Below are 72089 nucleotides of genomic sequence, written 5' to 3' on the forward strand. Positions count from 1 at the left end.
TGGTATCTTCCATCGTGTGCACTGTAGAGCGCAGAATTAATTATCGCCCTTGAGTGTCCATCATCACCCTTTTGTGTAACTTTGACCTCATCACCCAAGGGTAAACTTATGACCGAAGTCATTCCACACACTTCGTTTACAAAGCTTTTTGCCAATAAATGCCCATGATTTGTCCCTCTTCTAGCCGACGTGTGGCCAAACTAGTCGGGCGGGAATCTTGCATGGTAAAAACCGCGGTAGCGCGAGAACAGGCTCACCGACGATACATTTGGCGCCTCTTCGAGCCCACGCCTGGGGTGCGGTGCTGTCAAGCATGCACTGGATTCTGGAATCCTCCGCTATAAACGCCGTGACAAGACGTGACGATTGCAGGCCGGCCGGCCCCCATTTATTACATCGGCCATTTAACCTACCCTTGTGTCTCTTCAACCTTTCGATCGCGCCCCACCATTGCAAGAAGCACACCCACCACGAGAAATTCTTAGAGGCTATCCTACGCGGCTCCAATGGCGCTCCGAGCGGCTGCCGATGACGAGCAGCAGTTCACCATGCGTGCCGTGGTGGACACCCACAGAAGGTTCATGGACCTCTCGGTGGTGTACACCAACGATCCGGTCTGGGTGGAGCACTCCATCCACATCATGGAGCTGTTGCTTGCCGAGGAGAAGTACAAGGTGGTCGGGTTCGACCTCGAGTACACCTGTGCTCGTGCCAGGTCTCGTCCCAAGGTCGTCGTCGCCCAGATGTGCATGCGCCGCCATGTCCTTGTCTACCACTACTGCCTGGCCACAAGGCCTTGCGAGCGGTTTGCCAGGTTTGTCAACAGCCCCCACTACATGTTTGCTATGGTGGACATCACCAACGATGTAAAGGCGCTCGAGAGTTCGGGCATCGCCTGCCAGAATCTTGTCGACATCCAGGGCCAATACAAGATCTGGGGCAGCAAGGAGCATGAGAAGTACTCACTGGTTCACCTCGCCGAGGCCATCATCGACCCCTACTACAGAGACATGAAGGATTCGTGCAACAAGTACAAGCGTGCCTGGCACTCGGCCTGGATGGAGAAACTCGACAAAGCTCACGTCGTGTACGCGGCCAAGGAGGCGTACACGAGCTGCAAAAGAATCCAGAGAACATTCAAATAATATTCATATTTAAGATGATCATAAATCCACAATTCATCGGATCTCGACAAACACACTTCAAAAGAAGTTTACATCGGATAGATCTCCAAGAACATCGAGGAGAACATGGTATTCAGAATCAAAGAGAGAGAAGAAGACATCTAGCTACTAGCTATGGACCTGTAGGTCTGAGGTAAACTACTCACGCTTCATCCGAAGGGCAATAGAGTTGATGTAGATGCCCTCCGTGATCAAATCCCCCTCCGGCAGGATGCCGGAAAAGGCCCCAAGATGGGATCTCACGGGAACAGAAGGTTGCGGCGGTGGAAAAGTGTTTTCGTGGATGCTTGTGGTGGTTTGGGAATATATGTGAATATATAGGAGGAAGAACTAGGTTAGAGTGTCACCGAGGGGCCCACAAGGTAGGGGCGTGCCCTACCTCCTGGGCGCGCCCTCCACCCTTGTCACCGCCTCCTGGCTCTTCTGACTTGAACTCCAAGTCTCCTCGGTGCCTTCTGGTCCAAGAAAAATCATCGTGGAGTTTATTTCGTTTGGTATTCCTTTTCTGCGAAGCTCAAAAACAAGGAAAAGGAAAAAACTGACACTGGGCTCTAGGTTAATAGGTTAGTCCCAAAAATAATGTAAAATAGCATATTATTGCATATAAAACATCCAAAACAGATAATATAATAGCATGGAACAATCAAAAATTATAGATACATTGGAGACGTATCAAGCATCCCCAAGCTTGATTGTGGCAAACTAACAAGTAAAGACACATATCATACAAGACGCTCCAAGCAAAACACATATCATGTGGTGTATAAAAATATAGCCTCAAGTAAAGTTGCCGATAGACGAAGACGAAAGAGGGGATGCCTTCCGGGGAATCCCCAAGCTTAGGCTCTTGGTTGTCCTTGAATATTACCTTGGGGTGGCTTGGGCATCCCCAAGCTTAGGCTCTCACCAATCCTTATTCAATAGTCCTTCAAATCCTTACCCAAAACTTGAAAACTTCACAACACAAAACTCAACAGAAAATCTCATGGGATCCCTTAGTATAAGAAAATAAATCACCACTTTTGGTACTGTTGTGAACTCATTCTTTATTTATATTGGTGTAATATCTACTGTATTCCAACTTTTCCATGGTTCATACCCCCAATACTACCCATAGATTTATCAAAACAGAACAGTCTGTAGTAATTTTTAACTCTCGAATACTTCTGTAACTCCAAAAATTCTGAAAAATTAGGACAACAGAGGCAATTTGTATTTTAATCTTCTGCAAAAAGAATCAGTATTGTATCGCGCGTTTGTTAAAAAATAGAATTATATTACTGGGCGCAAAATTTTCTGTTTTCCAGCAAGATCAAATCAACTATCAGCGTAAGCCATCCCAAAGGTCTTACTTGGCAGAAACACTAATTAAAACACAAAAAACATCTAACCAGAGGCTAGATGAATTATTTATTGCAGAACATAACCAAAAAAGCAAGAACAAAATAAAATTGGGTTGCCTACCAACAAGCGCTATTGTTTATTGCCCTTAGCAGGCATAAAAACACAGATCTAGGTATTGTCATCTTTGGTATGCAATCCATAAGTAGCTCTCATAATAGATTCATATGGCTACTTAATTTTCTTTCTAGGAAAGTTTTCCATGCCCTTCCTTAACGGAAATTGAAATCTAATGTTTCCTTCTTTCATATCAATAATTGCACCAATCATTCTAAGGAAAGGTCTACCAAGAATAATAGGACATGTAGGATTGCAATCTATATCAATAACAATGAAATCTACGGGCACATAATTCCTATTTACAACAATAAGAACATCATTAATCCTTCCCATAGGTTTCTTAATAGTGGAATCCGCAAGATGCAAATTTAACGAACAATCATCAAATTCACGGAAACCCAACACATCACATAAAGTTTTTGGAATCGTGAAAACGCTAGCACCCAAATCACACAAAGCATGTCACTCATAATCTTTAATCTTAATCTTAATTGTAGGTTCCCACTCATCATAAAGTTTTCTTGGAAAAGAAACTTCCAATTCAAGCTTTTCTTCAAAATATTTCATCATACTTCAACGATACATTTAGTAAAAGCTTTATTTTGATTATAAGCATCAGGAGAATTCAACATGCATTGCAACAAGCAAATACAATCTATTAAAGAAAAATTATCATAATTAAATTCCTTGAAATCCAAAAGAGTGGGTTCATTGCTACTTAAAGTTTTGACCTCTCTAATCCCACTTTTATCAATTTTTGCATCAAGATCTATAAACTCTGAATCATTGTGACGCCTTTTAACTAAAGTTGACTCATGTCCAGTCCCATCTTTATCAAGATTTATATTGGAAAACAAAGATTCAATAGGAGTCACATCAATCACTTTAAGATCTTCATCATTATTTTCATAAAACTCCGGTTTAGCAGCCATCTTATTTACCAAAGTGGTTTGTTTATCGGAAATTTGGCCAACTAAAATTTCAATATGATATAAACCCCATCTTTTATCCTCAATGGCAAAAATTCAATATGTGTCTCGTTACCCCTACTTTGTCACTGGGTGAAATCACACAAGATTGAACCCAAAGCTAAGCACCTCTCCCATTGCAAGAAAAACCAATCTAGTTGGCCAAACCAAACCGATAATTCGAAGAGAAATACAAAGATATCAAATAATGCATACAAAAATTCAGAGATGATTCAAATAATATTCAAAGATAAGCTGATCATAAATCCACAATTCATCGGATCTCGACAAACACACCGCAAAATAAGATTACATCAGATAGATCTCCAAGAACATCGAGGAGAACATGGTATTGAGAATCAAAGAGAGAGAAGAAGTCATCTAGCTACTAGCTATGGACCCGTAGGTCTGAGGTAAACTACTCACGCTTCATCGAAAGGGAAATAGAGTTGATGTAGATGCCCTCCGTGATCGAATCCCCCTCCGGCAGGATGCCGGAAAAGGCCCCAAGGTGGGATCTCACAGGAACAGAAGGTTGCGGCGGTGGAAAGTGTTTTCTTGGATGCCTCTGGTGGTTTGGGAATATATGTGAATATATAGGAGGAAGAACTAGGTCAGAGGATTACCGAGGGGCCTACAAGGTAGGGGAGCGCGCCCTACCCCCTAGGCGTGCCCTCCACCCTTGTCGCCGCCTCGGGGCTCTTCTGACTTGAACTCCAAGTCTCCTGGGTGTCTTCTGGTCCAAGAAAAATCATCGTGAAGTTTTATTCCGTTTGGACTCCGTTTGGTATTCCTTTTCTGCGAAGCTCAAAAAGAAGGAAAAAACAGAAACTGACACTAGGCTCTAGGTTAATAGGTTAGTCCCAAAAAATAATATAAAATAGCATATTAATGCATATAAAACATCCGAAATAGATCATATAATAGCATGGAACAATAAAAAATTATAGATACACTGGAGACGTATCAATATCCAAGGCAATGATTATGCATATAGGCATCACGTCCGTGTCAAGTAGACCGAAATGATTCTGCATCTACTACTATTACTCCACACATCGATCGCTATCCAGCATGCATCTAGAGTATTAAGTTCATAAAGAACAGAGTAACGCCTTAAGTAAGATGACATGATGTAGAGGGATAAACTCAAGCAATATGGTGAAAACCCCATCTTTTTATCCTTGATGGCAACAATACAATACGTGCCTCGCTACCCCTACTTTGTCATTGGGTGAGGACACCACAAGATTGAACCCAAAACTAAGCACCTCTCCCATTGCAAGAAATACCAATCTAGTTGGTCAAACCAAACTGACAATGCGAAGAGAAATACAAAGATATCAAATCATGCATATAAGAATTCAGAGGAGATTCAAATAATACTCATAGATAATCTGATCATAAATCCACAATTCATCGGATCTTGACAAACACAGCGCAAAAGTATATTACAGCAGATAGAACTCCAAGAACATCGAGGAGAACATGGTACTGAAGATCATAGATAGAGAAGAAGCCATCTAGCTACTAGCTATGGACCCGTAGGTCTGAGGTAAACTACTCACGCTTCATCGGAAGGGCAATAGGGTTGATCTAGATGCCCTCCGTGATCGAATCCCCCTCCGACAGATCACCGGAAAAGGCCACAAGATGGGATCTCACGGGATCAGAAGGTTGCGACAGATCACCGTGGCTTTCTCTGAGGCTGTTGGAATATATCTGAATTTATGGGATGAAGAAGTAGGTCGGTGGGCTCCCGAGGGGACTGAGGGAGTCCTGGATGAAGGGGTCCTCGGGCGTCCGGGCTATGGGACGTGGGCTGGACTGATGGGCCATGAAGATACAAGACATAAGACTTCTACCTGTGTCCGGATGGGATTCACCTTGGCGTGGAAGGCAAGCTTGGCGTTCAGATATGATGAATCCTTCCTCTGTAAACCGACTCTATACAACCCTAGGCCCCTGTGGTGTCTATATAAACCGGAGGGTTTAGTCCGTAGAGGCAATTAGAATCATAATGATACAGGCTAGACTTCTAGGGTTTAGCCATTACGATCTTGAGGTAGATCAACTCTCTTGTAACCCCATATTCATCCAAGATAATCAAGCAGGAAGTAGGGTATTACCTCCATCAAGAGGGCCCAAACCTGGGTAAACATTGTGTCCCTGTCTCCTGTTACCTTCGATCCTCAGACGCACAGTTCGAGTCCCCCTACCCGAGATCCACCGGTTTTGACACCGACATTGGTGCTTTGATTGAGAGTTCCATTGTGTCATCGTAAGAAGGTTCGATGGCTCCATCTGTCATCTACAACAATACTGCCCTGAGGGAGGTCTTCCTCCCTGGCCAGATCTTTGTGTTTGGCGGCTTCGCACTGCGGGCCAACCCGCTTGGCCATCTAGAGCAGACCGACAGCTACGCCCCAGGTCACTAGATTAGTTTTGGAAATCTGGATTGTGTCGCTGACAGCCGAGGAGACTTGATCTTCCAAGGGTTCGCGACCCTAATTTTCGCTCTGGCCTTAGATCCAGAGCGCATCACCGGGTCCAAAGACGGGATTCCCGAGCCCGCCAGACTCACTATGGCTATTGAGCCTAATACGGGAGAGTCGGAGGAAGTAATGACACCGGTCATCATCATGAAGCCGGACTCTTCTCCGAGTACTGGCTCCGGACCCTCGGAGTCAGCATCGTGTGAGTTTGGCCAAGGAGTTCCCTTCCTGCCGTACTCCACGAACTCTCTTCTCCCTGGCCAAACCTCGCCTTTAAGCGAGGCTCTGGACTTAATGCGATCCCTAGTCATTACAGAGGGGCAATGTCCGAAGTACGCCCAGCCCAGACTAGGGGCTGAGAGCGGGGAATTTTTCATCCCACCCACCACCCACTTCGTAGCCACTGTCGAGGACATAACCGACATGCTTGATCGCAACTCCGAAGACATCTATGGCATGGACATTGATGCCAGAGACGAACAAAGCCAAAACCCACCGCATAGAGGATGCTGGGCGGCCACCTCCACATACGACGTATACATGGTGGATACGCCCAAAAGAGGATGGCGACGAAAGAAGTAAAGATCCAATCAAGGACAATAACACTGATAAACCACCAAAGCGGCGACATCAGCGGCGTCGTTCAAAATCACGCCGCAACAAAGAAAACAATACCGGCAATGGAGATGACAACACTCCGGAGAATGCCGAAGACCCCAACGGCCCCGTCGAACCAACATCCGAACAGGATGATAGGGAGAAGGAGCAGGGTAACCCTGATGAGCCAGTCGGGAACGAAGACTCAGAAGACAGCAATTATATGCCACCCTCCGAAGACGAAATAAGCCTCGGCGACGAAGACTTCATCATGACAGAGGAACCCCTCGAGCAAGAACGCTTTAAGCAACAACTCATCGCAACCACGAGGAGCCTGAAAAGGAAGCAGCAACGGCTCCAAGCCGAACATGATATGCTCAACGACGGATGGACTAATGTCCTGGCAGCCGAGGAATATGGCCTCGCACGAGCAACCAAAAGCTACCCGAAGCGCAAGTTGTTACCCCAACTCGACGTCGAGGCACGGGAGCCCATAACATCAGCGCGTAATGTAGCTGATAAACCGGATCGGCCACCGCATGGCCGAGACAGAACGGCTACCCAAGCCGAACACCAGCCTACATTACCCTGCCATAAAGGCAGGGAGACAGCGGCCCGGGGCTACACCTACGACCTACGACAAGACCTGGACACTAGGGCAGGCCTAGCCAGATCAATCTACGGGTCAAGGGGACGTGCCCCAACACGAGAGGGTGGCTATAAGGCCCGGCGTGATCAGCACGACCTCACTCGGGGTGCAAACCACATAGGGACGTCCGCCGAACTCCGTCGGGATGTGGCCCGTTATAGAGGCGCCGCACACCCCCTATGCTTCACCGAGGAGGTAATGGAGCACTGTGACACCCCAAAATTTTGACCTTGTTTTATAAATTAAAATTTTGCCAGGAAATTAAACTTTTCCATTTGTCTAGATTTACCTTTTGATATTGTGGGTTTCTACCTCAAGTGGAAACTTTCCAAAAGTATTATTGGACTTGTATACTCTCTCTATGAAATGATTCTTTATCAGTGGATTTAATTGCAAGATTTGCTTTTCCTGAGCTTTATTCCTTTAAAATGACTTTTCATAAAATTGGAACCTCTTTTGCACTGCAACCATTTGATTAATGCATTTAAAAATTTCACCAAAATTTGGGGATGTCATGTGATGTTTCCACATCACTTTTATGCAAAAATATCTTTTGGTTATTGGAGATTTTGAGCTCTACATCAACTTTTCAAATCTGGTCCAGTAGGTATTTTTGCACTGCAACGTATTTAAATATTCCTTTAAAAATTCTTCCAAGTGTTTGGAGATGTCATTAGATGCATATAATTCAACTTCATGCAAAAACCCAGTGTTGTTCTTTGAAAAATTTGAGTGAATCAACCTCTTTTTCATTCTGGTCCAGTTTGGTGATTTGTACTGCAACCCTATTTTATTTTACTCTAGTGCCCATGAGCTTTTTCCTGCTTATAGCCCTCCCTACAAAACCCTTAAGTCCAGGAGAGTGGACCCATTGGAGGATTTTAAGTGCTTGCAATGAGACCTTTTTCTTTCTGTCCAAAACTGAAGTTTTGCAAAACTTGCACTAGCAAGTTTCTGGTTTTGCCCAAATGATCTTGCCATCATCACCTACATCCAGGGAGACCCTGATCTGGAGTTTTTGGCCACTCCAAGAGTCGCCTAGATGCACTTAGCATTCTGTCGAACACCTTGTGTTCATGGACAGTTTTGGCATGTTTTCTAGTTTGCATTATGATCTTGAGCCCCTGACCCATCCAGCATGTCCACTAAGATCCTAGCTACTCCTAACCTAGTCCTGTTATTTGCCAGCCTCCCTCTAGCATTCTAGGCTGCCCTGGCATTCTGTCGAACACGTCCCGTGCGTGCTCTGGGCGCGCCCAGAGCGCACGTTTTGCACGCGCGCGCACCGAGCCGCCGCGTCACACTGCCGCCCTCGCCGCGTCCCACCCCTGGCCCTTGCTCGCCTGCAGAGCCACACCCTGCCCTCGCCCACTCGCCAGAACCCACCAAGCCACCCCTGGCGCCCTACAGCGCCGCTGTCAGGGCTCCCTTGGCGGCTCGCCGGCGTCGGCAGTGAGCTCCTGCCACGGACGGCGCCGCCCAAGCCACCCGTGCGCGCCAGCTGCCCCTTGGAGCATCTCGAGCTTATCCTGGAGTCCGTCAGCACGCGCTCGTCGCCGCCACGTCGCCCTGCGGCTACAGAGCGACGGTCGCCGGCGTTCTTATCCACGGCCGCCGCGGGACCAACCTCGAACGCCTATTTAAGGAGGCCCCCGAGCTCCTCCAAGCACCCATGCGACCTCAGGCCACCCCCACGGCACCCCCTCAGCCAGCAATCGGCGATTGGTAACCGTCTTCCTCAACTCCGACCGGTTCGGCCGCCGCCACCTTCCGGTGCCATTCATCGCAACCAGGGCCTCCCCCACCCATCCAACGCCACCACCCATTTCCCCTCGACCTCACGAAGCCGCCCAGCCTCTCAAACGCGACCAAGGACCACCGTAGCTCGAAAACCCCATACCACCCGAAACCTCCTCCGCCGCGGAGCTCGCCGCCGGCGACTCCTACCACCACCGACGACCCAACAACCACCGGGAGGACCGCCCCGGTCTGGCGGGTCCATCCCTGCCCTCAGGTGCCCTCGAGGAGCCGCCGTTCGTCGACGGCGATCGCCGGAGTCCTGCCCCCGTTCGGGCAGAGGAAGAGGAGGGGGACAGACTAGTCAAACCTGACCAGTGGGCCCGCTGGACCCACTGTCAGTGACCCAGCCCCGCCACCACGTGGTTGAGTAGACGCGCAAACCCTAGAGTACGTCTCCTCTGCTTCAAAAACGTACTTTCCTCGAAACGTTTTCTTTTTCTGGTTTTATTAAAAAACAGAACTTTGACCAAACTTTGACTGGCTATATCTTTTAAAATAAAACTCCAAATGAGTTGATTCTTTTTCCTACCTCTCTCAAATTTCATCTAGTTTATTTTAAGATTTATTTCAAAAATATTTGGGACAACTTTTTGTACTGTTTTTGAAATATTTTTTATTTGAATATTTTTCGAAATAGGAAATGGAGAGAGAAGAAAACTTTCAAAAAGTGCACCCCCTTGCATACTCTTGGAGGCAAGCATTCTGAACTCTGGCATAATATTTTTGTGAGGTGTTTTGATATGGTTACAACACCACCTTGACTTGGAGCATACGTTATTTTTATAACGATAAAGTCACACACATGAGTGCATATTGGAGATGCTTTACTGTTAGAAATGGATATGCTGGTGATAATGATCATCCTCACGAGCTTTTCATGCATACCGGCAGGAAGCCGGAAAGTCGTGGTCTTGGGTAGACACGAGCTTGTCCCTAGTTCCTCGTCGAGACGAGTGTGTCCGGTATGGCATGATGAGGTTTGATGAGCAGTGTTTCTGTCTGTTAATGGAAATATATTGGCGATGCTAATCATTCGGAGAATACTTGGACCTCCTGAGTCGGCCTAGGTCGAGTCTTGTTCAGTAACTTCCCCTACTTGTTTTGTACTACCACTTGTCCCTGCCGCAGGTAGGGTACGGTTCAGTAAGTTGTCAACCCCTTACCAAAGCACACACCGTACAGAGAGGCCATGGTGGAAGATACCGGAGGCCTCCGATAGGCATGCCACCTGGTCCGGGGGCATGGGTGTTTCCGGTTGGGACCGAGAGGGGGGCACCCCTTAGAGCGCGCGATATAAATTTGATCCCATGCTACGTCGAGGTTGTAGCCTCCCCACTTAGAGTTTTGCTTGACATGTGTCGTGGGTGATTCCAGACACCGGTAAGTTAAGCTGGTGTGTGCAGGTCAGGCGCGTTTTCAATTAAAAGGCCGTAGGCGGAATTAGTCCCGATGGACTAAATAAATCCGTTACTCGTGGGTAAAGAGTACACCCTCTGCAGAGGTTATATCTATTCGGATACCATGTCCATGGGTAAGGACTACAGTCTGAGATGGGTCTAGTGACGGTTTTCGGATGGAGAAACGGCTTGACTGGAGCATAGTAACGGTATTCGGATGGAGAAACGGCTAAACTAGAACATAGTGACGGTCTTCAGATGGAGAAACGGATATACTAGAACTTTGATTATGACCTATGACATATGAGGATTATGTTTATTATTATTATGGACTAACCATTTACATTATTTGAATTATTAAGTATCCCTGGGACGGTTCTACCTCCTGGATACTCACTGTGATTATTATTTGTAAGCCCTTTATGTGGCGTCGCTCAGACGCCCGACTGCGGCATGTTGTCATTTATTTATTATTCATAAGCCCTTTATGTGGTGTCGCTCAGACGCCCGACTCTGGCATGCTTGTTATTTTCTTTTATTCATAAGCCCTTTATGTGGTGTCGCTCAGACGCCCGACTGAGGCATGATTTACTTTATTTTTTTCTTTCGAGGCGTCGCTTCAGACACTCGATCGGTGCATTCTATTTCTACGCCCGTAATGCATTTTACACGAATCTACCTGCATGCGTGCATCATGAAATTTTGTTTATTTCGTGACTGACGTTATGATCGTAAAATCTTTCGGAGCATGATTATCCACTATTATATTATACCAGTGTTCATAATGTTTGCGAGTACATTCCAAAGTACTCACTGGCTTGTCCCTGGCTATTGTCTTGGCCAGATTTCTTGCTCGGAGAGGAGCATTGCGGTGACAGCCCCGGAACCTACGCAATGATGATAGCAGCCTCGCGAAGATAGGAGTTATCCTGGTCAGCTGTTCTTGTGGGAAATGGAGTCCCATAGACGCAGATGAACCACAAACCGCTTCCGCCATCAACCACTAGAAACCAAGTGTTGTACTCATAGGCCACAATGGTCTTGTACTACATATTTTGTACTTTGCTTGGAATTCTTGTATCAAGTTGGTGCCTCATCAGCTAACAGTAATCCTGGGGCTGGTGAGCACAAAGGCCATTTTCTGGGAAATTAATATCCCGAAAAACCGGTCCTGACAAGCACAAATTCCTAGAAGGGTACAAACCAATGAATATCGAATCATATGATGGAACAACCGACCCTGCAGTATGGATTGAGTATTTTCTTCTCCATATCCACATGGCCCGTGGCGATGATCTACATGCCATCAAATACCTCCCACTAAAATTAAAGGGACCACCCCGGCACTGGCTAAACAGCCTTCCAGAAAACTCCATTGGCAACTGGGAAGACTTGGAAAACTCCTTTCGCGACAACTTCCAAGGTACATATATCTGGCCTCCGGACGCCGATGACCTCAGTCACATCATCCAGCAGCCCGGAGAGTAAGCCAGGAAACTCTGGACTAGGTTCTTAAATAAAAAGAACCAAATTGTCGACTGTCCGGGCGTCGAAGCCCTCGCGGCCTTTAAACATAGCTTCCGAGATGAGTGGCTGGCCCGTCACCTCGGCCAAGAAAAACCGAAGTCCATGGCAGCCCTTACCGCACTGATGACCCGCTTTTGCGCGGGAGAAGATAGCTGGCTAGCTCGACGAAGCAATAGCACCAGCGATCCTGGCACTTTCGAAACCAGGGACGGCAATGGCAAGCCACGACGCAATAAAAACAAGCGTCGAAACAATAATGTAGGAACCCAAGACACGGCGGTCAACGCCGGATTCAGCGGCTCCAAATCCAGTCAACGGAAGAAGCCATTCAAGGCCGACAAAGATGGTACATCCAGCTTAGACAGGATACTGGATTGTCCCTGTCAAATTCGTGGCAGCCCTGACAAACCCGCCAACCATACCAATAGAAATTGTTGGGTTTTCAAACAAGCTGACAAGCTCAACACCGAACACAAAGGGAAGGGGCCGCCTAGTGACAGCGAAGGCAAAGAGACTCGCCAACCAAACACCGGGGGACAGAACCAATTTCCCACCGAAGAAAAAACAGTAAACATGATATCGGCGACGCATATCCCCACAAGGGAGCGCAAGCACGCACTACGAGACGTCTACGCCCTAAAGTCGATCGCCCCAAAATTTAACCCATGGGCGGCCTGCTCGACCACTTTTGATCGCAAGGACCACCCAACGGGTATCCGTCATAGAGGTTCGGCAGCTCTGGTCCTCGACCCAATCATTGATGGATTCCATCTCATGCGAGTTCTTATGGACGGCGGCAGTAGCCTTAACTTACTCTACCAAGACACTGCTTGCAAGATGGGCATTGATCCCTCAAGGATCAAGCCCACCACAACTACCTTCAAGGGAGTAATACCCGGCATAGAAGCTCACTGTACGGGCTCAATCACATTGGAAGTCATCTTCGGTTCGCCGGACAACTTTCAAAGCGAAGACTTTATCTTCGATATTGTCCCATTCCGCAGTGGATACCATGCACTGCTTGAGCGGACCACTTTTGCTCATTTCAATGTGGTCCCACACTACGCCTATCTAAAGCTTAAGATGCCCGGTCCACGCGGCGTCATCACAATCAATAGAAACACGGAACGCTCCCTCTGTACCGAGGAGCATACCGCGGCCATCACACCCGAAGTACAAAGCGACCTCATCAAACTGCATACCTCATCGGCCATTAAGCCGCCGGCCCCTACTACAAAGGACCGGCCAATTTTAGAGCTGGATTAGCAGTTCCGCCTCCACCGTTCGCCTCATATGCCTGCGAAGTTCATATTGCGCATGCAGAATTATGCACTTAAAATACCATGGTCATCGGCGGAGGCACAATACGGACAGGCCTACAACACGGTTCGTCCTCCTACACCTTTCTTTATTTTTTCTAACTATTTCTTATCTTTCGCCACAGGTGAATCAAAACCTGTTTGTCCTACGGACCTCCAAGGACTCTTTCGGAGCCCAGTTTCGTCCAAGTAACCAAGGATTGCTCCTTTTAAGGAATCCTCTTCGCTAAGGCAAAGGCAGCGCAGACGTGCGACAGGAGGTCCAAAAGATTTTTTGTAGACCAAACACTATATTCAAAACCTGTATAGAGCCTTTCTCCTTAGCCTTCGACCCTGGCATGTAAAATGACCTGGGTAGGGGTGTTATAATCTGTAAGATTGCATTCGACGTATCAATCAGATTCCAGTGAACATAATCCGTCTTCAATAATTGCTTTTCTCATAAGACTGTATTTTTCTTCTTCGGTTGTTTCACACACACACACCTCGGCGCTAATCGCCAGGGGCTCCATACGGCAACATATTGGCTGCCGAAAAGTCCGAACAGCTCTACAGCATACTTCGGCGTCACGAGTTTGGCATTATATGCATCAGCTCCGAATCATGTCTTCGGTCAATAGTTGGGTTGCCCGGCTCCTGTGCTTACTACCTTACGTTCCGTCTTATCGGCTAGGGTAGTAAAGGGAGAGCTACTGCGATTGTGTTTCTGATTCACCTGGTCAAACACCTCAGTAGAGAAAGCCGAAAACTGACTGTCATGATGCGGCGAGAGCTGGTCAACCACTTGGCGACTTATTAAAATCTTTTGTGATTTCTTCCGTATAACATGAAGGACCGTTTTCCGGTCACCTATGTCACGCAACTGTATTCGGATAAACGCGTACATACCAGGGGCTACATCATAGACCCACCGTCAAACTCCTATGGCTAAGTGAAAGTATTAAAGCCCTATAGTCCGATGGCCTAGTTCGTCGCAGTGACACCTCCTTCACGGACCAAGACGTTGGGTCAAGTGTGGTCAGGTGCTAGTCCGAACACCCCCGTATTATATGCGAGGGGGTTGAAGCCGACGACTGGCAAACTTCCCGATTATAAAAAATGGCCGCACAGGAGGAAATAACTTTCAGGCAAAAGTATAAAAATAACACAGCCTTAATGTATCATAATATTGTTCTCACAATTCCGGTACATTCACTCGAACATAATATCCTTCGAGCACTGACCCTCTTGTTGGGGAACGTAGTAATTTCAAAACAATTCCTACGCACACGCAAGATCATGGTGATGCATAGCAACGAGAGGGGAGAGTGTCGTCCACGTACCCTCGTAGACCGTAAGCAGAAGCGTTATAACAACGCGGTTGATGTAGTCGTACGTCTTCACGATCGACCGATCCTAGTACCGAATGTACGGCACCTCCGCGATCTGCACACGTTCAGCTCGGTGACCTCCCACAAACTCACGATCCAGTAGAGCTTCGAGGGAGAGTTCCATCATCCCGACGGCGTGCTGACGGTGATGATGAAGCTACCGACGCAGGGCTTCGCCTAAGCACCGCCACGATATGACCGAGGTGGATTACGGTGGAGGGGGACACCGCACACGGCTAAGAGATCAATGATCAACTTGTGTCTATGGGGTGCCCCCCTCCCCCGTATATAAAGGAGTGGAGGAGGGGGAGGAGGCCGGCCTCCTAGGCGCGCCCCAAGGGGAGTCCTACTCCCACCGGGAGTAGGATTCCACCCCTTCCAAGAGTAGGAGTAGGAGGGAAGGAAGGAGGAGAGAGGGGGGAGGAAAAAGGGGGGCGCCGCCCCCCTTCCTTGTCCGATTAGGACTAGAGGTGAGGGGGTGCGTGGCCTGCCTTGGCCGCCCCTTCCTCTCTCCACCAAGGCCCATGAGGCCCATTACACTCCCCGGGGGGGTTCCCCCCCCCCCGGTACTCCGGTATTCGTCCAAACTCACTCGGAACCCTTCCGAAGTCCAAACATAGTCATCCAATATATCAATCTTTAAGTCTCAACCATTTCGAGACTCCTCGTCATGTTCGTAGTCATATACGGGACCCCGAACTACCTTCGGTACATCAAAACACTTAAACTCATATTACCGATCGTCATCGAACATTAAGCGCGCGGACCCTACGGGTTCGAGAACTATGTAGACATGACCGAGACACGTCTCCGGTCAATAACCAATAGCGGAACCTGGATGCTCATATTGGCTCCCACATATTCTACAAAGATCTTTATCGGTCAAACCGCATAACAACATACATTGTGCCCCTTGTCATCGGTATGTTACTTGCCCGAGATTCGATCGTCGGTATCTCAATACCTAGTTCAATCTCGTTACCGGCAAGTCTCTTTACTCGTTCCGTAATGCATCATCCCGCAACTAACTCATTAGTTAGATTGCTTGCAAGTCTTATAGTGATGTGCATTACCGAGAGGGCCCATAGATACCTCTCGGATACTTGGAGTGACAAATCCTAATCTCGATCTATGCCAACTCAACAAGTACCATCGGAGACACCTGTAGAGTGATACGTCTCCAACGTATCTATAATTTTTTATTGTTCCATGCTAAATTATATTCTGTTTTGGATGTTTAATGGGCTTTATTCTACAATTTTATATTATTTTTGGGACTAACCTATTAACCGGAGGCCCAGCCCAAATTGCTGTTTTTTTTGCCTATTGCAGTGTTTTGCAGAAAAAGAATATCAAACGGAGTCCAAACGGAATGAAACCTTCAGGAACGTGATTTTCGGAACAAATGTGATCCAGAGGACTTGGAGTCCACGTCAAGAAATCAACGAGGAGAGCACGAGGCAGGGGGGCGCAACTACCCCCCGAGGCGCGCCCTCCACCCTCGTGGGGCCCATGTTGCTCCACCGATGTACTTATTCCTCCTATATATACCTACGTACCCCTAAACCAACAGAAGCATCCACGAAAACCTAATTCCACCGCCGCAACCTTCTGTACCCGTGAGATCCCATCTTGGGGCCTTTTCCGGCGTCCTGCCGGAGGGGGCATTGATCACGGAGGGCTTCTACATCAACACCATAGCCTCTCCGATGATGTGTGAGTAGTTTACCTCAGACCTTCGGGTCCATAGTTATTAGCTAGATGGCTTCTTCTCTCTCTTTGGATCTCAATACAAAGTTCTCCACGATTCTAGTGGAGATCTATTCGATGTAATCTTCTTTTGCGGTGTGTTTGTCGGGACCGATGAGTTGTGGGTTTATGATCAAGTTTATCTATGGACAATATTTGAATCTTCTCTGAATTCTTTTATGTATGATTGGTTATCTGTGCAAGTCTCTTCGAATTATCAGTTTGGTTTGGCCTACTAGATTGATCTTTCTTGCAATGGGAGAAGTGCTTAGCTTTGGGTTCAATCTTGCGGTGTCCTTTCCCAGTGACAGCAGGGGCAGCAAGGAACGTATTGTATTGTTGCCATCGAGGATAACAAGATGGGGTTTATATCATATTGCATGAGTGTATCCCTCTACATCACGTCATCTTGTTTAAAGCGTTACTCTGTTCTTATGAACTTAATACTCTAGATGCACGCTGGATAGCGGTCGATGTGTGGAGTAATAGTAGTAGATGCAGGCAGGAGTCGATCTACTTGTCACGGACGTGATGCCTATATACATGATCATACCTAGATATTCTCATAACTATGCTCAATTCTATCAATTGCTCGACAATAATTTGTTCACCCACCGTAATACTTATGCTCTTGGGAGAAGCCAGTAGTGAAACCTATGGCCCCCGGGTCTATTTTTTATCATATTAATCTTCCAACACTTAGCTATTTCGATTGCCCTTTTATTTTACTTTGCATCTTTATTTCTCTTTATCATAAAAATACCAAAAATATTATCTTATCATATCTATCAGATCTCACTCTCGTAAGTGACCGTGAAGGGATTGACAACCCCTTTATCGTGTTGGTTGCGAGGTTCTTATTTGTTTGTGTAGGCGCGAGGGACTTGAGCGTGGTCTCCTACTGGATTGATACCTTGGTTCTCAAAAACTGAGGGAAATACTTACGCTACTTTACTGCATCACCCTTTCCTCTTCAAGGAAAAAACCAACGCAATGCTCAAGAGGTAGCAAATAGGATTTCTGGCGCCGTTGCCGGGGAGATTCGTGCCAAGTCAAGTCAAGTCAAGACATACCAAGTACCCATCACAAACACAGGATAACACAGGATGAAGACAAACAGACTGAAGAAATTGAACTGAGGAAATTGAGGAAGTCTTCAGTCAAAGTCTTCAAACACGGATATGAGGAAATGAAAGAGTTGAGGAAATAGGACCAGTAAGCTTGGTGAAGACAATGATTTGGTAGACCGGTTCCAACTGATGTCTCAGTTGTACATCTGGTTGGAGCGGCTAGGTATTTAAACCTGAGGACACACAGTCCCGGACACATAGTCCTCACCGTATTCTCCTTGAGCTAAGGTCACACAGACCTCGCCCAATCACTCATGGTAAGTCTTCAGGTGACTTCCGAACCTTTACAAACTCGGTCACTCGGCAATCCACAATTCCTCTTGGATACTCTAGACCATGACGCCTAACCGTCTGGAAGAAGCACAGTCTTCAAAGGTAACAAGCGTCGGATCCACGCAGGATCAATCTCTTCAGTGATGCTCAATCACTTTGGGTTTGGGTTTTTTCTCACTCGATGATTTTTGCCCAAAGTCCTCAGAGGATGGGATGCTCTCAAATGACAAGTGTCAGTTTCTCTCGGAGCAGCCAACCAGCTAGTGGTTGTAGAGTGGCTATTTATAGCCTAGGGAGCAGCCCGCCATGATAAGACATAAAGGCCCTTCAATGATATGACCGTTAGGTGGGTAGATATTTTGGAACAGCTGGCGCATAGCACAGCAACGGTCGGAAATTTGAGTATCAAATTTCTCAGGGCTATCATGTTCCTCACTGTGTAGGCAATCTGCACTGGCGAATTCCTAACTCCTCAGTCAGAACAAATTCCTCAGCGACCAGAAGAACTTCATCTCTGTCACTAAAGAAATTGACTGAACTGTATGAGATTTCCAATGGCTTCACTCAAAGGGATTGGTAGGTGTAGGATTTTGAGTTGAGCATCACTTGGAAATTTTTCCTTAGTATTTCCTTGACCCCCTTTAACAGTACGGTGTTTCCTATGACTCAAGAAAGAGAAAATGAAACTACGAAAACAAAAGTCTTCACGCTTCATGTTCCTCAAATGAATACCAAGTCTTCAAGGTCACACCAATTTCTTCACTTTCAAAGTCTTCAGAAATCCAAAGTCTTCAGTCGAAGAACTTCATTTTTAGGGGTCGACTTTCTCTGTAAATATCAAACTCCTCATAGACTTATAGTCCTGTGTAAACACATTAGTCCCTTAACCTATAAGTCTTCAATACACCAAAATCACTAAGGGGCACTAGATGCACTTACAATCTCCCCCTTTTTGGTGATTGATGACAATATAGGTTAAGTTTTCAACGGGGATAAACATATGAAGTGTAAATACTGATATTGAGGAATTTGATTGCAAGATATAGAAGAACTCCCCCTGAAGATGTGCATAGTGAGGAATTTGCTTTTGAAGCAATGCACACTTGAAGAGTTGAATCATGGAGATCTCCCCCTATATCTTGTAATTCATACACGCATTTGACATAGTATATGAAGAATTTGAAATGCATGATGAAATATGGTGACTGATGTAATTTAGCATGCATGCATAAAAATTAATGAGGAATAAGCATGCAGAAAAACTACAGCAAAAGTATCAGGTCACCATAAAGTTTAAGTTTACAACTCGATCCAGCAAAGTCATCAGAAGAACGAGAGTTGTAACTTAAGAAAAAAATGCCCATATAAGATAGACCCGCTTGAAGACTAACACAAATTTCTCCCCCTTTGTCATCGAATGACCAAAAGGATCGAAAATGAGGACTAACGCCCCTGAAGAATATCAAGTTGATGAAGGAGCGCCAGCGTTGTTGGGGTCGTTTGTTGATGTAGGGCCTGCCGCAGTGTCGTCCAAGTCTTCATGCTCATCGGTGTCGCGCGATGAAGAATAGGAGCTGGCCACCAAGGAAGGAACCTTGACCTTCTTGTATTTCTTCGGTGGAGGTGCAGACCAGTCAAAGTCCTCATTGAGACCCATTTGCTTCAGATCTTCTTCACCATATACATGTGACAGAAAAGCCCAGGTGCGACCGAAGACTTCATGGAGGTAGTAATGATTTTTCTTCACTGCATTGTGTGTAGCAGTCATGTTGTGAAGAATTGAACCAAACTGACGCTTAACCCATTTATGGTTTCGATCCACCTTCTGGTGAAGACTTAGCAGCAGCTTACGGTCAGTCATCACACGAGGAGGAGTGGCTTGAGGATTTGGCTTGGAGGCATGGGCAGTAGAATCATGAGTGGCAGAGTCATCATTGGTGGAATAAGATGCAGCTTTGCGAAACTGACCATCCAATGGACGAATGCCTTCATCAATAACAGCTCGTGCCTTGCCCTTTTCATCAGCTGAGGGATAGGTCCGCTTGAGGACTTCAATCGGGGGCAAGTAGCTGAGGTGATTATGAAAATCAACCTTGTAGTTGAGTGAAGACCTTGTCCTGAGGAATCTCATAATCCAAGGTGCATAAGGCTTCAGCTCAAACGGAGAAAGTGCAACATTTGCCAGAGTCCTTATGATAGTTGACGGGTATGCCATGAATGATGTTGAATACCAGATTCTTCATGATGCCAACAATTTCCTCATCAGATGAGTCGTGGCCCTTGATTGGACTCATAGTCTTCGTCAGAATGCGATAGACTGTCCTTGGTACATACTGCAATTCCTTCACGAGGAATTTTGTCCTTGAGGCTTGACCAGGTTTCAATGGCTTCATCATCACTTGCTTATAGTGATCTGTAAGCTCAGGCTCTTGGTAGATGCAACGAGCTCCTTCAGGTGGAGGACTGATGGGCAGGGCGTGAAGTAATTCAGAGGCCGGTGCTTTGTAGTGAGTGTTTTCGGTCATCCAGTCCAAAACCCAGGAGTTCACATCGTCAGCATCTCCTGTGATGTGCAGTGTTGCGTAGAATTGAAGAATGAGCTCTTCATTCCAATCAACTATGTCTGTGCAAAAGTTGAGGAGGCCTGTGTCATGAAGCACACTGAGGACAGGTGTGAAGCATGGCAGTGATTCCATGTCCACATGAGGAATATGCTCGTGGTCGAAGACTTTGTCCTTGTTGGAGAGTAGTGAAGAATAGAAGTTGGCCTGGCTAGCGGTCCAGAAGCGCTTCCTTCTAAGACGAGCAGAATCATAGGGATTGTAGTTAGTGAAGAACACGTGCTCGCCGAAGAAATCATCAACCTTGAATTTCTGCTTCTTTGAGAATGGATCCTTTGGTTTGGGCTGAGGAGTGTCAGTCAATTGCATTATTACCTCAGGAATCGCAATCTCAGGCTCCACAGGCTGAGGAATTTCAGCTTCTTCTTCAGTGACAACCTGGGTCTTCAGTTCTTCATTTACATTTTCTTCAGCACTAGTGGCTGGAATTTCTTCATGGACAGATGGTGTGGCGTGTGGTTCATCAGATCCCATTTGAACTGTAGTTACTGGGGACTGAGGAATCTGTTGCAACGGTGTGAACAGTGGAGAGTTGGGGTGCTGACTTTCCCAAAAGTCATCATTCAGCACAGGTGTGGTACAACCAATGTCCACATCCTCATCTTCCATTTCTTCGACGCCGGCCTCTTCAGCAGTAAACTGAGGCATAGGCGGGGAAACAACTGGAGTTGAAGGGATTGCATCCACTTCAATTTCTTCATCCAACTGCTGTGACGAAGCAGCAGAAGGATTTTCTTCATCGGATTCGCTAGGAATCACATATTATTCATCATAAGGAACAAGGTCCTTTGATGGCATGGTTGAGATAGGAACAGCATCAATGGGGTTTGCAAACGAGCTAGTCAAAGACTTCATCTTCTTCGGAGCTAGAGAATCTGATGAAGTTGATGCCTTCCTTTTCTTCACTGCTGCACGCTCTGCAGCCTTAGTCTTCTTCACATCTGAAGCAGATGGAAAGATCGGAGTTGGGGTAGGTGCAGGAGGAGCAGAGGAATTTGGTTGAGTTTCTTCAGGCACAACTGATGCAGTTGCTCTGACCTCTTCATTTTCTTTAGGCGCACCACTAGTGGATGCCCTCGCAATTTCATCAGCGGCTGGAATGCAGTCATCAGCCCTGGAACTCACATTTTCTTCAGCAGCCTGAATGTCATCAGCGGTGCTGGCATGTTCTTCAGTCGGCTGAGCAGATGCTTCAGCCTGAGGAATTTCTGGTTGCGATGGAGCTGCAACATTTGGAGTGAACTTTTCTGTCAACTTCACAAAACGGACTTTGGCTCCAAGCCAGTCAGCGCGGTATACGTCAAATTCATCACTGAGTTTCTTGATCTCAGATTGAATATTGACAAGTTCTTCAGTTGTCATAGAGACAACGTGTTTCTTCAGAAAATGCTCCTTCTTGTACTGCGCTTTCTTGATCTGCCTAGCCTTTTCAAATTTCCATTTCTCTTCTTGTATGAAGGCAGTCAGCATATGACTTTGGCTAGGAGTCAACTTGAAATCAGGCATAGGAGTGTTTGGGTCCTTGTGCCAGAGATCAATGTAGTCGAGGATCAACTTTGGATCCAAAAGCAGAGGCACATTTGTGCCCTTGGCTCTAGCGGCCCTGACCTGCCTGTCTCTGATGATTTCGGCAAGTTCCTCATCATCAGCTTTGTCTTCATCAGATGACATTTGGAAGGCGACCTGCTTCTTGTGATGGCTTGGGCGAGAACCTCGTCCAGCAGTGGCCTTTGTCTTCAGCAGAGAGGGGCCAGTTGAAGAATTCGGTGTAGCTGAGGAACTAGCAGAAGCTCCTGAGGCAATAGAGATGCCTGTTGTCCTTTGGCACGTGGCAAGATGCACAGGTGCAGAGGATTTGGTCAGAGCAGCTGAGGACTTGAGCGGAGGAGCTGAGGATTTTGGAGGAGCAGGAGCAGTGTGAGGAATTGGCCGTGAGGGCTTTGAGGATTCTGGCCGTGAGGGCATAGCTGAGGAACTCGGCCGTGAGGGCATTGAATAAGAAGCACTTGGCTTGTGAGCAGGCTTCTTTGACATGGCCTTCTTCGGTTTTACAGAGGCCTCAGCAGCAGCAGCAGAGTCTTCGTTGAATTTCCTCACTGTTTCTCTGGCTTGTCTAGCCAACTTGGCCTGGCGCTTGGCCCATTCATCAGGATAATCCTCACCACGCTTGAGGCTGGTGGGATCTGCTTCTTGGACAGGTGCCAATGGAGGTCTTGGGCATGGAGGATTGAGTGCGATTTTCTTCATGTATTTGGGAGTAACATATCTGTACTCCCTCCACTCTCTTGCCCATCTCCTCTCTATCCTCTGTATGCGCACCTTGCGCTGATTCTTGTCCTCCTTACCAAACTTGGCCTCATCAGGAGTGCAATAGTCTTTGTATATGTCATCAGGGATCTCAAAGGCAGTATTGATTTCAGGCCTCTTTCCTCCTTTCTGTGGCTTCTTTCCATCAGCCATTTTCTTCAGCTGAGGAATTTGAACAGTGGAACTCTCTGAAGATGTATGCAACTTTTCTTCGAGGAACGCTGCAAATGAGTTAAGTTGATGAGGGCCTAGTGATTCAGCAGCGGACATGAGTACCTGTGAAGAAAGTATAGTTGCGAGGAATTTGGAGAGGTCATATGCGTTCTCAGAAGGTTTTGTAAAAAGAACAAGTTTGAGGAATTTGACTAGATGAGTCTTCAAGAGTTTCACTAAGCGTTCTTTGTCTTAGGTTCCAGAGATGTATAGATTAAAAAACCCCACAATTGAGGAATCTTGAAGAAAAATATAGCTTAGAGAAATGAATCAAGAACAGATGACATGTGAAGTGTTTAGTGTGTGAAGATTTGAAGAAAAACACCTTTGAGAATTTTGTAGAAATCATTTGAATCAAAGAGGGCAGTAAAAGTAACTTTTAATTACCCTGGACGAAGAACACGACGAACTGGGATGTGGAGATGTGAAGTTCGTCAATGCAGATCTTCCACGCCCTAACTCGGCAGAGGAAGACAGCTACGGCGGCAGCGGAGTGAAGAAATCCGCGGCCGGCGAGAGTGCGGCGGCGACGAGGTCGAGGCAGTGAAGCTCTTCCTCACCGGCGATGATGAAGTAGCGGCGGCGCTAGGGTTTGAGAAGCTCGAGCTGGAGTGAGGTCGAGCGAAGTAAAAGAGAAGTGAGGAAGGGGAGGGGTATTTATAGCCACGGTGAAAAACAGTTCGCCCGAAGAATTTGGACGAATGTGCCCCTGACCCTTCTCATTCGCTTGACATGTGTCACCCACGTACTGAGAAGTGGAGATCGTGTGAGATCGTGGGTGAATAGATAAGTATTTCGTGGGATGTGGAACGGTTTGAGCGGCAACGCCGAAAATTTGGATAAGATAAGTTAAAAGTTCCGTTCGCAAATTCTTCAGCTGACAAGGACACAATGAAGATTTTGAACGAGTTTCAAATAGAACGCACATGAAGAATTTGTGAATAGAATGGGTTGAATTTAGCATAGAGGGGGAAGGGTCTGATCACATTCACTTAGCAGAAAAACCAACTTGAAAAATTAGCCATAAGTAAAATGTTGTAGAGGGCATAAACTCATTTATATATATAGCCAATGAAGAAAAACGACAGAAACAATGAAGACAATGCAAAGTTGAAGAACATGAACAACTGAGGAATTTCAAAACTGAGGAAAAACTCAAATTGAAGATTTTCAACTTTTGGTGGTGGCGTGACCCACCGTATAAGAATGATGATTTCAAACACGGCGTACAATTGTCGTAGGGTTCTGAGAATCAAATTCTTCGTTAATTTCTTCACACTTAGAGTGTTATTCTTCATTGATTGAAGAAAAACGTTTCTTCATGTGTTGCACATCTAAGTCATCATTTTTGCATAAGTGTTAGGATGAGTGTCCTTTTCAAAGAACATTCAAAGATTCTAAGATATTTAGCTCACACCACAACTTGCTAAATCTCTTCTCATCCAAGGGTTTTGTGAAGATATCGGCTAGCTGTTCTTCAGTCTTCACATGCTCAATAGAAATGTCGCCCTTCAACATATGATCACAAAGAAAATGATGACGAATCTAAATGTGCTTTGTCTTCGAGTGCTGAACTGGGTTGTGAGAAATCTTGATGGCACTCTCATTGTCACAGAAGAGAGGCACATTCTTCACGTTGACGCCATAGTCCTTGAGAGATTACTTCATCCACAACAATTGAGCACAGCAAGAACCAGCAGCAATGTACTCAGCTTCAGCAGTAGACAGTGATACGCAGTTCTGTTTCTTCGAGGACCAACAGACCAAAGATCGTCCGAGGAAATGACATGTACCAGATGTTGACTTGCGGTCCACACGATCACCAGCATAGTCAGAGTCAGAATATCCAATGAGACCAAGGCCGATCCCTTGGGGTACCATAATCCAAGTGTTGGTGTGTGAGCTAGATATCGAAGAATATGCTTCACAGCCTTATGATGTGATTCCTTCAGTGTAGCTTGAAATCGGGCACACATGCAAACACTAAGCATTATATCTGGCCTAGATGCACATAAGTACAATAAAGAACCAATCATGGAGCGGTATACCTTTTGATCGAAGTCAATACCATTTTCATCAATGCATAGATGGCCATTTGTGGGCATTGGAATTTTGACGCCTTTGCAATCTTGCATGCCGAATTTCTTCAGTACATCCTTGAGGTATTTCTCCTGAGATATGAATATGCCATTGCGCTGTTGACGAATTTGAAGACCTAAGAAGAATTTCAATTCTCCCATCATAGACATTTGATATTCTTACTCATCATATAGGCAAATTCATCACTATAACGTTGGTCCGTACAGCCAAAGATAATATTATCAACATATATTTGGCACACAAACAATTCACCATCATAAGATTTAGTGAAAAGAGTAGGGTCGAGTGAACCGGGTTTGAAGCCTTTCTTCATGAGGAATTCCTTCAAAGTATCATACCACGCCCGAGGGGCCTGCTTGAGGCCATAGAGGGCCTTATTGAGTCTGAAGACTTTGTCAGGATTCTTTGGATCTTCAAAACCTGGGGGTTGAGCAACATATACTTCTTCCTCAAGTTTACCATTGAGGAATGCACTTTTCACATCCATTTGATATAAAGTGATATCATGATGGTTAGCATAAGCAAGTAATATGTGAATAGCCTCAAGTCTAGCAACAGGTGCAAAAGTTTCATCGAAATCAATTCCTTCAACCTGTGTGTAGCCTTGAGCTATTAGCCGTGCCTTATTCCCCACCACAAGGCCATTTTCATCTTGCTTGTTGCGATAGATCCACTTTGTGCCAATGATATTGTGCTTGCGAGGATCTGGACGTTTGACCAGTTCCCAGATGTTGTTGAGCTCGAATTGATGTAATTCTTCTTGCATGGCCCAGTGCTTCAATGTCATCAATGATCTTTTCAACTTGCACTTCTTTTGCAACGCGAGGATGAGCTGGTTGTCGTCGAGGAATTTGATCAGCATTTTCTTCAGCTCCATTTTCTTCAGCATTTTCTTCAGGTGCATTAGCTTGACGTTCTTCACGTTCTGGGATGAATTCTTCAGCAGATTCTTCGATAGGAATGACATCCTCAGTAGCCTTGAACTTGATAGATTCCTCGGGTGCTGGTTCATCTATCACAGAAGGTAGGTGCTCTCTTTGCGAGCCATTAGTTTCATCGAAACACACATCTACAGTTTCAACAACCTTGTGAAGAACGTTGTTGAAGACTCTGTAGGTGTGCGAGTCCTTTCCGTAACCAAGCATGAAACCTTCATGTGCTTTCGGTGCAAATTTAGAGTTGTGATGAGGATCTCTAATCCAGCATTTAGCACCGAAGACTTTGAAATAACTCACATTGGGTTTCTTGTCAGTGAGGAGTTCATAGGCAGTCTTCTTGAAGAATTTGTGAAGATATACTCTGTTGATGATGTGGCACGCAGTATCAATTGCATCAATCCAGAAACGACGAGGCATTTTGTATTCATCAAGCATAGTGCGAGCCATCTCAGCAAGAGTCCTGTTCTTGCGCTCCACGACGCCATTCTGCTGAGGAGTATAAGGAGAAGATAACTCATGAGTAATACCAAGTTCATCAAGATACTCATCAAGACCAGAGTTCTTGAACTCAGTTCCATTGTCACTTCTGATGTGCTTGATCTTCACACCAAAGTTGGTTGAAGCCCTCGAAGAATATCGTTTGAAGACTTCCTGCACTTCATGTTTGCAAGTAACAATGTGTACCCATGTGTATCGAGAGTAATCATCAACAATAACAAAGCCATATTGAGATGCATCATTTGAAACTGCAGAATAATGGCTAGGACCAAAGAGATCCATGTGAAGCAATTCAAATGGACGAGTAGTAGTCATGATAGTCTTCGCTGGATGCTTAGCCTTGGTCATCTTTCCAGCTTCACAGGCTCCGCATAAGTGATCCTTGAGGAATTTGACATTCTCAATGCCAATGACATGCTTCTTCTTTGCAAACGTGTGCAAATTCCTCATGCCTGCATGACCAAGTCGTTGATGCCAGAGCCAGCCTTCTGAAGCTTTTGCAAGTAGGCACACGGCTGGTTGTGGTCCTGTAGAGAAATCAACAATATACAAGTCTCCTCTCCTAAAGCCTTCGAAGACTTTGGAATTGTCAGCTTCCATGATCACAACACAACGATACTTGCCAAAGACAACAACCATATCAAGATCGCAAAGCATTGAGACAGACATGAGGTTGTATCCTAAGGACTCGACAAGCATGACTTTGTCCATGTGTCGATCCTTTGAGATTGCAACCTTACCTAGACCCAATACCTGACTTTTGCCTTTGTCAGCGAAGATGATATGCTTCAGATGCGATGGAGATAAGGGATCATCCATCAATAGATCCTTGTCACCAGTCATGTGATTTGTACATCCACTATCGAGGACCCACTCAGTGGCTTTGGGTTGATCATCCTGCAGATGAATTAGTGCAGCTTACGAACTCATATACTTCATCAGTGAAGAATATGACATCAATTCATCAGATCAATTTCATCAAGGAATAGAACAGATAAAGCAGTATGAGGACGTGAGAAATGAAAGTTCATTTCTTCATGATTAGCCTGCCTCCTTTCAGGCAATTTTCAGGTCTCCAGCAAATTCTTCAGACGTTTGAGCACGTATGGAGACCTGACCCTGCAGAAGAGATTAGTTCTTTTTCTTCACCACCCACATCTGAAGGGGTGGCAAAGAGTTCATCACTCTACGAGCTCCATACGAGAAAGGTGGCATAGAAGCCAGCCCATTTCGTTTCACATAAGAGGAGTTAGGATAAGCATATGAATAAGCAGAGAAATTCTTCAAGGACTTATGAACATAATGGTTAGAAGAGTAATGCTTATATTCATAGCCCTTGGCTCTTCCCTGCGAAACAGAGTTGTTAGCACGATGATATTCATATGAGGACTTTGATCTTTTTGAGGAATTTGATCCACGTGAGGAATTTGATCCGTATGAGGACTTGGATCCATATGAAGAATTTGATCTGTGGTTCCTATTCTTCACAGGTGGTGTCATGAGGGCATTCACCTGAAGACTTTCAAGGCACCTTTTGGGAACCCAGATTTTCTTCATAAGGGAACCATTCATGCAGTTAGTGCCAACATATCTAGCAAATACTTCACCATTCTGATTTTTGAACAGTTTATAGTTGGAGTCAAATGACTCATCAGAAGAATGAGGAGATTCACATGTAAAGCCAGATAAATTGGATGGATCAACTGGAGGTCCCTTTGCAGCAACCCATGAGGTTTTGGGGTACTGCTCAGGCTTCCAATATGTACCATCAGCATTAAGTTTCCTCTAAAAGGCAATACCCTCTTTCCTAGGGTTCCTGTTGAGGATCTGCTTTTTAAGCACATCACAAAGAGTCTGATGCCCTTTGAGGCTTTTGTACATGCATGTCATGTACAATTCCTTCAGCCCTGCATCATCAGTGATACTAGCAATGTCCTCAGATGAGGAATTAGTGATAGCAAAGACAGTTAAAGAATTTGTAGCATTAGAAGCATTTGAACATTCAGGTGAAGAATTAGCAGATTCACGTTCAATGCATTTCAAGCATGGAGGAACAAATTCTTCCTGAGAAGCGCTGATTTGTTGAGCAAGTAATGAGTCGCGCTCCTTCTGAAGATCTTCAAAACTCACTCTTAGCTTTTCAAGATCTTGCTTTCTTTGAAGAAATTCATAAGAAAGCTTCTCATGATCAGATAAGAGAGTGTTATGATGACCTTGAAGGTTGTCAAACCTAGACTGAAGTCTCTGAAGACTCTCAGCCAAAGCTTTCGACTGATCCATTTCTTCACCCAACATATCATCGCTCTTATTTAGCATGTATTGAACTTTTTCCAAAGCTCTTTGTTGTTTAGTGGCAAGGGAAGCAAGTTTGACATAACTGGGTCCAAATTCATCACCAGATTCATCATCACTAGACTCGGATAGGTAGCATTCAGTTACCTCAGCACTTTTTGCCATAAGGCATGATGAAGAGGATGATGATTCTGGTTCAAATGTCATCGCTTTGAGAGATTCCTTGAAATCCTCAAACCAAGGATCATGACGAGTTCGATGACCTTCATAGACCTCAGAGAGACGGTCCCAGATAAGCTTCGCATGATCCAGATGCATGATGTTCCTGAACTGATTTTGAGACAGACAGGAGCAGATGACGTCCTTCGCCGTGAGATTGAGAAGAGTGTACTTGCGAATGTCATCAGCTTCCGCCATCTTGCACAGATCGGTCAGACCAATCTCAGTGACGGTCCACAGCTCGCTGTTCATCGTCATGAGGCGCTTGTTCATCATGGCCTTCCACTTGGGATACTCATGACCGTCAAAGATGGGGCATGACACAGTCTTCATTCCTGTGGTCGACATAACTAAAACTCCAGGCGGTTAAACCAAAATCACACAGAACAAGGGAGTACCTTGCTCTGATACCAATTGGAAGTGCATTATATCGACTAGAGGGGGGTGAATAGGCGATTTTTATGAATTCTTCACTGAGGAATTTGCGAGTGAGGAAATTCCTTAGCGAAGAACTACTTGCAGCGGAATAAGTACTTAGAAGTAAGCATAACAGAACACAAGCATGGTCATCATGATGAAATGAAGACAAGCATAGAGTACAGAAAGCGTAAACACAGGATAACACAGGATGAAGACAAACAGACTGAACAAATTGAACTGAGGAAATTGAGAAAGTCTTCAGTCAAAGTCTTCAAACACAGGTATGAGGAAATGAAAGAGTTGAGGAAATAGAACCAATAAGCTTTGTGAAGACAATGATTTGGTAGACCAGTTCCAACTGCTGTCTCAGCTGTACATCTGGTTGAAGCGGCTAGGTATTTAAACCTGAGGACACACAGTCCCGGACACACAGTCCTCACCGTATTCTCCTTGAGCTAAGGTCACACAGACCTCGCCCAATCACTCGTGGTAAGTCTTCAGGTGACTTCCGAACCTTCACAAACTCCGTCACTCGGCGATCCACAATTCCTCTTGGATGCTCTAGACCATGACGCCTAACCGTCTGGAAGAAGCACAGTCTTCAAAGGTAACAAGTGTCGGATCCACGCAGGATCAATCACTTCAGTGATGCTCAATCACTTTGGGTTTGTAGGTGTTTGGGTTTGGGTTTTCCTCACTCGATGATTTTCGCTCAAAGTCCTCGGAGGATGGGATGCTCTCAAATGACAAGTGTCAGTTTCTCTCGGAGCAGCCAACCAGCTAGTGGTTGTAGGGGGCGGCTATTTATAGCCTAGGGAGCAGCCCGACATGATAAGACATAAATGCCCTTCAATGATATGACCGTTAGGTGGGTAGATATTTTGGAACAGCTGGCACATAGCACAGCAACGGTCGGAAATTTGAGTATCAAATTCCTCAGGGCTATCATGTTCCTCACTGTGTAGGCAATCCGCACTGGCGAATTCCTAACTCCTTAGTCAGAACAAATTCCTCAGCGACCAGAAGAACTTCGTCACTGAACTGTATGAGATTTCCAATGGCTTCACTCGAAGGGATTGGTAGGTGTAGGATTCTGAGTTGAGCATTACTTGGAAATTTTTCCTTAGTATTTCCTCGACCCCCTTTAACAGTACGGTGTTTCCTATGACTCAAGAAAGAAAAAATGAAACTACGAAAACAAAAGTCTTCACGCTTCATGTTCCTCAAATGAATACCAAGTCTTCAAGGTCACACCAATTTCTTCACTTTCAAAGTCTTCAGAAATCCAAAGTCTTCAGTCGAAGAGCTTCATTTTTAGGGGTCGACTTCCTCTGTAAATATCAAACTCCTCATAGACTTATAGACCTGTGTACACTCATAAACACATTAGTCCCTTAACCTATAAGTCTTCAATACACCAAAATCACTAAGGGGCACTAGATGCACTTACAAACTACCTTCGGTACATCAAAACACATAAACTCATATTACCGATCGTCACCGAACGTTAAGCGTGCGGACCCTATGGGTTCGAGAACTATGTAGACATGACCGAGACACGTCTCCGGTCAATAATGTAGCGACCCGACCTCAGACGGTCAAGTCTTTGTGCTTAAGTGTCATCCCTGGATCGGTATGCTGACACACACAGTACTCGAGGATTTATAACAGAGGTAAATCACATGTATAAAGTAACGTAAATACTATTACCTCAATCCAAATAGCGGAAGTAACAACAAGGTTGTGGATTCCCATCAACACCAACGGCAAAGTTGAGTGTAGAAATCGTAACCCTAACGTATCACTTACTCATCGTAAGATTCCTACAACATGAGACGTTGCAGCCATGTAGGTCAGTACATTGAATGTACTGGCAATTTCACACTGTAGAGCAATGCTGAATAATGGCTATCACTACATGCATATTTCGCTAGTGGAGGCTCTGGGTTTAAGTTTGCATAAAACTAGTTTTTCCCTACAACAAAGGAATATATTTTATTTAACTACAAAGTTATTTGAAAATATTGAGAAGGTATATCCCCTTCTCAATCCCAATTAAAAATTAACAACCCGTCAAATTAATTATATAGAGTGATGAGATCAACATGATAATCCAAGGAACCAGATACTCAAGATGTCCATAACCGGGGACACGGCTAATCATGATTAGTTTGTACACTCTGCAGAGGTTTGCACACTTTTCCCCACAAGACTCGATTTCCTCCGTTGGATTTCTTGCACTACATGGTGTTTGAGAAACGGATGACCGAGACACAGTCTTTCAGAAACATTAACTCTTTACTCTGGGTGGACAGTTACACCTACTTTCCCCTACATCTGCTAGCCCACCACTGAAAGAGGTCATGCAACATACTCAACTATGCTAGAGCCCATAATAGCTTGTGGCTGCACACGGAAGTTTCTAGCATGAATAATCTTATGATCCCTTTAAGCCTGGGTGGCCTTCCATAAGGTGATCACACGGGTACTCCGAGATCCCCTTGGGCAAGCACTGGGTTCTCCAGGTGCCCGGGCAAACCACTGGGTGCTCTAGGGTGCCCCAACCATTCCACCCAGATGTGTATTAAAGTAGCCACCTTTAGTTGAACCATTAATTAACAATCTCACATCTGTCATGGATACACTCAAACCCAATTCACGTCTACGAGCATAGCATGGCAAAATAAGCATAACGTAGAAGTAACTCCCAAGGGTTTGATAATAAAACAGGTAATAGGTTCTACTCATCATCTACTTCCCGATACCCACATGTTAATCACATCCTAATCATGCAATGTTTGAGGATTGTAGCTAATGCATAAAAACTGGGTATGAAAAAGTATGGTCAAAGTGTGAACTTGCCTCGTACTGTTGATGAAGTTGATTTGCACTCATAACTCCTGATAGTTCTACTCGTCACACTCCGTTCAATCTATCGTGAGCAAGCAATAGTAACCACACATCAGCAATCACTCAAAAAATCAGAAAGAACGAAGAAGACAATCCGGAATACATCAAAACCAAGCAAATAACCCTTGCAACATAAAACAATTTCTAACAGTACCAAAACTGGGTGAATTTAGCCTTATCAGAAAGTTTAGGTCAAGAGCTTCGCTTTGCAAAAAGAATCAACTAAATCGGAGTTATAAAAGCCAAGTTACGATCAAACGAAGTTCAAATACAAATATGTTTAAATTCAAATTTTAAAACTTTCAAAAATATGTTTAAGTTGTTTTACTGGTTAGAGGAGATCATAACGAAGAAGTGGGCATTGGTTTCGTTGGATTTGGACAAACGAGTAAAAAGTAGTGATCGTTTTGAGATGAGGGACTAATTTGTAAAAACCATAATCGCAGATAGGTCCCTGATGGAAAAAAATAACAGAAAAAGAAAAATCTAAAACGCGAATGTTCGCTAAATAGCTCTATAGGACGAAAACATTCACTAAAACTTCCTAAATAGAAAGCGTTCATTAAATAACTAATCTAAATAAAAAATGGGTTTATAAACAAAACCGAACCTTAAAAAACCCGTTCGGACCGGGTTCGGTTTATCTCTGGTTCAAGAGCGTTCGACGCCGGCGGCAGTGTACCACGGCGGTTGGAGTCCGGTGACGGTCGGCGGTGGAGCGGCAGTGGCGCGGACGAGGCGATGGCGACGCGGCAGCGGCGCGGCGCAGGTGGCGAAGTGCGGCGGCGGCGAAGTGCGGCAGTGCAGCGACGAGATGCGGCGCGGCAGCGGCGCGAGGAGAGGAGGGGGTCTCGGGGCAGCCTTTTAAAGGGCACGGGAGGGGCGGCGACTAGCGTGAGCGAGGGGCAAAGGCGGCGGCGCGTGCAGGAGCAGGACTCCGGCGGCGGTTCGGGGGCGACGGGGCACTGGGCCGAGGCCTGGCTGAGCTGGGCCGGCCCAGTTCGGTGAAGACTTTTTTTAATAATTAGCAGACAAAAGAAATAATAAAACGATATAAAATAAAAATATACTATAGGCATATAATATATCAAAATTTTCAAAAAAAGATTTTCTACGACTTGAACATTTTTCTAGCATCAAATAAAATCCACATGAATTCAAATAAAACAAAGAGTGTTACTGATGCAATAAATCCCAATAAAAATCATTTTAAAAATAACAAAATTAATTCAAATTTATTTCGCTCCAATTTTCTGATGTAGGGAATCATTTTACTCTAATTACCATATATTTTATTTTTGGAGAGAAATAATTTGAATAAAAACCAAATAACTCCAAATTGCAAATAATTTTCAAAGGGACTTTAAATTTGATTTTTTTTAACTTCCAACTCATATTTCAAATAATTTGAAGTCATTTTATCTTCTCTCATGAAAATCATTGAGTTGCTTAAAGTTTCTGAATTGGAAAATATTTCCAAATGAAATTCAAATATTTTCAAAAACACTTTTCATTTATTTAAATGGAAGAAGTCATGTCATCTTCTCTCTAGGGTTTTGTATTTGAAAAGAATTTGAATTCACGGAGATCATAAATGCAAAAATGAAAGTTTGGGAAAGTCCTTTTATTCCCTCTCATTTAACTTTCAAAAGTTTCAAATTTCACTCAATTTCACACAAGCAACCACACCACAATCAAACAATCAATCAAAACTATCTATTTAATATAACATTCCAAAATTTAGAATTTTGGGATGTTACAAACCTACCACCCTTAAAATGAATCTCGTCCTCGAGATTCGGAGAGGCTAGAAAGAAATAGGTTAGGTTTGGGGTCTCCTCAAAATCCATCGATTGTCACAGGGGTCTGGGGTGCTACCACCCTTAGAAGCATTGTTACGGTTCCATCAATACTCATATACACCATCCTTATTTTTGATAGGGTCGGTATTCTGAGATCCTCGGGAAATTCCTACTCTGGCTCTTCCAGTAGTGGCATAACATTTCCCTCAATTCTTCTGTCCTTTCATCTTAGTACGGTCCTCTTGTGACTGGGTCTTCTTAGCTGATGGGTCTAGCGCCAATACTAAACAACTATCGATATCTCATGGTGGTCATCAATTTATGGTTTCTCCTGCAGGAAATGGGTCTGGGTTGAACCTCACAGTATGTCCTACGATTTGGCAACAACTGCCTTGTACAAGGGAAAAATTGTCATACCGTTCTAAGGTTTAAACAAGATTTTCATCGTCGTCGCTCTACTATGGGTAAGTCACTCAGATTTACCATCCCACATAGCAAGGCGAGTAATGAGAGTAAGTCGGTATGGTGATCAATCCATCCCGCACCCAAATCATTACCTTGCATATGGTTTAGCGAATCTCGCATTCTAACACTCGGTCATCCTCACAAGCATTGCAGAAGTTCTCTTGTCGACGAACTAAGTTCGGATAAATCCATTGATTCTGTAAGCCAAACAAACATCTATCGTTCCTTCACAACTCTCGGGTTTTGCGTAACTCCTATAAGATCGTCTGTTAATAAAGGCATATCCTCTTCCAGGGTTTTTCCTTCAGCAAGAATGTGCTTGCTTCTTGGCAGGTCCTGGGGCCTGTGGGTTATGGCCCATCTCATCACTTGTAAACCTTGAACTCATCATTGGGGGCAACTGATCGTTATCTAACATCCAGCTTCCTAGCATTCTTAAATCCATCCAATTGTACTGTCTCCCTTCCTTCTATTGGTGCCCAACTAAGACGTGATTACTCATACTCATCATGGAGTTAAAATTGCTCCATATTACCAACCTTATACCTCCTCAACATCCAATAGTACTTCATCCCTTCATATTCTTGGGGTATCCAACATATCAAGATAAAACTCGTACTTATTTTATCTGTAGTCCACTCCGTGGAATATCGTTATCTTTTCCAGGGGTCAAGTGTCCTCATAGGGTACTACCACCCTTGAAATGCAAAAATTCTTCCATACACCATATTTCTCATATCCTCAAAACATGGTCAAAATCTTTCTTCATAGCGTAACTACTCATAAGATCCAAATCTTTACCAACGATGCTAACTTTATTGATTCTCAAATTATTACCATCTCTTGCATTTCCATTACATGCCTCAACTCAACACCTCAATATAACAGAATTGTTCCCACTACTACTACTATATTTATCACAAGTCTCCTTCTCCTTGGGACAATCTCTGGCAAAGTTCCCTGCTTCATCACAACGGGAACATATTACTTTTGACAAGTCTCGAGGTTTCCTTGTGGTTACATAGCCTCCTTGGGTCCTCGGCTTTCTTTTTTTTGGGCAACCGCTTAAGTAGTGCCCTGAACCTTTGCACATGAAATAGGTGATATGCCTTAGGTCCTTCCTGGAATCCAACCTATTTCTCTTCCTGGACTTTTCTGTTCCAATCAGGGCTTCTATTTCCTGTGGGTCATACTCTACTTACTCTGTCGGAAATTCTACTAGATCCCCATTCCGACAATTCTGGGAGATGTGTCCTTCTTCTCCACATGAATAGCAAAACTTGGTGGAGGGTTTAACTTGGTTTCCTTCGGGTGTGTCCTCCACCCCTTCCTTCATCACAGGTTCTTCTAAAATTTCCATGAGGGCTCCTTTCATTGCTTCTTTCTTCTGTTGGATGGTTCTTTGAACATGGGGTAAATGCGACATTGAGAAGGGTAGTGGGTAGTTCCTTCACACAAGAAACAAGTAATCTGCCTGGTGGGGCATTCTTCAGCTGGGTGACTTTCTTCACAATGAGGGCATTCAGCCTTGTGTTCTTTATGGTTGTGTCCTATTTCTACACAGAGCTTGCATGCACAAGGTTTCTTCTTATCCTTTCCATAAGGCTTCAATTTCTGGGACACAAGCCGAGACTTTAGCAGAGTCAACTTAAATTCTTCCCAAGTGGTTACTCTTTGCCATCCATTGATGGTTTGGTACATCCTCCACCAAGTAGCAGCACCTCTTTCAAAGCACTGAAAAGCATGCTGGTTCATTTCCTCTCCGGCTATAGTGTTGTTCTTCATGTGATCCTCCATGTTATGAATCCATTGGTCCGTCTCCAATTGACTCATCGGTCCAGAAAATATGAGTTCATCTCCATTCATCCTCTATTGGGTCCATGGGTTTTGGGGTGAGATGAGACAGATAGAGAGGGATACACACAATACACACAAAAGTTTTGAAAAGACAGATTTTATTTTGTGGCTGTCGAAAAAACATCAAACAAATGACAGCTCACAATCGTCGCATCTAACGTAGGTATATAATAGGGGTTTGGTCTTCTAAAGGTCAATAAATCTTCAAAGTCGCCAAACTCTTCAAGTCTTGTTCATGTATCTGATGGCTACTTCCAATCGTGCTTGTTCTTCTCAAGTTCTTTTGCCAGATCATCTCGGTTGACGCGAATTCTCTCGTGACGTCCTTTAATATTCTGGAGTTGCGTTCCAAACTTCTATGTTTCAACATCCTTGGCATGAACCATGGTCCTACTGTCCTTCAGTTCCTGTCGAATCTCCGGTATCACAAGGTTCTGCTCCTCTAGCTTGGCTACTTTCAGCTTATGGTCCTGAGTTCTTCACGAAATACTTCCTTGTTAAATATGGCTTCCTAAAGGTCCACCCTAAACTTCTTGATGTAATAATCCAGATCCTGGCGATACACCAGCTAACTGCATCCTTTGCTGATAGGTGCTCCATCAGCCTTCTACCATCCAATCCTTCCGAAGAAATGCAGGCTTAACTCAGTACGGTGACAATAGCATAAGCGGGCAATAACATCATGGATAGCCGTGTTTCTGGTCTTGTCATTTCCATGAGCTATCATTCCATTAGTTGATATCTCCTACCTTAGGGTTTTCTTGACAAAACTTTGAGTTCTAATGCTCCATGTTCCAGTCTTTCTCCGATACACCTTGATCTCGGGTATTGACAGCTTCCATAGTCTGCCAAGTTCCATAAGGGTAGCCTTCCTAGGCCATACCTATTTGGAATTTTTTAAGGGCCATCAAATTCTCCTAGTCTTTGGAGTCTTCAACCGTTGCAGATTCCATTATTATAATGCATGGAAAAATCCTCTTCATTCCGAAGTGGTCTTAGTTGTCCGACATCTCATACTTCTTGGAGTGGTCTCATCAGTCGAATCCTCGTGGTCAAAAGGGAAAAGGGGTATGGTATCACTAAAAGGGAATATTTGAATAAGCTCAGAAGAGAAGAGAGGTAAAAGATCTTTTTGAAAAGAAAGTTGTAGAGAAAAACTTTCCTATGGGCTTGCCAGTTTCTAGGGGTCACGTCCTACAGTCAACATGTGCTCTGATACCATCTTGTAGCGACCCGACCTCAGACGGTCAAGTCTCTGTGCTTAAGTGTCATCCCTGGATCGGTATGCTGACACACACAGTACTCGAGGATTTATAACAGAGGTAAATCACATGTATAAAGTAACATAAATACTATTACCTCAATCCAAATAGCGGAAGTAACAACAAGGTTGTGGATTCCCATCAACACCAACGGCAAAGTTGAGTGCAGAAATCGTAAGCCTAACGTCTCACTTACTCGTCATAAGATCCCTGCAACATGAGACGTTGCAACCATGTAGGTCAGTACATTGAATGTACTGGCAATTTCACACTGTAGAACAATGCTGAATAATGGCTACCACTACATGCATATTTGGTTGGTGGAGGCTCTGGGTTTAATTTTGCATAAAGCTAGTTTTTCCCTACAACAAAGGAATATATTTTATTTAACTACAAAGTTATTTGAAAATATTGAGAAGGTATATCCCCTTCTCAATCCCAATTAAAAATTAACAACCCGTCAAATTAATTATATAGAGTGATGAGATCAACATGATAATCCAAGAACCAGATACTCAAGATGTCCATAACCGGGGACACGGCTAATCATGATGAGTTTGTACACTCTACAGAGGTTTGCGCACTTTTCCCCACAAGACTCGATCTCCTCCGTTGGATTTCTCGCACTACATGGTGTTTGAGAAACGGATGACCGAGACACAATCTTTCAGAAACATTAACTCTTTACTCTGGGTGGATAGTTACACCTACTTTCCCCTACATCTGCTAGCCCACCACTGAAAGAGGTCATGCAACATACTCAACTATGCTGGAGCCCATAATAGCTTGTGGCTGCACACGGAATTTTCTAGCATGAATAATCTTATGATCCCTTTGAGCCTGGGTGACATTCCATAGGGTGATCACACGGGTACTCCGAGATCCCCTTGGGCAAGCACTGGGTTCTCCAAGTGCCCGGGAAAACCACTGGGTGCTCCAGGGTGCCCCAACCATTCCACCCAGATGTGTATTAAAGTAGCCACCTTAAGTTGAACCATTAATTAACAATCTCACATCTGTCATGGATACACTCAAACCCAATCCACGTCAACGAGCATAGCATGGCAAAATACGAATAACGTAGAAGTAACTACCAAGGGTTTGATAATAAAACAGGTAATAGGTTCTACCTCATCATCTACTTCCCAATACCCACATGTTAATCACATCCTAATCATGCAATGTTTGAGTATTGTAGCTAATGCATAAAAACAGGGTATGAAAAAGTATGGTCAAAGTGTGAACTTGGCTCATACTGTTGATGAAGATGATTCGCACTCATAACTCCTGATAGTTCTACTCGTCACACTCCGTTCAATCTATCGTGAGCAAGCAATAGTAACCACACATAAGCAATCACTCAAAAAATCAGAAAGAACGAAGAAGATAATCCGGAATACATCAAAACCAAGCAAATAACCCTTGCGACATAAAACAATTTCTAACAGTACCAAAATTGGGTGAATTTAGCCTTATCAGAAAGTTTAGGTCAAGAGCTTCGCTTTGCAAAAAGAATCAACTAAATCGGAGTTATAAAACTCAAGTCACGGTCAAACGAAGTTCAAATACAAATCTATTTAAATTCAAATTTTAAAACTTTCAAAAATATGTTTAAGTTTTTTTACTGGTTAGAGGAGATCATAACGAAGAAGTGGGCATTGGTTTCATTGGATTTGGACAAACGAGTAAAAAGTAGTGATCGTTTTGAGATCAGGGACTAATTTGTAAAAACAATAATCGCAGATAGGTCCCTGATGCAAAAAAATAACAGAAAAAGAAAAATCTAAAACGCGAATGTTCGATAAACAGATCTATAGGACGAAAACGTTCACTAAAACATCCTAAACAGAAAGCGTTCATTAAATAACTAATCTAAATAAAAAACGGGTTTCTAAACAAAACCGAACCTTAAAAAAACAGTTCGGACCGAGTTCGGTTTATCTCTTGTTCAAGAGGGTTCGACGCCAGCGGCGGTTTACCGCGGCAGTTGGAGTCCGGCGACGGGCGGCGGTGGAGCGGCAGTGGCGCGGACGAGGCGATGGCAACGCGGCAGCGGCGCAGCGCCGGTGGCGAAGTGCGGCGGCGGCGCAGCAGGGGCACGGCACGGCGAACTCGGTGGCGGCACGGTTGGCGGCGGCGGCGAAGTGCGGCGTGATGCGAGGAGAGGAGGGGGTCTCGGGGCGGCCTTTTAAAGGGCAGGGGAGGGGCGGCGAGTGGCGCGGGCAAGGGGCAAAGGCGGCGGCGCGGGGACAGAGTCCCGGTAGGACTCGGCGGCGGCGCGTGCAGGAGCAGGACTCCGGCGGCGGTTCGGGGGCGACGGGGCACTGGGCTGCGCCCTGGCTAAGCTGGGCCGGCCCAGTTCGGTGAAGACTTTTTTTTTAACAATTAGGAGACAAAAGAAATAATAAAACAATAAACAATAAAAAATATACTATAGGCATATAATTTATCAAAATTTTCAGAAAAATATTTTCTATGACTTGAACATTTTTTAGCATCAAATAAAATCCACACAAATTCAAATAAAACAAAGAGTGCTACTGATGCAATAAATCCCAATAAAAATCATTTTAAAAATAACAAAATTAATTCAAATTTATTTCTCTCCAATTTTGTGATGTCGGGAATCATTTTACCCTAATTTCCATATATTTTATTTTTGGAGAAAAATAATTTGAATAAAAACCAAATAACTCCAAATTGCAAATAATTTCCAAAGGGACTTTAAATTTGATTCTTTTAAACTTCCAACTCATATTTCAAATAATTTGAAGAAGTCATTTTATTTTCTCTCATGAAAATCATTGAGTTGCTTAAAGTTTCTGAATTGGAAAATATTTCCAAATGAAATTCAAATATTTTCAAAAACCCTTTTCATTTATTTAAATGAAAGAAGTCATGTCATCTTCTCTCTAGGGTTTGGTATTTGAAAAGAATTTGAATTCACAGAGATCATAAATGCAAAAATGAAAGTTTGGGAAAGTCCTTTTATTCCCTCTCATTTAACTTTTAAAAGTTTCAAATTTCACTCAATTTCACACAAGCAACCACACCACAATCAAACAATAAATCAAAACTATCTATTTAATATAACATTCCAAAATTTAGAATTTTGGTATGTTACAATAACCAATAGCGGAACCTGGATGCTCATATTGGCTCCCACATATTCTTCGAAGATCTTTATCGGTCAAACCGCATAACAACATACGTTGTTCCCTTTGTCATCGGTATGTTACTTGCCCGAGATTCGATCGTCGGTATCTCAATACCTAGTTCAATCTCGTTACCGGCAAGTCTCTTTACTCGTTCCGGAATGCATCATCCCGCAACTAACTCATTAGTTACATTGCTTGCAAGGCTTATAGTGATGTGCATTACCGAGAGGGCCCAGAGATACCTCTCCGACAGTCGGAGTGACAAATCCTAATCTCGATCTATGCCAACTCAACAAGTACCATCGGAGACACCTGTAGAGCACCTTTATAATCACCCAGTTACGTTGTGACGTTTGGTAGCACACAAAGTGTTCCTCCGGTATTCGGGAGTTGCATAATCTCATAGTCATAGGAACATGTATAAGTCATGAAGAAAGCAATAGCAATATACTAAACGATCAAATGCTAAGCTAACGGAATGGGTCAAGTCAATCACATCATTCTCTAATGATGTGATCCCGTTAATCAAATGACAACTTATGTCTATGGTTAGGAAACATAACCATCTTTGATTCAACGAGCTAGTCAAGTAGAGGCATACTAGTGACACTCTGTTTGTCTATGTATTCACACATGTACTAAGTTTCCGGTTAATACAATTCTAGCATGAATAATAAACATTTATCATGATATAAGGAAATATAAATAACAACTTTATTATTGCTCTAGGGCATATTTCCTTCACCTCTCTCAAGCGGGCGCCCTCTAGGACATCCTCCAAATAATGCTCCGGCATGCGATGGTCCTTGCCTCCGGGTGGGCTCTTCGCTGCAACATCGGTGGCCTTCATCTTTGCCCAGTACATCTTGACGCGGGCAAAGGCCATCCGTGCACCTTCTATGCACGCCAACCACTTAACGGCGTCGATACGCAGCACTACATCGACAAGTCGCTGCACCAAGCTGAAATAACTGTTCGGAATTGGGTCAGTCGGCCATAGCCGAACTATGATGTCCTTCATGGCAGCTCCGGACATCTTGTGGAGCTCAGCCCACTGGGCCATCTGTTCGTTCAGCAACGACGGACGCCTTGGCATGTCGAATTGTGACCAGAAAAGCTTGTCCGCAGTGCGTCCTTCTTGCGCATGGAAAAACTGCGGCGCATCGGAGACACTCTTCGGCAGGTCCAAGAACGCGTCTGGAGAACTCCACAATTGATTCAGCGGAGCATAATTTGGATCGTCGAATATAGTCTGTAATAGAAAGGTCTTACCAGCCGCTATCTCCCCAGCTTGCCGAATCTCCTCCCGAGCCGCTCTAGACTCGGACCGTGCTTCTCGCGCCTCTTGTAAGGCTGTGTCGAGTTTGGTTGCCTTGGCTTTGTTATCTTCCTCGAGTGACTTGCATTTGCCAGTGGCATCCTTTAGCTCCCGCGCCATGGTAGATAATCTCTCCTCGCACTGGCGCCGAGTAGCCTCTTCGGCCTTTAAATCAGCAGCCGCCTTCTTGACAGTCGCATTGCTCACTCTGGCCTGCTCCTTGGCCTGGGCAAGCTCCGCCCGAAGGGTCTCAACCGCGGCAGCTCCATCTGAAGTTATGCATGTCACAGTGTATAATTTTCAGCTTTGTGCTCATACTATTACACATGCATAAGCGGACTGCCCCAAAAACATACCTTGTGCCTCGTCGAGCCGCCTGTTAATAAGAGTAATGTCCTCATCTGCTAATTCAAGTTTATGCTTTAGATCTACAACTTCCGTAGCCTGGGCGGTCGCCATTGACATAACAACCTATTTTTCAATTAATTATGTTACTTCCTGAGTATATTTTTTTGATCCTCTGATCGCCTCCCTGTGGAAGCCGACCAGAGTCTCAGGGGCTACCATCTATACACAGACACATTTTGCATGTAAAGAGTGGTTAAGATGTCACATAGCGTACCTCGAAGCCTCTCAGCAGGCCCGTGAAGGCTTCATTCAATCCTCTTCTTGCGGAAAGAATCTTCTCAACTACCGTACCCATTAAGGTACGATGTTCCTCTGAGATAGACGCACTTTGCAACGTGCCCATAAGCATATCCGGCACCTCCGAATTCCTGGAGGCTGTTGCGGGAGTACGGATTCCCTTCAAAGGGATACGCTTACTCGACCCAAGAGTCATCTTCGGCTGTAAACCGGATAGTTCTGGGCCCTCACTGTTGGTCCCCTTAGGGGTTGCGCCCCCTGGACCCTTGATGACTGAAGTATCACCTTCGGGCGCTGTCCCTTTTGTCCCCCGCGCCACTTGATGGTCTGGGGAGATCCTCCGGGACGACACCTCGAAGTCGTCCACCTTAAGGGGCGAGCCTGTGGAGGCGTCTCGCTTTCCATCATCTCCGGAGGCAAGTCCCCTGATGAGGAGGACTGTGGGGGAAGAGAGTGGGCCGGGCTGCAAACATATAGTTTAAATGTTACCCTTGCAACCCGAAAAGAACGGGATGTGTCTAGAGCACCCTTGTGCACTTACGATTTGTCGACGGGCTTGTCCCCATGGAGGTACGTTGCGTTAATATCGGCTTCCGAACCCGAACCATCTGACAGGGATATCTTCCCTCTCTTGGGTGCCTCCGCCTCCAAGTCTTTAGAGGCAGTCCTTTTCCTCCCGTGGGGAGAAGGGATTTCATCTTCTTCTTCCCCTTCGTCTTCAGAAGAGGGAGCTTCCCCGGACATAGCGTCTAGTATTCCTTTAGAGTGGAGGCCTCCCTCGGTCTTTTTTCTCTTCTTCCTGTCCTCCTTCGCCGGCATTTGATACGGTGCCGGGGCCAGCATCCTCATCAACACAGGATTTGCTGAGTCTTCGAGAAGTGGAGCTGAACACCTAATTTGCTCCGCCTTCTTTATCCAACCCTGGTCGAGGATAGGTTTTCTCAGTACATCACTATGGGATAATTAACCAAGTTGCGTTCGGGAATTGAGTGCTTACCGAGGTATCCGGATGGTTGCAATCGAGGCCGATGTGCTCGGATGTATCCGGCCACTACTTTTGGGTCCCAAAGAATAGTTTCCACATCCCTCTGTGCGTTGTGCCGAAGAAGTGATGAAGGGTCCGTGGTCCTTCCGGATTAAACTCCCACATGCGGAGAGGCCGTCGCTGGCACGGTAGGGTCCGGCGGACTAGCATTACCTGGATCAAGTTGACGAGGCCGGTGTCCTTTTCAAGGATGCTCCGATTATGACTTTGAAACATCTGCACTTCATCAGTTGATCCCCAGTCCAACCCCTTATTAATCCATGATGGGTGCCGTAATGGAGGGCCAGATCGGAACACAGGCATGGCTGCCCATTTGGTACCACAGGGTTTGGTGATATAAAACCACTCCCGCTGCCATGAATTGGAGGCTTCCGTGAAAGTGCCTTTTGGCCAAATAGTATTGGCGAGCTTGCTCACCATAGCGCCGCCGCACTCCGCTTGCTCCCCGTTGACTACCTTCGGCTTCACATTGAAAGTCTTGAGCCATAGGCCGAAGTGTGGGGGAATGCGGAGGAAAGCCTTGCACATGACGATAAACGCCGAGATGTGAAGAAAGGAGTCCGGAGCTAGATCGTGAAAATCTAGCCCGTAATAGAACATGAGGCCACGAACGAAGGGGTGGAGAGCGAACCCTAGCCCGCGGAGGAAGTGAGAGATGAATACAACCCTCTCGCCGGATTTTGGTGTAGGGATAACCTGCCCCTTAGCAGGGAGCCTGTGGGGGATTTCCGCGTTCAGGTACCTCGCCTCCCGGAGGTTCGCAATATCCACCTCGGTGACCGAGGAAGCCACCCACCGGCCTTGGGAGCTGGATCCGGCCATACCTAGGAGGCTTGGTAACAATGGAAGAAATCGAGACCTGGGCACTGGAGCTTGAGGTTGGAAAGGCTGAGATAGGCGAGGGGGAGAGAGATGGGTCTGTACCCCTTTATAAAGGCGATCAATATCGAACGCCTCCTCACGGGCCTTAAAACTTGCCTATTCCCAAGGGATCGTGCAAACGACATGGTTGGATTACCCACGCCTGTATTAATAGGAATTCCGTGATAAGGGGGGACGATCTCTGCTTCGACAAGACGTGCCAATAAAAAAACTGCGTCTCGAAAACGTGGAGGGGGAGGCCAAAAAAGGTTCGAAATAATGGCCGGGCCGGGACGTAACGTCTCGCTGCAAAAGTTGTCAGTAGATGGGACTTGTTAATATTATGCTCTTCGTGGTTGTGTGTGGTGCCTATTTTGCAAAGCGAGACACGTTTTCTGTGTTCGAGGATCACTTTGAAGTATTCGGAGGAGGAACCCGCCTTGCAATGCCGAAGACAATCTGCGCGCCGGACACTGGCGCCATTGCCGGGGAGGTGAGTGCTTGAAGGTATATCTTTAGATCTTGCAATCGAATCTTTTTGTTTCTTGTTTTATCACCATTTTAGTCTATAAAAGAAAACTACAAAAAAATGGAATTGAGGGTGCCTCATATGCTTCATTTTTTTAATATCTTTCATGAGAATAAGGATTCCGATAATTGTGCTCAATTGCTAGAGGAAGAATGCATTAGAATGTTTGGCACCAAATCTTTGAATGATGAGCATGATTGCAATGTTGTTAGTATGAATTCTTTGAATACCCATGATGCTAATGATATGCAAAGCCACAAGCTTGGGGAAGCTATGTTTGATGAAGATGATATTTTTTTGTCCCCCAAGCTTTGATGAGAAAATTTACTATGATGAAAGCATGCCTCCTATCTATGATGATTATTGTGATGACACGTATGCTTTAAAGAATAATGATAACCATGAAACTTGTCATCTTGATCTTAATTTTCAATCACATGATAGTTATTTTGTTGAGTTTGCTCCCACTATTGTTGATGAGAATAAATTTGCTTATGTGGAGAGTAGTAAAATTTCTATGCAAGTACATCATGAAAAGAATGCTTTAGGTGCTGGTTATATTGTTGAATTCATTCATGATGCTACTGAAAATTATTATGAGAGAGGATCATATGCTTCTACATATTGCAATAATATCAACTTTCCTCTCTATGTGCTTAAAGTTTTGAAGTTATGCTTGTTTTGCCTTCCTATGCTAGTTGATTATTGTTCCCATAAGTTGTTTGCGCACAAAATCCCTATGCATAGGAAGTGGGTTATACTTAAATGTGCTAGTCATATTCTTCATGATGCTCTCTTTATGTTTCAATTCTTATCTTTTATGTGAGCATCATTGAAATCATCATGCCTAGCTAGGGGCGTTAAACGACGCTTGTTGGGAGGCAACCCAATTTTATTTTAGTTTCTTGCTTTTTGGTTATGTTTAGGAATAAATAATCCATCTAGCTTCTGTTTAGATGTGGTTTTGTGTTTTAATTAGTGTTTGTGCCAAGTAGGACCTTTGGGAAGACTTGGGTGAAGTCTTTATGATCATGCTGTAAAAAACAGAAACTTTAGCGCTCACGAGATTAGCTAAAACTTTTTACTGGAGAGTGCTATTTAGTTGATTCTTTTTACAGATGATTACTAGACAAATTACTCAGGTCCAACAATTTATTTTAGAATTTTTAGAGTTCCAGAAGTTTGCGTAAGTTACAGATTACTACAGACTTTTCTGTTTTTGACAGATTCTGTTTTTCGTGTGTTGTTTGCTTATTTTGATGAATCTATGGCTAGTAAAATAGTTTATAAACCATATAGAAGTTTTAATACAGTAGGTTTAACACCAATATAAATAAAGAATGAGTTCATTACAGTACCTTGAAGTGGTGTTTTGTTTTCTTTCGCTAACGGAGCTTACGAGTTTTCTGCTAAGTTTTGTGTTGTGAAGTTTTCAAGTTTTGGGTAAAAGATTTGATGGATTATGGAACAAGGAGTGGCAAGAGCCTGAGCTTGGGGATTCCCATGGCACCCCAAGATAATCTAAGGACACCAAAAAGCCAAAGCTTGGGGATGCCCCGGAAGGCATCCCCTATTTCGTCTACTTCCATCGGTAAATTTACTTGGAGCTATATTTTTATTCACCACATGATATGTGTTTTGCTTGGAGCGTCATTTTCTTTTGTTAGTCTTTGCTTTCTGTTATTTGGAATATTGTTTTGCATCTCTAGTTTCAATAAAAATGTCAAGGATAGCCTTTACCATGCTTATTTTGCAAGTATACATGTTGCTGTTTTAAAATAGAAAGTTTACCGTTGTTGCAAAAATTCCCTAGAAAAGTCAGAATGTGATAAAATGTTGAAACCTTTGCATACTAAGATGTGATAAAATTACTACAGTGGGAATTTTCTTTCATAATTTTTGGAGTTAGGGAAGTATGACGAATCTTGCATTCTTTACAGACTGTACTGTTTTGGCAGATTGTTGTTATGTTTGCATTGTTTGCATATGTTTGCTTGTTTAACGATTCTATTTGAGGATAGGAGTATTAAATATGTAGAGGCATTTAGTATGCAATGTTGAATAATAAATTTAGTGATTTGCTACAGTATAGTATGATAAGGTTTTTGCATTGGTTTATACTAACTTATCTCACGAGTTCTTGTTGAGTTTGGTGTGGATGAAGCTTTTGAGATTTAGGAAACCGTGATATGAGAGGAATTAAGGAGACACAAAAGCTCAAGCTTGGGGATGCCCAAGGCACCCCAAGATAATATTTCAAGAAGTTTCAAGCATCTAAGCTTGGGGATGCCCCGGTAGGCATCCCACCTTTCTTCTTCTACAATTATCGGTTAGCATCGGTTGAGCCTAAGTTTTTGCTTCTTCACTCGATGAGTGCTATCCTTGAAATGTCGTTTTATTTTGTTTTGCTCGCTGTTTGAATAAAATACCAAGATCTGAAATTCTTAAATGAGAGAGAGTCTTCACAAAGCTACATAATTATTTAACTACTCATTGATCTTCACTCATATCTTTTTGGAGTAGTTTGTCATTTACTCGTGTGCTTCACTTATATCCTATGAGTAAATAGTTGAATGATTTGAATGTCATAAATCTGAAATTATATATGTTTCATATGCTTATCCCATGGGGAGTAATGACTTCACATATAAGAAGTAGAGGTGGTAAATTCTTTGAAGGTTAGCAAACATTGTATTGGTCACTTGAACAATTCATGAAAGAATATTGAAGGAAGAGAGATTTCACATATAAATATACTACCTTGGACATCTTCTATGATTGTGAGCCCCATTAATTTTCAAACCTGAGCAAATTAGTTGAAGTTGGACAAGGAAGACAACATAATGAGTTATGCTTGGGTATATTTGTATAGAAGTTATATTGTTATGGATCCTCTAACATGTGGTGCTTGCTATTTAGAATCCTTTGCTAGCCAAAATATCTGTACTAAGCAGGAATACTGCTTGTGCATCCAAATTCCTTGAACCAAGTTTATTCCATGAGTGTCCACCATATCTACCTATATGCGGCATTTACCTGCCGTTCCAAGTAAATTTGCATGTGCCAAACTCTAAACCTTCAAATAATAATCTGTTTTGTATGCCCGAATCGCTCATGTAGCGACTAAGGGCTGTCAGTATCTTCCATGCTAGGTGGGTTATTCTCACGATGAGTGGACTCCGCTCATCATTCACGAGAAAATGGCTGGTAACTGGGATGCCCGGTCCTATGATCAAAAGATCAAAAACAAATTCGCAAATAATTTTAAAAAAAACTCCCCCAGGAATGTTGATAGTTGGACGGCACCCGTTGTTTCGGACAAGCCGTGGAGTGTGATTGTTGGTGGAGGGGGAGTAAAATCTTTACCTTTCTGTTTGGGAACCGCCTATAATGTATCTAGTATGGAAGATATTGGGAACTCTTGGTCGTTATGTTGATAATGAAAGCATACCTCTCAAAATTATTTTCATCTCTGTTTTAGCTTCGAGCTCTAGCACCTCTGCAAATCCCTGCTTCCCTCTGCGAAGGGCCTATCTTTTACTTTTATGCAAGAGTCAGTACTATTCCTTCTCATTCCAACCTACTCTTTAGTTGGCAAGCATCATGTGATGGAAAGATCTGAGGACATATGGCCATTCAAATATATTTGATCATGAATTATTATTGTTGACAATTATCTATATGATAAATAAGTTGGGAGGCGAAACATTAAGCCCCTATCTTTCTCTGTGTTCGATGGATGTTATTTGTTCTAAAAATATGCTTTGAGTGGTAGCAATCATGGAAGACTATATGATAGTTGAGTATGTGGGATTTGCTAAATCAAAGCTCTGACATAGACTCTTCTTGAAAATAAGATGAATTGTAATTGTTTGATGACTAATAACATGGTTTGTTAGTTTTCAAGAAAGTTTATGATCTATACTTTAACATGTGAATAGTTTGTTACTTGATCATGCAAAGTTCTATGAGTTGAGCTACTGTTATGACATATAATGATGCTAGAAAAGGTGATTGAAATTATCATTGATCAAACTTGTGCACCTGCTAGCATTCACACTTCATAAATTCTTTCTTTTATCATTTACCTACTCGAGGACGAGCAGGAATTAAGCTTGGGGATGCTGATACGTCTCCAACGTATCTACAATTTATGAAGTATTCATGCTATTATATTATCCGTCTTGGATGTTTATGGGCTTTATTATGCACTTTTATATTACTTTTGGGACTAACCTATTGACCGAGAGCCCAGTGCCAGTTTCTGTTTTTCCCTTGTTTCAGTGTTTCGAAGAAAAGGAATATCAAACAGAGTCCAAACGGAATGAAACCTTCGGGAAAGTTATTTTTGGAAAGAAAGCAATCCGGGAGACATGGAGTGCACATCAGGGGATCAACGAGGAAGGCACGAGGCAGGGGCGCGCCCTCCACCCTCGTGGGCCCCTCGTGGCTCCCCTGACGTATTTCTTCCTCCTATATATACCAATATACCCTAAAACCTTCGGGGAACAGAATAGATCGGGAGTTCTGCCGCCGCAAGCCTCTGTAGCCACCAAAAACCAATCGGGACCCTGTTCTGGCACCCTACCGGAGGGGGGATCCCTCACCGGTGGCCATCTTCATCATCCCGGCGCTCTCCATGACGAGGAGGGAGTAGTTCACCCTCGGGGCTGAGCTTATGTACCAGTAGCTATGTGTTTGATCTCTCTCTCTCTCGTGTTCTTGATTTGGCATGATCTTGATGTATCGCGAGCTTTGCTATTATAGTTGGATCTTATGATGTTTCTCCCCCCTCTACTCTCCTGTAATGGATTGAGTTTTCCCTTTGAAGTTATCTTATCGGATTGAGTCTTTAAGGATTTGAGAACACTTGATGTATGTCTTGCCGTGCTTATCTGTGGTGACAATGGGATATCACGTGATCCACTTGATGTATGTTTTGGTGATCAACTTGCGGGTTCCGCCCATGAACCTATGCATAGGGGTTGGCACACGTTTTCGTCTTGACTCTCCGGTAGAAACTTTGGGGCACTCTTTGAAGTACTTTGTGTTGGATTGAATAGATGAATCTGAGATTGTGTGATGCATATTGTATAATCATACCCACGGAAACTTGAGGTGACAATGGAGTATCTAGGTGACATTAGGGTTTTGGTTGATTTGTGTCCTAAGGTGTTATTCTAGTATGAAATCTTTAATAGATCGATCCGAAAGAATAACTTTGAGGTGGTTTCGTACCCTACCATAATCTCTTCGTTTGTTCTCCGCTATTAGTAACTTTGGAGTGACTCTTTGTTGCATGTTGAGGGATAGTTATATGATCCAATTATGTTATTATTGTTGAGAGAACTTGCACTAGTGAAAGTATGAACCCTAGGCCTTGTTTCCAAGCATTGCAATACCGTTTACGCTCACTTTTATCATTAGTTACCTTGCTGTTTTTATATTTTCAGATTACAAAAACCTATATCTACCATCCATATTGCACTTTTATCACCATCTCTTCACCGAACTAGTGCACCTATACAATTTACCATTGTATTGGGTGTGTTGGGGACACAAGAGACTCTTTGTTATTTGGTTGCAGGGTTATTTGAGAGAGACCATCTTCATCCTACGCCTCCCACGGATTGATAAACCTTAGGTCATCCACTTGAGGGAAATTTGCTACTGTCCTACAAACCTCTGCACTTGGAGGCCCAACAACGTCTACAAGAAGAAGGTTGCGTAGTAGACATCAGACACATCGTCATTGAAGCCTGGTTCAGGGGCTACTGAGGGAGTCCTATATTAAGGGGTCCTCGGGCGTCCGGGCTATGTGATGTGGGCCGGACTGATGGGCCATGAAGATACAAGACAGAAGACTTCTACCCGTGTACGGATGGGATTCACCTTGGCGTGGAAGGCAAGCTTGGCGTTCGGATATGATGATTCCTTCCTCTGTAAACCGACTCTGTACAACCCTAGGCCCCTCCGGTGTCTATATAAACCGAAGGGTTTAGTCCGTAGAGGCAATCAGAATCGTAATGATACAGGCTAGACTTCTAGGGTTTAGCATTACGATCTCGAGGTAGATCAACTCTTGTAACCCCATATTCATCCAAGATAATCAAGCAGGAAGTAGGGTATTACCTCCATCAATAGGGTCCGAACCTGGGTAAACATCGTGTCCCTGTCTCCTGTTACCTTTGATCCTCAGACGCACAGTTCCGGACCCCCTACCCGAGATCCGCCGGTTTTGACACCGACAAAGACCACAAGATAGGGGGCGCGCCCCTACGGCTTGCCATCGGCTGGTGGGTCTTCTGACTTCATCTCCAAGTCTCGTAGGTGTCCTCTGGTCCAAGAAAAATCATCGCGAAAGTTTTATTCTGTTTGGACTCCGTTTGATATTTCTTTTCTGCGAAACTCAAAAATAAGGGAAAAACAGAAACTGGCACTAGGCTCTAGGTTAATAAGTTAGTCCCAAAAATAATATAAAATACCATATTAATGCATATAAAACATCCGAAACAGATAATATAATAGCATGGAACAATAAAAATTATAGATACGTTGGAGATGTATCAAGAATCCCCAAGCTTAATTCATGCTCGTCCTCGAGTAGGTAAATGATAAAAAACAGAATTTTTGATGTGGGCTACCTAACATATTTATCCATGTAATTTTCTATATTGTAGCATGAATATTCAGATCCATAAGATTCAAAACAAAAGTTTAATTTTGAAATAAAAACAATAATACTTCAAGCATACTAATAAAGCAATCATGTCTTCTCAAAATAACATGGCCAAAGAAAGTTAGCCCTACAAAACCATATAGTCAGGCTATGCTCCATCTTCATCACACAAAGTATTAAATCATGCACAACCCCGATGACAAGCCAAGCAATTGTTTCATACTTTTGATGTTCTCAAACTTTTTCAACTTTCACGCAATACATGACCGTGAGCCATGGATATAACACTATAGGTGGAATAGAATATGGTGGTTGTAGAAAAGACAAAAAGAAGGAGATAGTCTCACATCAACTAGGTGTATCAACAGGCTATGGAGATGCCCATCAATAGCTATCAATGTGAGTGAGTAGGGATTGCCATGCAACAGATGCACTAGAGCTATAAGTGTATGAAAGCTCAAAAAGGAACTAAGTGGGTGTGCATCCAACTCGCTTTCTCACGAAGACCTAGGGCAATTTGAGGAAGCCCATCATTAGAATATACACGCCAAGTTCTATAATGAAAATTTCCCACTAGTATATGGAAGTGACAACATAGGAGACTCTCTATCATGAAGATCATGGTGCTACTTTGAAGCACAAGTGTGGAAAAAGGATAGTAGCATTGCCCCTTCTCTCTTTTCTCTCATTTTTTTTATTTTGGGCTCTTTGGCCTCTTTTTTTCTTTTCTCTATTTTTTCGTCCGGAGTCTCATCCCGAGTTGTGGGGGAATCATAAGCTCCATCATCCTTTCCTCACATGGGACAATGCTCTAATAATGATGATCATCGCACTTTTATTTACTTACAACTCGATACTTAGAACAAAAATATGACTCTATATGAATGCCTCAGGCGGTGTACCGGGATGTGCAATGACTCAAGAGTGTCATGTATATAAAAATATATGAATGGTGGCTTTGCCACAAATACGATGTCAACTACATGATCATGCAAAGCAATATGACAATGATGAAGCGTGTCATAATAAACGGAACGGTGGAAGTTGCATGGTAACATATCTCGGAATGGCTATCGAAATGCCATAATAGGTAGGTATGGTGGCTGTTTTGAGGAAGGTATATGGCGGGTGTAATGCACCGGCGAAAGTTGCGCGGTACTAGAGAGGCTAGCAATGGTGGAAGGGTGAGAGTGCGTATAATCCATGGACTCAACATTAGTCATAAAGAACTCACATGCTTATTGCAAAAGTCTATTAGCTATCGAAACAAAGTACTACACGCATGCTCCTAGGGGGATAGATTGGTATGAAAAGACCATCGCTCGTCCCCGACCACCACTCATAAGGAAGACAATCAATAAATAAACCAAGCTCCGACTTCATCACATAACGGTTCACCATACGTGCATGATATGGGAATCACAAACTTTAACACAAGTATTTCTACCAATCCACAATTACTCACTAGCATGACTCTAATATCACCATCTTTATATCTCAAAACAATCATAAGGCATCAAACTTCACATAGTATTCAATGCACTTCATATGAAAGTTTTTATTATACCCCTCTTGGATGCCCATCATATTAGGACTAAATTCATAACCAAAGCAAATTACCATGTTGTTTAGAGGCTCCCAAAATAATATAAGTGAAGCAAGAGAGTTCAACAATTTCTATAAAATAAAACCACCGCCGTGCTCTAAAAAGATATAAGTGAAGCACTTGAGCAAAATTGCCTAGCTTAAAACATATATGTGAAGCACATAGAGTATTCTAATAAGTCACGATTCATGCGTGTTCCTCTCAAAAGGTGTGTACAGCAAGTATGATTGTGGCAAACTAAAAAAGCAAAGAATAATATCAAACAAGACGCTCCAACCAAAACACATATCATGTGGTGAATAAAAATATAGCCTCAAGTAAATTTACCGATGGATTGAAGACGAAAGAGGGGATGCCTTCCGGGGCATCCCCGAGCTTAGGCTCTTGATCCTCCTTGAATATTACCTTGGGGTGCCTTGGGCATCCCCAAGCTTAGGCTCTTGCCACTCCTTATTCCATAGTCCATCAAATCTTAACCCAAAACATGAAAGCTTCACAACACAAAACTCAACAAAAAATCTCATGGGATCCGTTAGTATAAGAAAATAAATCACTACTTTTGGTACTGTTGTGAACTCATTCTTTATTTATATTGGTGTAATATATAGTGTATTCCAACTTTTTCATGGTTCATACCCCCGATACTACCCATAGATTCATCAAAATAAGCAAACAACACATAGAAAACAGAATCTGTCAAAAACAGAATAGTCTGTAGTAATCTGTAACTCTCGAATACTTCTGTAACTCCAACAATTCTGAAAAATTAGGACAGCAGAGGCAATTTGTATCTTAATCTTCTGTAAAAAGAATGAGTATTTTATCGCGTTTCTGTTAAAAATGAGAATTATATTACTGGGCGAAAAAGTTTCTGTTTTTCAGCAAGATCATATCAACTATCACCGTAAGCCATCCCAAAGGTCTTACTTGGCACAAACACTAATTAAAACACAAAAAACATCTAACCAGAGGCTGGATGAATTATTTAGTGCAAAACAGAACCAAAAAAGCAAGAACAAAAATAAAACTGGGTTGCCTCCCAACAAGCGTTATTGTTTAACGCCCTTAGCTAGGCATAAAAACATAGATCTAGGTATTGTTATCTTTGGTATGAAATCCGTAAGTAGCTCTCATAATAGATTCATATGGCAACTTAATTTTCTTTCTAGGAAAGTGTTCCATGCCCTTCCTTAAGGGAAATTGAAATCTAATGTTTCCTTCTTTCATATCAATAATTGCACCAATCGTTCTAAGGAAAGGTCTACCAAGAATAATATGACATGTAGGATTGCAATCCATATCAAGAACAATGAAATCTACGAGCACGTAATTCCTATTTGCAACAATAAGAACATCATTAATCCTTCCCATAGGTTTCTTAATAGTGGAATCCGCAAGATGCAAATTTAAAGAACAATCATCAAATTCACGGAAACCTAACACATCACATAAAGTTATTGGAATCGTGGAAACGCTAGCTCCCAAATCACACAAAGCATGGCACTCATAATCTTTAATCTTAATAGTAGTTTCCCACTCATCATAAAGTTTTCTTGAAATATAAACTTCCAATTCAAGTTTTTCTTCAAAAGATTTCATCATAGCATCAATGATATGTTTAGTAAAAGCTTTATTTTGATTATAAGCATGAGGAGAATTCAACATGGATTGCAACAAGGAAATACAATCTATTAAAGAACAATTATCATAATTAAATTACTTGAAACCCAAAAGAGTGGGTTCATTGCTACTTAAAGTTTTGACCTCTCCAATCCCACTTTTATCATTTTTTGCATCAAGATCTATAAACTCCAAATCATTAGGATGCCTTTTGTAGCGACCCGACCCGAATGGATCAAGTCTCTGTGCTTAAGTGTCATCCCTGGATCGGTATGCTGACACACACAGTACTCGAGGATTTATAACAGAGGTAAATCACATGTATAAAGTAACGTAAATACTATTACCTCAATCCAAAATAGCGGAAGTAACAAGGTTGTGGATTCCCATCAACACCAACGGCAAAGTTGAGTGTAGAAATCGTAACTCTAACGTATCACTTACTCGTCGTAAGAATCCTGCAACATGAAACGTTGCAGCCCGAAAACGGGTCAGCACATGGAATATGCTGGCAAATTCACACCATAGAGAAATGATGAACAAAGGCTATCACTACATGCATATATGGCTGGTGGAAAAACTCTATGGTTATAATGTTTTTGTGAAAAGCCAATTTTTCCCTACTGTAAAGGAATAAATTTTATTTAACTATCATGGTGGTTGTGAAACATTGAGAAGGTACCTCCAACTCAATCCCAATTAAGTATCATCATTAACCCAACAAATTTAATTAAAGTAACATGGTGATGAGATCAACGGGATAATCCAAGAACTAGATACTCAAGATGTCCATAACCGGGGACACGGCTAATCATGATTAGTTTGTACACTCTGCAGAGGTTTGCGCACTTTTCCCCACAAGACTCGATCACCTCCGCTTGATTCTCGCACTGCATGATGTTTGAGAAACGGATGACCGAGACACAGTCTTTCAGGAACAATCACTCTTTACTCCGGGTGGACCGGTACACCTACTTTCCCCTACATCTGCTAGCCCACCTCTTCAAGAGATCATGTAACCTACTCAACTATGCTAGAGCCCATAATAGCTTGTGGCTGCACACGGAAGTTTCTAGCATGAATAATCTTATGATCCCTTTGAGCCTGGGTGGCGGTCCAAAAGAAAAACAGGCAATCCTGGAATACCCAGGTACCTCAATCCACCCAGATGTGAGTTTTAGTTGCCACCTTAAGTAAACCATTAATTACATTCTCACATCTGTCATGGAAATCTCTCAAACCCAATCCACGTCTACGAGCATAGCATGGCAATATAATAGCAACGTAGAAGTAACTCCCAAGGGTTTGATAAGAAAACAGGTAATAGGTACTACCTCAACTACTTCCCAATACCCACAATTTAATTAGATCCTAATCATGCAAGTGTTTGAGGAAAACAGATCTAATGCAATAAAAACTGGGTATGGAAGGTATATGATCAAAGTGTTACTTGCCTGCAATGTTGATGAAGATGATTCGCACTCAAAACTCTTGATAGATCTACTCGTCACACTCCGGTCAATCTATCGCAAGCAAGCAATAGTAACCACACATAAGCAATCACTCAAAAGATCAGAGAGAACGAGGAAAACAATTCGGAAAACTTCAAAACCAAGCAATTAACTCTTGCAACATAAAACAATTTCTAACAGTACCAAAATTATGTGAATTTGGCCTTATCAGAAAGTTTAGGTCAAGAGCTTCGATTTGCAAAAAGAATCAACTCAAATGGAGCTACGGAACTCAAGTTATGATCAAAAGAAGATTCAAATTCAAATCTGTTTGAAAACAAATTTTAAATTTTCAAAAACATGTTTAAGTTGTTTTACTGGATAGAGGAGATCATAACGAAGAAGTGGGCGTTGGTTTCATCGAAAACGGAGGTACGAATAAAAAGATATGATCAAAGGAAATTTGACTATGAAACAAATTTCGAAATTTGAAATTAAAAAAAAATTGATGTGACAGGTTCACTGGATAGGTGAAAACAAGACGAAACTATAGGCGCTGGTTTCATCTAATTTGGATGAACGAGTAAAAAGTTATGGCTATTTGAAAAATCAGGGCCAAGCTGTTTTGTAGAAGAAAAATAGTTACGGCTAAAAAAAATAGGTCTAACGCATAAATACAGAGAACGAATAAATATACCTAAAAGACGACTTCGGAGTGAGGAGACAACTTCCAAAGTCCCGCCGGAGAGAAGAAATATATTTTTAGCTAGTCAAACCAAAATATTGATTTAACCCGCAATGGATAATTTCTGGAGGCTCTATGGGTCTATATTTATAGGTGGAAAAGAGGTTTAGGGGTTAAAGGCTAGGCAATGTGGGACTAAACGTAGACGAACAAATAAAATAAACGGGGAACGCATGGGCTAAAAGCACCACGGGCCGGCTGCGCGCGCACGCGTACACTGCAGTTTTTTTTTTTAACAAAATCAGCCTAAGTAAAAAAAATAAAAAGGATGGCTGGGCCTGGCCCATTTAGGAGAGGGAAAAACAAATGAGGCGCCCGCTGCCACTATGCTACGCGTGTGGGCGGTAAATAACTATGGGTCGCATGTACAATTTTTTTTTTAAATTGAAACAGAAGGAAAACCAGATTTTCTACAACATGAACATTTTTGTAAAGTCAAATAAAGACCACAAAAATTCAAATAAGTCAAACAGTGCTACTGCCTTAATAAAATCCAATAAAAATCATTTTAAAATACCAAAATGATTTCAAATTTATTTCTCTCCAATTTTCTGTTGTAGGGAATCATGTTACCCTAATTTCTTTATATTTTATTTTTGGAGAAAAATAATTTGAATAAAACCCAAATAACTCCAAATTAAAATAATTTCCAAAAGGACTTGAATTTGATCCTTTGAAACTCCCAACTCATATTTCATATGTTTTGAAGAAGTCATTTTATCTTCGCTCGTGAAAATCATTGAGTTGCATAAAGTTTCAGGATTGGAAATATTCTCAGATGAAATTCAATTATTTTCAACACCCCTTGTCATTTAAATAAATGGAAGAAGTCATGTCATCTTCTCTCCAGGGTTTTGTGGTGAAAAGAATTTGAATTCATGGAGATCATAACAGCAAAAATGAAAGTTTGGGAAAGTCCTTTTATTCCCTCTCATTTAACTTTCAAAAAGTTTCGAATTCCACTCAATTTCACTCAATCAATCAAACAATCAATCCAATCTATCTGTTTATTATAACATTCCAAAAATTTAGAATTTTGGGATGTTACACCTTTTAACTAAAGTTGACTCATCTCCACTCCCATATTTATCAAGATTTATACTGGAAAACAAAGATTCAATAGGAGTCACATCAATCTCTCTAAGATCTTCATCATTATTTCATAAAACTCCGGCTTAGCGGTCATCTTATTTACCAAAGTGGTTTGTTTATCGGAATTTTGGCCAACTAAATTGGGTTGCCTCCCAACAAGCGCTATTGTTTAATGCCCCTAGCTAGGCATATTGCAATAGATCTCGGTATTTTCATCTTTGGTATGCACTTCCTCAATTGCATACTTACACCCTCTAGGAGATTCTTTGGTTTTGTCAATAATCACACTCCTAGGTAGGAAATCAAGAAATTCACTAGTAGCAATCAGTTCCTTAATAATATTGAGAAAGTTGGGGTGAACACTTATCATCTTAAGATCTCCGTTCTCTTTACTAGAAGAGTCACCCTTATTTTTAGGAACATAAATAAACTCGGTACTTTTAATCGGAGGAAGTTTTGGAGTAGTTTTAATAGCGGCAAAAGCGGAACCCAAGTTGGTAATAATATCTTCTAATTTATCAATTCTAGAGGAATCTCGATCAATTTTCTCATTAACTATGGGTTCTTTTTCCTTAAAGTTCTTCAAAGTAACCCCCACCTTCGATGCAAGTTGAGTAATGTGATTATGGAACTTTTTATCCAAATTCTCAAATAGCTCTACGGTGGGGATTTTATTTTCAGTGATATCAAGCCGTTGCATCACATGTTCCAAAGTTAAAACTGTTTCATTAACCATAAGCGGTGGAGATCCTACTAGATTTAACATAGCACTATAAGCATCCATAGTGTGAGTACCCAAGAAATTTCCCCCAATAATGGTATCTAGCACATATCTATACCAAGTAGTCACACCCACATAAAAATTTCGAAGAAGAACGGTAGTAGATTGCTTACGGGTAGATCTATTTTGAGCATTGCAAATTCTGTACCAAGCATCTTTTAGATTCTCCCCACCCCTTTATTTAAAATTAAGAACCTCATTTTCCGGGGTATCGATTACGATAGAGGAGCTAGCCATGATAGCAGAACAAGCAATCTATCCCACAAGCAAACAAAAAGCAAATGAAAAGACAAGCAGAAGAAGGGCGAATAAAAAGACAAATCTTTTTGTATTTTTCTGAAAATCTTTTTAGAAGTGGGGGAGAAGAAACGACAGGCAAATGGCGAATAATGTAATGCAATAGATGAGAGTTTATGATAGGTACTTGGTAGGCTTGATGTAGACCTCCTCGGCAATAGCGCTAGAAATTCTTCCTGGTACTTCTTGAGCTTGCGTTGGTTTTTCCCTTGAAGAGGAAATGGTGATGCAGCAAAGTAGAGATAAGTATTTCCCTCAGTTAGAGAACCAAGGTATCAATCCAGTAGGAGGTACAAGCAGGTCACCAATCTATGCACCTGCACAAACAATCAAACACTTGGACCCAATAAGATAAAGGGGTTGTCAATCCCTTCACGGTCAATTGCAAAGGTGAGATCTAATAGAGATAGGTATAAAAGATTGCTAGAACATAAAACAAAATAAAAGTAAATAAATTGCAGCAAGGTATTTTTGGGTTTTTTGGTTTATAGATCTGAAAATATATGATGAAAAATAGACCCGGGGGCCATAGGTTTCACTAGAGGCTTCTCTCTTGAAAACAAATAATTCAGTGGGTGAACAAATGACTATCAAGCAATTGATAGAAAAGCGCAAAGTTATGACGATATCCAAGGCAATGATTATGCATATAGGCATCACGTCCATGTCAAGTAGACCGAAACGATTCTACATCTACTACTATTACTCCACACATCGACCGCTATCCAGCATGCATCTAGATTATTAAGTTCATAAAAGAACGGAGTATCGCCTTAAGTAAGATGACATGATGTAGAGGGATAAACTCAAGCAATATGATGAAAACCCCATCTTTTTATCCTTGACGGCAACAATACAATACATGCCTCGCTACCCCTATTTTTTCACTGGGTGAGGACACTGCAAGATTAAACCCAAAACTAAGCACATCTCCCATTGCAAGAAATACCAATTTAGTTGGCCAAACCAAACCGGTAATTCGAAGAGAAATACAAAGATATCAAATCATGCATATAAGACTTCAGAGGAGATTCAAATAATATTCATAGATAATCTGATCATAAATCCACAATTCATTGGATCTCGACAAACACACCGCAAAAGAATATTACATCGGATAGAACTCCAAGAACATCGAGGAGAACACGGTATTGAAGATCATAGAGAGAGAAGAAGCCATCTAGCTACTAGCTATGCACCCGTAGGTCTGAGGTAAACTTCTCACGCTTGACCGGAAGGGCAATAGGGTTGATGTAGATGCCCTCCATGATTGAATCCCCCTCCGGCAGATCATCGGAAAAGGCCCCAAGATAGGATCTCACGGGAACAGAAGGTTGCAGCGGCGGAAAAGTATTTTTGTGGCTTTCTTTGAGGGTTTTGGAATATATCTGAATTTATAGGACGAAGAAGTAGGTCGGTGGACTCCCGAGGGGACCACAAGCCAGGGGGCGCCCCCCTAGGGCGCGCCCCTACGTCTTGCCGTCGCCTGGTGGGTCTTTTGACTTCATCTCCAAGTCTCGTAGGTGTCTTCTGGTCCAAGAAAAATCATCGCGAAAGTTTTATTCCATTTGGACTCCGTTTGATATTCATTTTCTGCGAAACTCAAAAACAAGGAAAAACAGAAACTAGCACTGGGCTCTATGTTAATAAGTTAGTCCCAAAAATGATATAAAATAGCATATTAATGCATATAAAACATCCGAAATAGATAATATAATAGCATGGAACAATCACAAATTATAGATACGTTGGAGACGTATCACCGGCAAGTCTCTTTACTCGTTCGTAATACATCATCTTGCAACTAACTCCTTAGTCACTTTGCTTGCAAGATTCTTGTGATGCTGAATTACCAAGAGGGCCCAGAGATACCTCTCTGTCACGCGGAGTGACAAATCCCAGTCTTAATCCATGCCAACCCAACAGACACCTTCGGAGGTACCTGGAGAGCATCCTTATGATCACCCAATTATGTTGTGGCGTTTGATAGCACACAAGGTATTCCTCGGGTATCCGGGAGTTGCATGATCTCATGGTCGAAGAAACATGTATTTGACATTAAGAATGAAGTAGCAATAAACTGAACGATCATATGCTATGCTAACGGATGGGTCTCGTCCATCACATCATTCTCCTAATGATGTGATCCCGTTATGAAATGACAACTCATTTCTATGGTTAGGAAAACTTAACCATCTTTGATCAACGAGCTAGTCTAGTAGAGGCTCACTAGGGACACGGTATTTGTTTATGTATTCACACATATATCTATGTTTCCGTTCAATACAATTCTAGCATGAATAATAAACCTTTATCATGATTAAGGAAATATAATAATAACCATTTTATTATTGCCTCTAGGGCATATTTCCATCAGTCTCTCACATGCACTAGAGTCAATAATCTAGTTCACATCGCCATGTGATTAACACCCATAGTTCACATTGCCATGTGATTAACACCCAAAGAATTTACTAGAGTCAATAATCTAGTTCACACCGCCATGTGATTAACACCCAAAGAGTTCTATGTTGTGATCATGTTTTTCTTATGTGAGAGGTTTTAGTCAAATAGGTCTGCAACATTCAGATCCATGTGTATTTTGCATATCCTTATTTCATACTGTAGATGCTGCAATTACGCTTTACTTGGAGCTACTCCAAATGACTGCTCCATTATACGTATCCAGTTTGCTACTCATAGTTCGGTGTCAAAGCTTGCATCAACATAACCCTTTATGACGAACTCTTTATTACCTCCATAATCGAGAAACATTTCCTTAAGTCCTCTAGTTACTCAGGATAATTTTGACCGTTGTCTAGTGATTCACTCCTGGATCACTCTTGTACCCCATTTGCCAGATACATGGCAAAGCACACATCAGGTGTGGTACACAACAAGGCATATCGTATAGAGCCTATGGCTAAGGCATAGGGAATGGCTTTCATTCTCTCTGTATCTTCTACCGTGGTAGGGCTTTGAGTCTTACTCAATTTCACACCTTGCAAAAATAGGCAAGAACCCCCTCTTGGACTGATCCATTTTGAACTTCTTCAAAATCTTATCAAGGTATGTGCTTTGTGAAAGTCTTATTAAGCGTCTTGATCTATCCCTATAGATCTTGATGCCCAATATGTAAGTAGCTTTACCGAGGTCTTTCATTAAAAAAAATTCTTATTCAAGTATCCTTTTATGCCATCCAAAAATTCTATGTCATTTCCAATCAACAATATGTCATTCCATATAATATCAGAAATGCTACAGAGCTCCCACTCACTTTCTTGTAAATACAGGTTTCATCGTAAGTCTGTATAAAACCATATGCTTTGATCACCTTATCAAAGCGTATATTCCAACTCCGAGATGCTTGCAGCAGTCCATAGATGGATCGCTGGAGCTTGCACATTTTGTTAGCTCCCTTAGGATCGACAAAACCTTCTAGTTGCATCATATACAATTCTTGTTTAAGAAACTCGTTCAGGATTGTAGTTTTGACACCCATTTGCCAGATTTCATAATCATAAAATGCGACAAATGCTAACATGATTCGGACAGACTTAAGCATCGCTACGGGTGAGAAAGTCTCAACATAGTCAACCCCTTGAACTTGTCAAAAACCTTTCACAACAAGTCGAGCTTTGTAAACAGTGAGATTACCACCAGCGTCCGTCTTCCTCTTGAAGATCCATTTATTCTTAATGGCTTGCCGATCATCGAGCAAGTCCACCAAAGTCCACACTTTGTTCTCATACATGGATCCTATCTCAGATTTCATGGCCTCAAGCTTTTTGTCGGAATCTGGGCTCATCATAGCTTCTTCATAGTTTGAAGGTTCGTCGTTGTCTAACAACATGACTTCCAGGACAGGATTATCATACCACTCTGGTGCGGTACGTGTTCTGGTCGACCTTCGAGGTTCAGTAGTAACTTGATCTGAAGTTTCATGATCTTCATCATTAGCTTCTTCTCTAGTTGGTGTAGGCATCACGGGAACAATTTTCTCTAATGTGCTACTTTCCAATTCGACAGAAGGTACAACTACCACATCAAGTTCTACTTTCCTCCCACTGACTTCTTTCGAGAAAAAGTCCTTCTCTAGAAAGGACCCATTCTTAGCAACAAAGATTTTTCCTTCGGATCTCTGGTAGAAGGTATACCCAATAGTTTCTTTCGAGTATCCTATGAATACGCACTTCTCCGCTTTTGGTTCGAGCTTATCAGGCTGAAGCCTTTTAACATAAGCGTTGCATCAACGGATTTAGATGGTGTCCTATTTAACGTGAATGCGGATGTCTCTAATGCATTTGGGCCTAAAATGATAAAGGCAAATCGGTAGGAGACATCATAGAATGCACCATTTCTTATAAAGTACGGTTACGACGTTCGGACACACCATTATGCTATGGTGTTCTAGGTGGCGTGAGTTGTGAAACAATTCCACATTGTTTTAAATGAACTCAAACATTCACCTCCAAGATCAAATCGTAGAAACTTTATTTTCTTGTTACAATGATTCTCCACTTCCCTCTGAAATTCTTTGAACTTTTTAAATGTTTCAGACTTGTGTTTCATCAAGTAGATATATCCATACCTACTTAAATCATCTGTGAAGGTTAGAAAATAATGATACCCGCCGCGTGCTTCAGCACTCATCGGACCACATACATCAGTTTGTATTATTTCCAGTAAGTCATTAGCTCGCTCCATTGTTCCACAGAATGGATTTTTAGTCATCTTACCCATGAGGCATGGTTCGCAAGTATCAAATGATTCATAATCAAGTGATTCCAAAAATCCATTCGCATGAAGTTTCTTCATGCGCATTACACCAATATGACCTAAACGGCAGTGCCACAAGTATGTTGCACTATCATTATCAACTTTGCATCTTTTCGCATCAATATTATGAATATGTGTATCACTACGATCGAGATTCAATAAATCATTTACATTGGGTGTATGACCATAGAAGATTTTATTCATGTAAACAGAACAACAATTATTCTCTAACTTAAATGAATAACCGTATTGCAATAAACACGATCTAATCTTGTTCATGCTCAACACAAACACCAAATAACATTTATTTAGGCTCAACACCAATCCCAAAAGTAGAGGGAGTGTGCAATGGTGATCATATCAATCTTGGGAAACACTTCCAATACACATCGTCACCTCGCTCTTAACTAGTCTCTGTTTATTCCGCAACTCTTATTTCGAGTTACTAATCTTAGCAACTAAACTGGTATCAAATACCTAGGGGCTACTACGAGCACCAGTAAGGTACACATTAATAACATGTATATCAAATATACTTTTGTTTACTTTGCCATCCTTCTTATCTGCCAAGTATTTGGGGCAGTTCCGCTTCTAGTGACCATTTCCTTTATAGTAGAAGCACTCGGTTTCAGGCTTGGGTCTAGCTTTGGGCTTCTTCACGGGAGCGGAAACTTGTTTGTTATTCTTCTTCAAGTTCCCTTTATTTCCATTGCCCTTTTTCTCAAAACTGGTGGTCTTGTTCACCATCAACACTTGATGCTCTTTCTTGATTTCCACCTCCGCCGATTTAAACATCGCGAAGAGTTTTGGGAATCGTTTTCGTCATCCCTTGCATATTTATAGTTCATCACAAAGCTCTAGTAGCTTGGTGATAGTGACTGGAGAAATCTTTCAATCACTATCTTATCTAGAAGATTAACTCCCACTTGATTCAAGCGATTGTAGAACCCAGACTTTCTGAGCACATGCTCACTGCCCGACCTATTCTCCTCCATCTTGTAGGCAAAGTACTTGTCGGAGGTCTCATACCTCTCAACACGGGCATGAGCCTGAAATCCAAATTTCAGCTTTTGGAACATCTCATATGTTCCATCACGTTCAAAACGCCTTTGGAGCCCCGATTCTAAGCCGTAAAGCATGGCGCACTAAACTATCAAGTAGTCATCAGATCGAGCTTGCCAAATATTCATAACGTCTGCATTAGCTCCTGCAACAGTCTGTCACCTGGCGGTGCATCAAGGACATAATTCTTCTGTGCAGCAATGAGGATAATCCTCATATCACGGACCTAGTCCGCATTATTACTACCATCATCTTTCAACTTAGTTTTCTCTAGGAACGTATCAAAAACAGGGGAGCTACATCCCGAGCTATTGATCTACAACATAATATGCAAAGACATTTTGACTATGTTCAAGATAAATTTTAGTTCAATTAATCAAATTACTAATGAACTCCCACTTAAAACAACATCCCTCAAGTTGTCTAAGTGATACATGATCCAAATCAACTAAACCATGTCCGATCATCACGTGAGATGGAGTAGTCTTCAATGGTGAATATCTTCATGTTGATCATATCTACTATATGACTCATGTTCGACCTTTCGGTCTCTAGTGTTCTGAGACCATGTCTGTACATGCTAGGCTCGTCAAGTTTAACCCAAGTATTCTGCGTGTGTAAAATTGGCTTACCCGTTGTATGTGAACATAGAGTCTATCACACCCGATCATCACGAGGTGTCTCGAAACGATGAACTGTAGCAATGGTGCATACTCAGGGAGAACACTTTTATCTTGATATTAAGTGAAGGGATCATCTTGTAATGCTACCGCCGTTCTAAGGAAAATAAGATGCATAAAGGATAAACATCACATGGAATCAAAATATGTGACATGATATGGCCATCGTCATCTGGTGCTTTTGATCTCCATCTCTCCAAAGCAACGTCATGATCTCCATCACCGGCTCGACACCTTGATCTCCATCGTTGCATCGGGGTCGCTCGCCAACTACTGCTTCTACAACTATTGCTAACGCATAGCGATAAAGTAAAGCAATTACATGGCGCTTGCATTTCATATAATAATTAAGAGACAACCCTAAGGCTCCTGTCGGTTGTCAATATTACAAAACATGATCATCTCATACAACAATGTATATCACATCACGTCTTGACCATATCACATCGCAACATACCCTGCAAAAACAAGTTAGACGTCCTCTACTTTGTTGTTGCAAGTTTTACGTGGCTGCTACGGGAAACTAGCAAGAACCATTATTACCTACGCAAAACCACAACGGTGATTTATCAAGTTTGCTATTTTAACCTTCTTCAAGGACTGGCCATAGTCAAGTTCGATTCATCTAAAGTAGTAGAAACAAGCACCCGCTAGCCACCTTTATGCAAAACAAGTTGCATGTATGTCGATGGAACCGGTCATGTACGTGGACATGTAAGGTTGGTCCGGGCCGCTTCATCCCACAATGCCGTCGAATCAAAATAAGACGTTGGTGGTAAGCAGTATGAACATCACCGCCCACAACTTGTTTGTGTTCTACTCGTGCATATCATCTACGCATAGACCTGGCTCATGATGCCACTGTTGGGGAACGTTGCATGGAAGACAAAAAAATTATACGCACATGCAAGATCTATCCATGGAGATGCATGGCTACGAGAGGGGGAGAGCACCTTCATACACTTGAAGATCGCTAAGTGGAAGCGTTTATCACGCGGTTGATGTAGTCGTACTCTTCGCGATCCGATCACGATCCAACTGATCTAGTGTCGAACGGATGGCACCTCCGAGTTTAGCACACGCGCGGCTCGATGACGTCACCTCCTTCTTGATCCAGCAAGCAGGAGAGGAGAAGTAGATGGGATCACAACCAACATGATGGTCGTGGTGAAGCACCGACAGCGCTTCGCTAAGCGTCGCCGGGACGAGGCGGTGGAACTACGGAGTAACGGGAGAAAGAGGGGCGCCAAGGGCTTGGTGCGTTTCTTGGGGCACCCCTTCCCTTTATTTATAGGTGAAGGGGCGTGGGAAACATCCCCTCCAAGCCCTAGTGTGCAGCTAAGGGGGAAAGGACTTGGACTCCAAGTCCAATCCTATTCCTACTAGGACAACTTCCTTTTTTGCCTTCCCTAGCCACATGGGCTTTTGAGGACTTGGTGTGCCTAGCCCAATCAGGCCAGGGCGCCTCCCCGCAGCCCATGATAGCCCTTGAGTCGTGGTGGACCCACTTGTGGATTTTCGGACCTCTCAGAAATCCTCCGGAACCTTCTCGAAGCTTCCCGGTACAATACCGAAAAAATTGCACCTTTTTTCGGAACCCAAAATATGACTTCTCATATATAAATCTTTACCTCTCGACCATTCGAACACTCGTCGTGACGTCCAGGATCTCATCCGGGACTCCAAACAACATTTGGATACCACTCATCAAATATCCCAATACTACTCTAGCGTCAACGAACGTTAATTGTGCGACCCTGCGGGTTAGGGAATTATGTAGTCATGACCGAGACACCTCTCTGGTCAATAACCAATAGCGGGACCTGGATGACCATAGTGATTCCTACATATTCCCCCAAGATGTTTTATCGGTTGAACCAACATACGTAATTCCCTTTGTGTGTCGGTATGTTACTTGCCCGAGATTCGATCGTCGGTATCTCTATACCTAGTTCAATCTCGTTACTGGCAAGTCTCTTTACTCATTCGTAATACATCATCTTGCAACTAACTCCTTAGTCACTTTGCTTGCAAGCTTCTTGTGATGCTGTCTTACCGAGAGGGCGTAGAGATACCTCTCTGTCACACGGAGTGGCAAATCCCAGTCTTGATCCATGCCAACCCAACAGACACCTTCGGAGATACCTATAGAGCATCTTTATGATCACTCAGTTACGTTGTGACATTTGATAGCACACAAGGTATTCCTCCGGTATCCGGGAGTTGCATGATCTCATGGTCGAAGAAACATTTATTTGACATTAAGAAAGCAGTAGCAATAAACTGAACGATCATATGCTATGCTAACGGATGGGTCTTGTCCATCACATCATTCTCCTAATGATGTGATTCCGTTATTAAATGACAACTCATGTCTATGGTTAGGAAACCTTAACCATCTTTGATCAACGAGCTAGTCTAGTAGAGGCTCACTAGGGACACAGTATTTATTTATGTATTCACACATATATCTAAGTTTCCGGTCAATATAATTCTAGCATGAATAATAAACCTTTATCATGATTAAGGAGATATAATAATAACCATTTTATTATTGCCTTTAGGGCATATTTCCATCAGTAAAGACATAACAAGGTCATCGGCACCATGCCACCTCAATGCCTCCATGATCTGTGATCCCCGGGTGCGGTCGAAGGACCTCAATGCCTCTATACCTAAATAGTTGATGCACACCACTCTATTTCTCTCGACATACACGCATCCAACTCACCACACATGTCAACTCATAAATCTCACTACTTAAATTCTTACAACTCCAGGAAAATGTCAGTTATATGTTTTTATGTACAATTAACAATAATTAAACAAGTCTTGTGTATTTTCAATTTCCCTTTTCGTATGTAGATCTAGAATCAAATCTCTTCAAAATATATAGCAATAAATTCACGTACGGGTATCATTGTTAATTTTTTGTGATGCAGGACAATCCTAGAAAACGAAATAGTGGTCTGGGTCTACCATGATTTCCCCGCCCCTCAGCAATACTTCATTTGCCGCTGCGGCGCCGAAGGCGTATGACCGGGCCCACATATGGCAAATCCGGCCCCTCGAACGCCAGCGGACGCGCTCGGGTGCGTCCGTGGGCAGTGACCGGGCACACCTCAAATTTCATTTGTTGCATCCGGACATCTCATACCCGATTCTTATATTGATACAAAGACATGCAAAAGGAAATAGAACCTACTTACTATGTCGATCATAGTTACTCCTCGTCGGAGATCACCACGATCTCCGTGCCCGGCTCCAGCAGCATGGGCGGCAGCTGCATCTCCGGCTCCTTCGGCGCCTCCTGCTGCCCGCTCCGGCCTCCTCCGCCTCTATCTCTGCGTCAAGCTCGTCGAAGAACGCGTCGGTCTCCGCCTGCTGCCGCCGGAGGAACGCCCGGTTGGCCTCCACATACGCCTCATCCTGGATGGACTCGAGGATGGCCTGCTGCTTGGCCATCTCGTGGACTGGGCGACGACGAACTCCGCCTCCGCCTGCTCCATGTTGAAGGTCGGCACCTGCTGGTCCGTCTCCTCCGCCTCCTCCACCTCATCGGAGCCATCTCCTCATCCTCCTCTTCCCCCGGCTGCTCCTCCTCCTCCTCCGGCTCCGGCGAGTCCGGAGGCAGCCCGACAGCGATGCAGGCGGCGCGCGTGGCTACCCTCGCCCGGATATGCTACTGGATCTCGTAGCGGCGCTCCAGCGCCAGCATGGCATAGTACGTGATCTTGCTCCGGACCATGGCGGAGTGCCGGAGCGTGGACGGAACGCCGGAGCGGCAGAGGGAGGAGGTGGATGGGCTCGGACTGGCGGCGCGGAGAGGGGGGAGGGGTTGGATTAGGGTTGCGGGACGCCGGCCGGCTTAAATATCCGGATTTTGTCTTGGGCGGCGAGCCGGAGCGGCGCCACACGCCGTTCACACTGCGGCGACGGACGCGGCGGCCTTCGGACCGCCGGGTTTCCGGGCGTTTCCTTGTGGGGCCATGCTGTCAGGCCGACGTGGCGGGCGTGTCCAGGCGCCCCCATATCCGTCCCATATTTGGACTAGATATAGGGGGGTCGGTCAGCTCGGGCGTTTGAGAGACCCGTCTGGGTCAAAAAATCGTGACCGGGCAATGACCAGTCGGTCTGTCCAGGCATATGAAACGGGTTTGAGAGGTCCAATTATAGATGCTATGTACACGGCCTGGCTCGTTGCACCGGCCTACATCTGCCACGTCTATGCTCCTATCGTTCTCCTGCCTCGCCCTCGCTCCACTGTCCCATGTCCCTGCTTCTCTGGGCCACTGTGCAGCCAGGTGAGTCGCTCACCGTGTGAGCACGATTGGCCACCAAGGCTCCGACGCCGGGTCTCCTGCCGGAATGGAGGGGACAACAAAGTTAGTTGGTGTAACACGACGCGCAAGTAATGATCGGGTTCCTGACACCTCGTATGCCCACGATGATTTTCTTTGACAGCTACTGATATTAGCGGTTCTCTAACGATGTCCTCTAATCTATGATACATATATTTGTGGGTGTTTTAGGAAAGAAATGGTCCAAAACATGGCAATTAAGTCCCGTATCTCTCTTCTCGCCTTCTCTCTTTGCCCTTCCACTATACTTGCTCCGCGGTCTGTGGCGCCATTTTATAATATGGTTCAGTCGGTGCACATTTGCAATTTATGTGTATGTGTCACTACTTGAATGCGAAAGATTCTACCGGTATCAAAAACAAATGAATGTTGTTGATTCTCTTGTTCGGTCACGGCAAAGAAGGCGTAGTCGTGAGTCTTGTTCATGTGCTAGGGCTCCAGGTGAAAACCACAGACTCGGCAGCGGCGACACATCGCGCCGTCACCCTTCTAGGGGCCTTGTCGTGGAGTTTTGGTGTCGTCAATTGGTCCTAGACGGGGTGTTAGGCTAGCTCTAAACTTTTTGTTTTATCTTTCGATCTGCTTTGTAAGAGAGTCTTCTAGTCACATTGTATCGTCCCCCTGTACTTTTTGATGTTATTGCTTTATATATAAAACGGAGCGAAAGTCTATTTCAAGTGAGAGAGTATGCATTTAATTGTAAACTTCTGGTTTAAAAAGTCATGTTTTCCAATTTTTTTCCTTAAAAATGATTAGACAAGTTCTGAATAGTCAAAGTGATTCTCAACAGCTAAATGCCATGATAAAAATAGTTACACAACATTCCGTTCAAACAAAAACACGTACACTCCACTTTGCTGTAAAAAGCAGTTCTCACTTCTCTAGTTAATCACCACAGACCACACAGCTTATTTTAATTGATGCTGCTGAAAACATGTATTACAGTTCCCATCGGAAGTATGCAAGACAGAGAGCTAAGAATTAACTCACAGTATTTTTATTTCACACATCAATTAATCCTCATGTGTAGTATAGCCTAAGTAACTAGCTAGTCGATCCAACCGGCCATGAAAGAAACTGCTTGTGTTGATGTCGAAGACATTTGCCAAAGGTTCGAAATTGCCCTGTAGGGGACTGAAAAATCAGCTAGCTGGAGCAGCAACCATGCATGCACCTGCTAGCTCCTGCATCTGCATGCATGCCTGAATCTGCAGGACTCGACAGCATGCAGAGTGTCGCCTCGGAGTTGCCCGGCGGTACTGCGGAACAGATCGATCGGCCACCGCCTCGGATCCGTCCCAGCGAATGCACCGGCGCCGCCGCGAGCATGCTTGATCACATGGCCATGGCACGCCGGCCGGCCGGCAGCTGTATTTGTATCTTGGGCCGGAGGTGTGTGTGTGTGTGTGTGTGTGTGTGTGACGGTGCAAGATGAAAACGAGAGATTAGGCTGCCGGATGGTTTTATACAGTGAGCAATTGATGGAGAAAGTTGGCCGTGATCGATGGGCGGCATCTTCCCGAGGGATATGCGTCTCCGCCTCCTTTTCCTGCCTTT

Source organism: Triticum aestivum, chromosome 7D, assembly GCF_018294505.1.
Source record: "Triticum aestivum cultivar Chinese Spring chromosome 7D, IWGSC CS RefSeq v2.1, whole genome shotgun sequence".
Lineage (NCBI taxonomy): Eukaryota > Viridiplantae > Streptophyta > Magnoliopsida > Poales > Poaceae > Triticum > Triticum aestivum.